General features: G+C 35.4%; 1 protein-coding gene across 2 annotated transcripts; it reads right to left on the bottom strand.

Moving 5' to 3' along the window:
• Positions 1 to 5510: 5510 nt before the first annotated feature.
• On the bottom strand, positions 5511 to 47840 carry LOC145271427 (uncharacterized). Of its 2 annotated transcripts, XM_080126957.1 has the most exons (3): positions 47658 to 47840; positions 11624 to 11693; positions 5511 to 8757 (listed from the first exon to the last, which is right to left on the bottom strand). In XM_080126957.1, exon 3 carries the CDS (start codon positions 8648 to 8650, stop codon positions 7613 to 7615), a length of 1038 nt encoding a protein of 345 aa, XP_079983083.1. In that variant the 5' UTR covers positions 8651 to 8757; positions 11624 to 11693; positions 47658 to 47840; the 3' UTR covers positions 5511 to 7612. The 2 variants fall into 2 exon arrangements, with proteins under 2 accessions (XP_079983083.1, XP_079983084.1); XM_080126958.1 differs by lacking the exon at positions 11624 to 11693.
• Positions 47841 to 64424: the final 16584 nt, after the last annotated feature.

Below are 64424 nucleotides of genomic sequence, written 5' to 3'. Positions count from 1 at the left end.
ACCAAATCAGAGATTTAAGGCATTGTCGCTATGATGGCTGGTCGGGCGTTGAGATAAACTTGTCAACGATCGAAGTTTCTTTGGGTTCGGTTGGGTGCAGGGTGGTGATGGCTGTTTTTGAACCCAGTCAACGACGGGTACTTTTTCTAGTATATATATATATATATATATGAATATACGAATATACACTGTGCCTTGTTTGGGTTGAAAATGTAATAATATATATATATATATATATATATATATATATATATATATTAAGTAATGTGATTGATAGTTTAAAATTTAAAAATCAAATTATAATTAAATTAAAAATCAGTTTCATAAGAAGGAACAACAACAAAATCAATTATCTGTACGATCGTTTCGGAAAACAATGCTTTTTATTGTGGTATACATCAAGTTATGTACAATAATTATATATAGATTTTTGATAAGCAAGGTCTCCTCATCAGCAAATTTTGAAGGGTTTTTATTGAATTTAAAAGACACCATAAATAAACCTAGCATTAAAAGTAAGGCAGATGAATCTTTTAATTTTTCGCTTTTTGAAATCAGGAACTATGGTTAAAATAGTCATTTAGATGTTTGCTATAGCTTTTTATCTTTTAATTTATATATATATATATATATATATATATATATTGATTTAAGTGTAATTATTTAGATTTAAGTTGATTTGATTTGTTTTATTTTATTTTAGTCGAACTTCTCAGAAATCAAGGGGCTCACTACTTGGGGACAACACTTGAACTCCATATAAGATACATAGATATTCGATCCAGACAATTGCACTTTTTAGTATCCTCCCTGTTCCGTTAAGTACAATTGTCTGGATCTCTTTTGCACTTGGTTCACCAGGAATATTAGTTAGGTAGGACTTCAGGTTCTTCTTCATAAGCTCTGTGGCACCTATAATAACTGGTATGGTTAATATCTCCCTAAGATTCCAGTTTCTTTTCATATCATACATGAGACCTTGATATTTGGTTTGTTTCTCTCTTTCAGCTCTATTCAGACCTCCATCATTAGGGACACTCACTTCAACCAAGGTTGCAGCTCTCTAACTTATTCCATATAACTATGTCAGGTTTGACAGCAGCATTTTCAAGGTAGGTGGCTGTAGGGATTACATGGTCGTAATGTATGGTATATAAGTCATTTACAACTGTTCTTTCAGAAACTTTTAACAACAGAATGTAAATTTGAAATACTGGGACTGCGGTATAATTATGACCCACTTTAATTTCAAATTTACATTCTGTTGTTAAAAGTTTTGAATAATCTTCCAATAGGTCCTCATGAGTTCTTTCCCTTTTTTTCATCCTCTTTTTATCCCCTTTTCTAGAGAGCTCGCAATTTTTTATGAACCTTTTTTTAAGAGCTCCTTTTTTCCTTTTCAATTTCTCTCTAATCTCTCCCATTTTTCTTTTTTGGTATCGAGAGGTTCCAGGTCACTGGAAGAAGTCTCTTTGACTGAAACAAATGGCTATTTGTAGCGACCATATGTAACTGTTTACCCCCAAATAATAAAAAAAAAATATTTTGCTCTTTTTATCGGGCACTATTTAACAACCTCGTTGTCTTCATTAGTCCTGACTTTTGAACACCTCAAACCTGGAGATTATATATATCAATGAAAACTCAAATAATACTGCAGAATCGAAGAAAAAGCAATTAAAAATATCATACATAGATACTTGACGCCTTTTTTATTATTTTTTATTATTTTTTATTATTTACTACAAGAAGTTTAGAACACAAAACCTTGTGGTTATAAACAACTCAGCACCAGCTATAAAAACGTTGGAACAAACCAAGGTAGTGTATAAATTCAAATGCTCTATGGGAGAATGTGACTCCGAAAATAATACATACATTGGCCATATGACGACGTTGTCCCAGCGAATAACCATGTATCTAAATAATATTAGTTCTATATATAAACATTTGATAAAAGAACATAACTGTCCTATCTCCAATCTTAGAAATGTCCTCATTGACAACATAAAAATTATACAACATGAAAATAGTATTAAAAAATTAAAATTCTTGAAGCGTCATATATTAGGACCCTCCAACCCACTATAAATGATATCACATTTGAGAAAAGCAGTAACATTCTAAAATGTCTTGCTTGCGTAGTTCGTATTGGACGGACTTTGTTAACGATGTCCATGAACCTGCTGATTTAAATACTCGAATTTTAATCAACTTTTCATCAACTCTATATATTTTAACTCTAAAAAAAAAATCTCTATTCTACTTCTGATAGCCTCTCCTACATGTTAAAATTTTGGTACATTTTTACAAATCAGTTTCAATACTGATTCTTTTTGTGCATATACTCTTCAGCAAAAACAGAAATTCTTAGTTTAGAAAGAAAAACAAAATGCATGAAAAGATGGCTGCCTGAACAAACAGATGATGCTGAGTCTTTTATAAATGTTCTTTTTTTTTCTTTTTTTCAACAAAATATTGTCATGAATGTAGTCTATACATAATATAATACAATGTATACTCATATATAAAAGGCTGTGTGTGTATGTGTGCGTGTTACTTCGCTCCTTATGGACTCTGAAACTGCTGGGCGATTTTTTAAAAATTTAACATAAATGATATTTATGTACCTGAGAGTGTTCTTAGATAGTTGATGTATTTTGATACAAAATCTAAGTATCAAAAATCGATAATAAAAATAATCCCATGAAAGAACGAACAGTCCGATTTCGGCTAAAGTTAACACTTTTATACATTCACACATTACATATGCATTTGAGAAATTTTATAACTGCAGAAGGGCCTGGTGTATGAAATCAACAGTAGGTTCTTTGATAAGACAGGGGCGCGTTCGAAATGAATGTTTCTGTTTAGAGCACAGTTGAACCATAATACTTGACTTTTGCATTTTAAACTTTAATTCAAATTTTTTCTCTTTTGTTCAGTCACACTACACTTAGTTATTTTGCAGCTCCTTCTCAATATGATTTTTTTTTTTAGACATATATATATAGAGAGAATGATATATATATATATCTATATCTATATATATAGATATATATATATATAGAGATATATAGATATATATATAGATAGATATATTTATGTATATAGATATATATAGATATAGATTTTTTTTTTTACACAGTGATCACCACTTATCAAGGCCCAGAAGCCACTCAGGGATAACGGTTATTGCAAGTACATTACGTTAGTGTGGAGATTTGATGAAGTGTTTACTTAAGGGGGCAGTTCATTAGGAATTTGTTAACGTTGGACTTGAAGACATCCAAGTTGTAGTTCGGTGGGAAGCAGGCAGACGGAACAGAGTTCCAAAGGCGTGCAGTTCTAAGAAAGAAGCTTTGTTCATGGAATCCACGTCTTGATTTAGGCACAGATAAAGAGCGGGCGAAATTTTTCACAGTGGATTCAGCTAGACGGGTGTTTTTCGTGAAAGATTGGCGAGGGGGGACCAGAGACTGGAGTTCAGACGAGCACCTGCTATGGAAATAACGATAAAACAAGGATAGGCTCGCAACGTCCCTTCTGTGGGAGAGAGGTTGCAGGGTAGAGAAACGGACATCCCCCACTTAGCCACGAAGTCTATTTTGTACTCTGTCAAGGCAGGATAGGCTGTTTTTAGCAGCTCCTGCCCAGATATGGCAACAGTATTCCATCCTTGGACGTACTTGGCTTTTATATAGATAGAGAATTGCATCAGTAGTGAGATATCTTCTGGAGAAGTAGAAGGATCCCACCATCTTTCCAGTGACCTTGGCAACAGACTTGATGTACGTGTTCCATTTCAGATCAGGAGTAAAGGTCAAACCCAGAAGCTTGTCAAAACACGGGGCCTCACCCAGACGAGAGCCATCCATCACAATTGATGCCAGATGGGGATCAGAGCGTTCATGATGTAAGGATGCTGGTGTTTTAATGTCATTTTCTGTGCTTACTGAACTATTGATGAAATATGGACAAAATCTTCCCGAGGCATCAAAAGAGACTGCCAAAAGTGCATTAAGAATGGTGTTGACTATGTAGAAAAATAAATTCTGGAGCACAAAGAGTCGCTCATTTTAATGATACCACTTCAATCGTCGCAGTTCTTCAACATTTTATTTTGTTTAAAAATAATAAGCTTTGCTTTTGGAACCTACCCTCATTGTTATCTGATTAGTTTTCGTCTCTCGACACCATCCCCCCCCTCTTTGGGACGACACTTCATGCAGATATTTCCAGCTTGAAGACTTGCCATCTGACAAACAACAAATATTCGTTTAGAAGTAAGATGGTTTCAGTAACTTCCATTCGGTGTCACCTCTGACTCTTAAGGTGTCACTCAAATATACTCATCAAATATTCTTATTGCTCCTGAATCAAAATACGTCCTAACCCATTTTTCTTAGGATATGATTTAGTATGACACTTGTGTTGAGATTATCTGAAAATAATATATACATTGGGCATATGACGACATTAAAATAATACTAGTGTTATATATAAACATTTGATAAAAGAACATAACTCTCCAAACAAGAGGGGACGTAGGTATAGGTAGATGAGAATCCTATAAACCGAGTCAAGTCAACGTGTATTCAATTGAAAATTTCTAAGTCTAAACAAGAGGGGACGTAGGTATAGGTAGATGACAATCCTATAGACCAAGGTAAGTCAACGTGTATTTAAATGAAAATTTCAAAGTCCAAACAAGAGGGGATGTAGGTATAGGTAGATGAGAATCCTATAAACCGAGTCAAGTCAACGTGTATTCAATTGAAAATTTCTAAGTCTAAACAAGAGGGGATGTAGGTATAGGTAGATGACAATCCTATAGACCAAGGCAAGTCAACGTGTATTTAAATGAAAATTTTAAAGTCCAAACAAGAGGGGATGTAGGTATAGGTAGATGACAATCCTATAAACCAAGGCATCTAGGATTGTATTCAATTGAAAATTTCTAAGTCCAAACAAGAGGGGATGTAGTAGATGACAATCCTATAGACCAAGGCAAGTCAACGTGTATTTAGATGAAAATTTTAAAGTCCAAACAAGAGGGGATGTAGGTATAGGTAGATGACAATCCTATAGACAAAGGCATCTAAGATTGTATTCAAATGAAAGGTCCTCGTTGACAACATAAAAATCATACAACATTAAAAATACTCAAATTTTTAATCGACCTTTATTTTTAATCGACTTTTCATCATATTTTAGCTTATCGCCTAACGCCGTTTACTGTGTATTTTAGTTTTCAATTTTAATTCTCATTTTCGCTCATCCACATTTTTACTTCAACACCTGATGATGATTCGTGGACGAATCAAAAGCGCTTGTGACAGCAACAATTATGGAACTTTTATTAATGTTTTTGATTTTGATACAAAAAAGATTATACGAAGAATCGAAAAATAAAAAAAAAGAATCATAAAGCAAAGTGTCTCTGTTGCATTTAATATTTGCTTGAATGAAAAAATGCTGCCTAAATATACCAATTTCAAATATATATATTTAAGTGTAATTATTTAGATTTAATATGAGTTTTCAAATGTCTCCTTAAATTTCATGGATCTGCGAATACCGAATTGTGTATTAACGATCACATACCAGTATGTGAGCATAAATGTATCGCAAGAATGGTGTTTCTCACTTTTTGTTTTATTTTACTTCAGTCAAAGTTCTCAGAAATCAGGGGACCCACGACCTGGGGCTGACACTTGAACTCTATATGAGATACATAGATATTCGAATGTTCCATTTAAGTTCTTTATCTCTCAAACACTGAATTAGTAAAGAAATTGAGAACATAATTTTCCTCTCCCCAATTAACCATTTTCATACGTTGTAGTATATCTTTCATTTTGGTCTCTTGGTCTTACTGGATTCCAGGACAAGAATTTGTCTAGTCTGGTGGAGTATCCAGCTTTGTGATATTACTTGAGGTAACATCACTTGAAGAAGGTACACCATTCCTCGTAAAAGCTAATGTGGGTTAGCCATAGTGAGGAGATCTTATTTGGCCAGCGAATACTACGTGATTTTGAATATTTGGTCAGGGTTTACTTCTATGGAAAAAGTATCCTCATGCCAGGTTGTTCTGACAAACCCCTGTACAGAGAAACCTTAGGCACTCAAGGATAGTGTCTAGTAGGTATTCAAGGTCTTTCCTTTTTTTTTAACTTCAGTAAATTTTAAGAGATCAAGGGGTTAATCCCTCCTGGAGCTAACACTTGATTCTGTTATGATTTAAATTTATATCCGAGGGCTCTTTTAAGAATAGACACTGTTCCCTTTATGGCTGCTATTTGTAGTTCGTTACAGCTTGGTCTTCCAGGGATTGCTTCTAAGTATTTCTGAAGGTTCTTTTTTATTAAGTCAGTTGCTCCTATCACAACCGGTATAATGTTTATTTCTTTCAGAGACCATGTCGTTTTTAGATCATTTTTTAGTTCCTGATATTTTGTTATCTTTTTCTGTTCAGCTCTATTAAGGCCAAAGTCGTTTGGGACTGTGATGTGAATAATGAGCGCAGTTCTTGTGGACTTGTTCCATATTACTATATCTGGTTTGATGGCCTTGTCTTTTATGTATCTGCCCGCCTGTATGCCTTTGTCATAAAACACTGTCACTTTTCCAGGACAAGAATTTATCTAGTCTGGTGGAGTATCCAGCTTTGTGCTAATACTTGAGGTAACATCACTTGGAGAAGGTGCACCATTCCTCGTAAAAGCTAATGTGGGTTAGCCGTAGTGAGATCTTATTTGGCCAGTGAATACTATGTGATTTTGAATATTTGGTCAGGATATACTTCTAGGGACAGATATCCTTATGCTGGTTGTTCTGACAAACGCCTGTACAGGCAGACCTTAGATACTCGAGGATAGTGTCTAGTAGGCATTCAGGTTCTCTCCCTTTTCGAAATTTTCTTCCTTTGAAGTTTGTAACGTTGGGTAAAGGGCAGCCAAACCAGCTGCCACCATTGCCCTGCTTTTTATAGAAACCAACCGAGAGTTCTTTTTTGTAATCTTATTGTTCCATTAAGTGCAATTGTCTGGATCTCTTTTGCGCTTGGTTCACCAGGAATATTAGTTAGGTAGGACTTCAGGTTCTTCTTCATAAGTCCTGTAGCACCTATAATTACTGGTATGATTGATATCTCCCTAAGATTCCAATTTCTTTTCATATCATACATGAGACCTTGATATTTGGTCTGTTTCTCCCTTCCAGCTCTGTTCAGACCTTCATTATTAGGGACACTCACTTCAACCAAGGTTGCAACTCTCTCTAACTTATTCCATATAACTATGTCAGGTTTGACAGCAGCATCTTCAAGGCTGTGGGGATTACATGGTCGTAATGTATGGTATATAAGTCATTTCCAACTGTTCTTTCAGGTTGATGTTCCCAGGATTTGCTGCTATATTGGATGTTTAATTCCTTACAGATGCAAATACTATGTAATTTTGAATATGTGGTTAGGGTTTACTTCTATGGAAAAAGTATCTTTATGCCAGGTCGTTTTGACAAACGCCTGGACAGATAGACCTTAGCCACTCAAGGATAGTGTTTGGTAGGCATTCTAGTTCTCTCTATGTGTTTGATTTAAGTGTAATTACTTAGATTTAACATGAGTTTTCAAATGTCTCCTTAAATTCGATGAATCTGTGAATGCCGAATCGCAAACTTTACAGCGATACGGCTTCTCACCAGTATGTGATCGCAAATGGACCTTTAGCATCGCTGCTCTCGTAAACGATGACTGACAGAGATCGCAAGAATGGCGTTTCTCACCAGAGTGCGTGAGCGTGTGCATCTTTAAAATTGATCGTGTCGAAAAAGACGATGCACACACATCGCAATGATATGGTTTATCCCCGCTGTGTATACGCAGATGCGCGTTCAGCTCAGACTTTTTAATAAACGACGAAGCGCATATTTCACAAGAATGAGGTTTGTCGCCAGTGTGTCTGCGGATATGGATTTTTAAATCGATTTTTTTAGCAAACGAAAAATTACAAATTTCACAGACAAAAGGTCTCTCTCCGGTATGTACACGTATATGTGTTTTTAGTTGGGATTTAGTTGTAAACGAGGAGCGACAAACCTCACAAGAATAGGGCTTTTCACCAGTATGTCCACGGATATGGGTTTTTAAATCGGATTTCGTTGCGAACGATGACTCGCAAATATCACAAGAGTATGGCTTTTCTCCTGTGTGTACACGAATATGTCTTTTTAAATGTGAATTGGTGATGAACGATGAACCACAAACGTAACATGGATATGGCTTTTCACCATTGTGCCTTCTCATATGGATCGTCAGTTGAGACCTTCCGGAGAACGCAGAACCACACACTTCACAAGAATATGGTTTCTCACCTGTGTGTATACGAATGTGTCGCTTTATGTGGGATTTTGTGGAAAAAGAAGAGCCGCATGTTTCACAAGAAAAAGGTTTCTCTTTGGTGTGTGTTCGGATGTGTTTGTTTAAATCGGACTTTGTTGTAAATGCTGAGGTGCAAAGTTCACAAGAATATGGTTTCTCTCCAGTGTGTATGCGAATATGTTTCTTCAAATCGGATTTTGTTCCAAATGATGAAGCACAGACTTCACAAGAATGAGGTTTATTTTTGGTCGGCTTATTATCCATGTTCTTGTGTGGGATTTACTAGGCAGAGAATTGATAATCTTTCTTATTTATTGCATTAATGCGGCCTCATTAGCTCAACGTTCATGTGTCTGTATTGTCACTGTAACCTGTGAATGAAGAAAAAATTGTATTTAATGACAAGATAAAACAAAATTATATCCAATAATAATTGGTTCATTATACAAGATTAAAGTAGTACTGTTGTATATAAGGGGACAGGCTGTAAAGAAATCGGAGAGGCAAGCCAAGAACGTGATGTGAGGGTCACGTTTCAACCATGGCAACATGGAATGTTGGACGAGCGTCACCTGAGCTAGTGACACATAATTGGAATGTGGTGATGTTTCAAGGCCAAACAAACAAAAGGAAATTGGCCTACAATCGAAAATAATATCAACAAATATTTTATGACCAGATCGTAATGCAGCTGACATTCGCAGCTGGGCTAGAAAAACGTGCCCGATACCAATATAAACAAAGATGTTTTGGTTTTACAAAAAGAGGGTAGCGGCCGACGTGGTGAGAACAAGTCTGTCATCTGTCAACACCCCCGCCATGCCACCCAACATCTCTCTCCTTGCTAGTGGAATCAGTGACAACCGACACCAAAGTGTAAAGAAAGATTGTTAAAAATAAACTCGGGTTCTTTTGTAAACAGTCGAGTCTTTTAGTTGTCATTCAAAATATACACTCGTCAGTAAACTTGTCCGGCGACCATTTTGTCCACGCAGTTATATAGACTGAGTGCACACAACACAACAGTACCATTTGAAGAAAATACACCATTTCTTGTAAAACTAATGTCGGTTACCCGTAGCGAGATGAAGTCGACTGCAGGATAGCAAAGCACTTGAAGAAACGGAACCATTTTTTTGGGGGGGGGGCTGCCACTGGAGATTGTTGAAAATAATAACTTTCTACCAGTACCAAATATACAGGTATGTCGAGATGGGACAGGGATTTAAGCTTAGTCGATAGTAATCTTACTGAATTCCATTATAAGAATTACCAGATGGTCCAGTGGAGGTACTTACATACTCCATCATGTCTCGTTGTGTAGTAGCCGTACCCTAAAAGAACTTTGCAACTTGTTACCATGTATGTGATCGCAAATGAAACTTAAGATGAACCTTTTACTTCAGTCGAAGTTCTCAGAAATCAAGGGGCCCACTTTCTGGGGTTAACCTTTGAACTTTATACGAGATACATGGATATTCGGATGTTCGGTTAAAGTTCTGTATCTCTCAAACACTGAGTTAGCAAAGAAATTGAGAACCTGATTTTCTAGGGAAAATTATCCTCCAGTGGCTTCTGGGCCTTCTCATGTAAAAAAAAAAAAGAAGTAGTTAGTCGTAGAGGTCACGAATACTTCCCATCAGTACCAAATATACACGGGATAGGACAGAGGTTGAAGCCGATTGGACAAGAGTTTATCATTTATTAATTTTATTTATTGCGGACTATTATCCTCATCTTTCTTAGTTGTTGTTTCATGACGTTTCGGCCAACTATTCATCTGGCCTTCATCAGGTGGTAACCGCGATGGGATAGGAACTCCAAATCACCTCACTCCTTAAACAATAACTAAGAAAGATGAGAATAATAATCCGCAATAAATAAATTTATAAATAATATTTTAATTCCGATTAAAATCATATATAATATATATATATATATATGATTTTAATATACAGGTACGTCAATACAGGTATGTCAGGATGGGACAGGGATTGAAGCTTAGTCGATAGTAGTCTTACTGAATTCCAGGATAAGATAATATAATAAAAAAAAGATCCAATCTTGATCGCCCTTTATTGAATATAGCGGTTTCAATCCTACTTAAAGCTGGCCAGGGAATTACTTGGCCAAAACGTGGTGAAACAACAACAACTATGGATGGCAGTAATTGCTGAGAAGGTTCGGAGTTCCTACCCCGTCATGGTTACCACCTAACAAAAGCCAGGGGAATAGTTGGCCGAAACGCCGTGAAACAACAACTAAGAAAGATGAGAATAATAGTCCGCAATAAATAAATTAATAATTTTCTTCTCCCTAATTAACCATTTTTATATGTTGTAGTATATCTTTCGTTTTGGTCTCTTGGTCTTACTGGATTCCAGGATAAGAATTTATCTAGTCTGGTGGAGTATCCAGCTTCGTGCTATTTACTTGAGGTAACATCACTTGGAGAAGGTGCACCATTCCCTCGTAAAAGCTAATGTAAGTTAGACATAGTGAGAAAATATCCTCATACCAGCTTGTTCTGACAAACACCTGAACAGAGAGACCTTAGACACTCAAGGATAGTATCTAGTAGGTATTCACGTTCTCTCTCTCTTTTTTTTTAGATTTTCTTCCTTTGAAGATTATAATGCTGGGTATGGGACAGCCAAACCACCTGCCAACATTGCCCTGCTTTTTATTGAAACCAACCGAGAGCTCTTTTTAGTATCCTCGTTGTTCCCTTGAGTGCAATTGTCTGGATCTCTTTTGCACTTGGTTCACCAGGAATATTAGTTAGGTAGGACTTCAGGTTCTTCTTCATAAGCCCTGTGGCACCTGTAATAACTGGTATGATTGATATCCCCCTTTAGATTCTAGTTTCTTTTTATAGCATGTATGTGATCGCAAACGGACCTTACGAGTAGTTTAACCCTTATCGAGTGGCTTCTGGGCCTTGATAAATGGTGACTCTTATGTAAAAAAAGGAAGTAGAAAGTGCGTCGCCACCTGTTATTCAGTTATTCCTAGAAAGGAGATCTTATGTGGGCGGATAATACTATGTGATTTTGAATTTTGGTCAGCGTTTACTTCTAGGGAAAAATATCCTCACACCAGGTTGTTCTGACAAACCCCTGAACAGAGAGAGCTTAGAAAATCGAGGATAGTGTCCAGTAGGCATTCAAGTTCTATATATAAAGTTTGTATGTTATGTGTTTGTATGTATCTATGGAGAATAAAAGGAAGACTTACTTGGGCAGTATTCTGTCAAGAGCAGTACACATGGATGATGAAGTCGATTGCCGGATAGTTTTATTGTTACCTGTGAATGAATAATTTTTTTTTTAAGGACAACACAAAACAGATAAAAATGATATCCAATAGTAATAATTGGTTCATTAACATGATTTTTGGAATATGACATGTTCGTTCTGTAACGAGTATGAGTTTTCTTTTTTTTCTTTCTTTTCTTTTTTTAAATAAGTGTAATTCTAAATATGCAACAAATTTTATGTTGATACTTGAAGGTATAAACATTCTAATTTACAAAGGAGTCACCACTTATCAAGGTCCGGAGGCCACTCGAGGATAAGGGTTAAAGAGTGCAGGGCTCTAGGGACAAACGTATCTTTAGTTGACCTTTGACAACTAAATATTTTCGTTTTACTAGCCAAATAGAAAAGTTACTAGTGAAACCTACATGATTTTTGGAATATGGCATCTTCGTTTTGTGATGATTATGTACATCATAAATAGTTTTCTGTGTTTTTATTTTTAAATAAGTGTAATTCTAAATATACAACAAATTTTATGTTGATACTTGAAGGTATAAACATTCTAATTTACAAAGGAGTCACCACTTATCAAGGTCCGGAGGCCACTCGAGGATAAGGGTTAAAGAGTGCAGGGCTCTACGGACAAACGTATCTTTAGTTGACCTTTGACAACTAAATATTTTCGTTTACTAGCCAAATAGAAAAGTTACTAGTGAAGCCTACATGATTTTTGGAATATGGCATCTTCGTTCTGTGATGATTATGTACATCATAAAGAGTTTTCTGTTTTTTATTTTTAAATAAGTGTAATTCTAAATATACAACAAATTTTATGTTGATACTTGAAGGTATAAACATTCTAATTTACAAAGGAGTCACCACTTATCAAGGTCCGGAGGCCACTCGAGGATAAGGGTTAAAGAGTGCAGGGCTCTAGGGACAAACGTATCTTTAGTTGACCTTTGACAACTAAATATTTTCGTTTTACTAGCCAAATAGAAAAGTTACTAGTGAAACCTACATGATTTTTGGAATATGACATCTTCGTTCTGTGATGATTATGTACATCATAAAGAGTTTTCTGTTTTTTTTTAAAATAAGTGTAATTCTAAATATACAACAAATTTTATGTTGATACTTGAAGGTATGAACATTCTAATTTCTACAGATATCTTTTTAACCAGCCTTCATTTAAAAAAAAAATAGAGTACATTGTATTGTTTAAATAATTGAACTTTGTTCGTTTTATTAAAAAAAAATTTTTAAAGTTGAAAAGATATTTTTCACTCAGTAGTGAGCTTTGGAAGATTGCCAGTGAAAGAAATACAATCGCCAAAAGATAAGCCTTTCATTATTTCTAGTCGCCATTTTGAAAAATCACTCGCAAATGCGACTGTTTCACTCACAATGTAGAGCTCTGATTATACAAAAGTTCTTATAGAAAATATTTTTATGATAAACAGTTGAAGATGGATATCTATAATTTCTCTACTCCCATCCCCTCCCATTACCCAATCACCGGCCACTCCAAAGAAAGAATAATGCCAAATAGTCGAGGAGAATCAAGGAGGATGTAAAAACCTGGAAGAGAGCACTAACCAGACCTCCGCTGGACAAATGCGAAGAGAACTAAGACTTTGGGGAGGCTTATTGCCACTCAAATTCCAGCGGAGACCAATGGCCGCTGCTAGCGGGAATCAATGGTAAGCGAATGTTATGATAATACGAATTCATTTGCAAATGTTATCAGGAGAGGTGGAGAGCACTGGAAAACTGAGGATACTTGTTGTCACTCAGCTTTCAGGGAACACTACTGTCTAGTTGAGAAAGAAGACTTATTAGTTTAGATTTCCTTTCCACTTGGTAAAATTCACTTCCACAAAAAAACACTTCTCAGATTTGCATTTCCTTTTTCCTTCTTAAAATATTCTTTTTTTCTTTTTAGTTGCAAAGTTAATTAAATTGGGGGGGGGGGCAATTGACATTGGACAATGGTCAGTGGCTCAAGGATTCTTGTTACATCACAAAATTTGGACCAATTGAAATGGGGAAGGATTTAGAGAATTTTCTCTTCAGGATAAATGTTTAGTTTATACAATAATAAAATTGTGTGTGTTTATGTATGTGTTTCTTGTCTCTATGTGACTTACACATTTTTATTTTTATTATTGTTTACAATTAATCGATTATTTATTATTTATAAAGGGAGATTTAATCTGGAAAGATACATTCAAAGAAGGAGGCTTTGATGGTACGACCACATTAAAAGAATGAGTTCTTAGATTGGGTGACTTGTTTGGAGACGCTTGGGAAATCTCTACCTTATACATGTTCAAATACAAACAATTACAAATGAAATAAAGAAGCAACATGAAAACAATCATGTTTGCAAATCATTTATTTCTCGCAAACTCAACATGCCTCACTTTGAGAGTGTGTCCATAAAAATATATGTACATATTTTATAATGTATACAATTCTGAAAAGAATATGTACAAGTGTGTGTGTGTGTGTGTGTGTGTGTGTGTGTGTGTGTGTGTGGAAGCCGAGTGAAATTTTCAGATTTTCTGAAGATTATGGTACTATTCTATGGTTAAAATTTGATGACAATTGGGGTTAAATGTTAATAAACGAAAGAACACAGGATTTGTAGGAATGAAACATGTATTCACAAATATTACAGGCAAAGAGAGTTGAGTAATACCATTCCTCAACAGTAGGGCGTTTGCACACGCCCAGCTTGGTCGCGTGCCAATCTCAGACTCCCGGGCACCAGTCTCGATATAGGAAGTGACGTCATAAGATAGTCCATTAATCTTATGGAGGGGCGTCTCCAACAATAACGTAAGGTAAAATCTCCTCGGCCTAACATTTGCGGGCAATATAAACTTGAACAAATACATAGAAGACATTGCAAAGGTTGCTGCAAAGAAGGTGGGTTCCCTCTATCGAGCTAGAAGACTACTCACGCCTGATAGTATCCTGTACCTCTACAAGGCCACCATTCGCTCATGCATGGAGTATTGTTGCCACATCTGGGTTGGTGCATCTACCACTAGTCTCTCCCTCTTAGAAAAAGTCCAAAAAAGAGTTGTCAATCTAATCGGTCCCACTTTATCAACCAAGCTCCAGCCCCTGTCTCATCACCACAACAATGTTGCATCACTGTACCTGTTTTACAAATATTTTAATGGAATGTGTTCTGATGAACTCGTATATTTGTCCCCTCGACGTACATATCCCACCATTCATCATACAAGAGTCCATCAGTTAAGGTAGCATCATAGATAGATAGATAGATAGATAAATAGATAGATAGACAGGTGACCATTTGTAAAGGCTAGGTGCTGTATGTACCATGCTGAATCATTGAAAATTCCAGGTTGGTATCTGGAGTCACATTTAATTGACTGAGGAAGATCTACCCTTGAATAAACTAATCTAGCCAGTAGGCGACAAGGCAGTACTCCACGATGTTAGCATTGACTGGCACCATATTTAATAATTGAAAAGAGTCAAGGAAGATGGAAAAACCAAAAAGAGAAAGCACTAACCAGACTGTGAAGAGGACTGGTTCCTTGGGGAGGCTTATTGCTACCCAAATCCCAGTGAATACCAATGGTTGTTGCAGTGAGAAGTCAATGGCAAGTGGCTGTTGCGATAATGCAAATTCATTTGCAAAGATTATCAAAATTGGTGGCGAGTACTGGAAATCTGTTGGTTGGTTGGTTGGTTACTTTTGTTTTATGGCATATCAACCCTTTTCAGGTTATTTAATGCCGAATCCAGTGATTTTGAAGAAAAAATTTCTTTTAATAGAATATATATATATATATTTTTTTCAAGTCGGTTTCTATTCAACCCATAGTTGGGACCCTAACAGGTATTACCACTCTGGGTCAGAGTGGACCTGGGAGCAATGGTAATTAAGGGGTGGCTCCACACTCCCTAAAGCCTACGAGCTGGGGGCCTCACCATCGGAATTAGTTTAAAGTCATATCCAGAACCTGGAAATATCTGGAGACTTGTTGTCACTTAAACTACAGGGAATAGTATTGCTGCAAGATGACTTCCTGGAGCTGGATGTCAAGCACATGTTTGCCGCAGCGAATGGTGACAACTGAAGTGTGTGTGATACGGAGTTGCGCCTCGTGGATCACCTAAAACATTTGTAGCTGGGGTTGGCCTAACCTAATGAGCAAAATGTATACTCGTATTTAAGTTCTACCAACAAGATAATCTTATAGATCGTGTGCAAAAAGCTATCAGATAATGATAAATAGAATGTGATGGTTGGCAGTGATTGCGCAGAAAGCTCATATCTTGTTAGGTAAAGTGAGATCTTGTGTGGTAAGATCATATATTAACTACTAAAAAGGTCTTAAAGACTATGTAGATTATGTAGAAATGCACGCCTTTTCTGTTAATTTGCATATGTCTTCAAGTCCAATGTTAACAAATTCCTAATGAACAGCCCCTTAAATAAACACTTCATCAAATCTCCACACTAACGTAATGTACTTGCAATAACCCTTATCCCTGAGTGGCTTCCAGGCCTTGATATGTGGTGATATAATTTTTACTAACGAGTTCCCACTTATCAAAGCCCAAAGAACACTTGAGGATAAATTTAAACAGTGAGTCACCATGATGATTGGTATGATTGAAAAACCATACCTAAAGCACTTTGTAACTGGGGCTGGCTCAATCCTAGTATCGTAAACTGGGGTGACACTGGCCACCCTGGGTGACTTTGATCCTTTAAAATAAATATAAATTAAAATAATAATGAGTAAGTAATATATAATCTCTGAATTGTAAATATAATTTCCAGGTCCTATACAATTTCATAATTTTACAGACGCGTTGTGATGCAGTAGCAAATATTTGCAGCAGAGTTATTTACACATTTTTTTATTTATTTATTTTATTTCAACGCTTTTCAGTTCCTGTCCGGTCATGGCCGAATGGTAAGATGTTAGTCTTTTTCACACCTTCTTTTTTACCTTCACGTCAAGGGTTCGGGTTTGAGCCTACCTTCCTCCCAAAACGTCATTGTAGTTTTATAATTATATATATATATATACTAGCAAAAGTACCCATCGTTGACTGGGTTCAAAAACAGCCTACAGAAAATGGACTCTGATTTATGAAAGTATGATAGGTTATGAAAAGGAAGGGTTGTAAAGAGATAGCTTCGAATTTGGGGGTATCAAAACCAAAGCAAAATATGATGAAAGTAAAAATAAAATAGATAAACCCCATAATTTATTATACCATACCTGTTCACACTGAAACACTTATTACAATATTCTATGAATCTATATTCAAAAACCTTGTTAAACTTTGTGACATATTTCCATTCTATGGAGGTCAGGTGCGAACGAACACCCCGTAATTTTATTATACCATATCTCTTCAAACTGAAACATAATTATCAAAGTATACTTACGCAGATAGATATGAAAAGTCTTTATTAAAGTTTGTGCCTATTTCCATTCTATGGAGGCCAGGCACGAATGCAGACCCCACAATTTTATTATACCATCCCTATTTAAGTTAAAACATACTTATCAAAGTTTCCTTATGTACATCTATATCAAAAACACTTGTAAACGTTTTGTTTTAATTTTTAAATTTTTTATTCCCATACTTTGTGGACCAGGCACAAATGCAAACCCCACAATTTTAATGAACCACTGTTCTGCCAGATCAAACATACCCATTCCTATGTCTTGATACATCTACCATTATATGTAATCAGTTTTTTAAAACAGTCAACCATACAGGAGCCTATTCATGACCAGACACACACACAGACATTCAGTTTTATATTATAGAAGATATATGATATATTGTTATAGTTTCATATATATATATATATATATATATATATATATATATATATATATGGGGAGGGCAGAGCGGTAGCTCTAGATATATCTAAGGCTTTTGACAGGGTATGGCACAAGGGCCTCCTCAGGAAAATTAAATCATACGGTATCACTGGTAGAATACTTAGCATAATTGAATCCTTCTTAGACAAGAGAAAAATCCAGGTTGTCCTCGACGGTCGAACATCTAAACGGTGTGATATAAATGCGGGAGTGCTTCAGGGGTCTATTCTTGGACCTCTATTGTTCCTGATATTTATTAATGACCTCCCCGACAAAACTGCCTCTGAGATGGGTATATATGTTGATGACACTACACTCTATAACAGGCATGACAGGAAAACAAATGAACACATATCTAAAGAAATGGCAAAAACACTAGAGGATGACCTCCAATCTGTAGTAGAATGGGGACATAAATGGATGGTCACATTCAATGCTGCCAAGACTAAACTGGTTTCCTTCACTAATTTCAAGAAACCTTCTCTGCCACCAATAGCAATGGCCAGTGACTCCCTGTCTGAGAGTACATCTTTCAAACTGCTTGGCCTAACGTTCACAGGAATCATGGGCTGGAACAATTATATTGAAAACATTGCCAAGGCCGCTGCGAAAAAGGTAGGCTCTCTCTACCATGCTAGAAAACTACTGACACCTGAAAGTATCCTATACCTCTATAAGGCCACCATTCGCCCATGTATGGAGTATTGTTGTCACATTTGGGCTGGTGCATCTGCTACTAGTCTCTCGCTCCTAGACAAGGTTCAAAAGAGAGTCGCCAATCTGATAGGCCCTGAACTGGCATCTAAGCTTCAGTCTCTATTCCATTGACGAAACATTGCATCCCTCTGCTTGTTCTACAAGTATTTTAATGGTGAATGCTCTGACGAACTGCAGACACTTGTGCCCCCACGACATAGACACCCTCGACAAACCCGACAGGCAGCTAAATCCCACCCCCACACAGTAGAGATCCCTAGATGTAAAAGATCTTTTTACTTCAGTAGTTTCTTCCCCAGAACCGCTAGACTCTGGAATTCCATTCCAGGTCCCTGCTTCTCTAACTGTACTGACATGCAGAAGTTCAAGTGCAACGTGAATCGACATCTTGCTGCCCAAATCCCTACATAGTGCCCCAGTAGTTGCTGCACCTGATAGTAGCTCCCTACACCAAAGTGGCAATGTGCCTTGTTTGGGGTGAAAATGTAAAATATATATATATATATATATATATATAAGGTATATTGTTATAGTTTTATATATCATTGTGTCGTCATTTTTTTTAAACACAGCAATACAACACTAACAATAAAAAAAAACACGTGTAAACAATATGTGCGTGCGTGCATGCGTGGTCCCCCTCTGGTACTACATGTGAGATGACACCACAAAAAATAGTGAAAAAATGATGAATGGATGGGGCATTAGTTATGGGGCAAAATATGTAATTTTTTGCAATTTGGGGGCATTTGAGGCCCCTTTTGAGCTCCTGGGAATGCTGAATCCCAGTGAAAATGAACAAACGGTGCAGTTTCACGCCTTAAGACATGTATATTTGAATTCAGCACCATGGAAAACCACTACATCGACATACATATCAAGTTTTTGAGTAATATGAAAAAAAGCTCTAAAAAGGCATGTTTTTTTTTAGCCCTAAAAGTCCCAGAGAGATACGAACCAGAATTTTGCTAGGGTCACCCATACTGAATTTATGTTTAGAACAATGGCCTCCACATTTTGGCCAAGTTTCAGGAAAATCTAATGGATGGATCAAACGCTATGGGGCACAAAAAAGTGTAATTTTTTACCTCTTTTGAGCCCCTGGGGATGCAACGGGAATTTTCGCAAAAAAAATTTTTTTTACTGTGCACATCTATTTAATAAAATACAATTTGTGGCAAAATTTCAGGAAAAACTAATGGACGGTTATCTGGCAATTGTCTGGACTAAGAGACGCACGGAAGCACGGATGCCACTGAAAACGTAGGTTCCTCTCCAATAAATCGGGGGGCGGGGACCAATATACAAATGTTTATAATATTATTAATCATTAAACTGTAAATCTTAAAACCTAAACAAAGATTAATTATTAATTGCAGTTTGAAGAAGATAAACAAAGGTTTCAAAAAATCATTAAGTCGCTTCTGCTTTTCCATAGTTCGTATAGTTAACACAAGTCTGACGTCATGAGATCATGCGCTCCGTTCTTCATAGTCGTTTGGCAGACCCACATTTTGGTCAAGTTTTTGAGTAATATGAAAAAAGAGCTCCAAAAAATAATGTTCTTTTAGCCCTAAAAGTCCCAGAAGGATGTGAACCAAAATTCTGCTAGGGTCACCCATACTGAATAATTAAGGACAATGGCCTCCACATTTTGGCCAAGTTTCAGGAAAATCTAATGGATGGATTAAATGCTATGCGGCAAAAAGGGTCATTTTTGGTCATTTTCGGATATTTTTGACCTCTTTTGAGCCCCTGGGGAGGCTGAATCCCAGTGTAAATGGATAACGGTGCAGTTTCAGGCCTTAACCCATGTATATTTGAGTTGGCCATATCGTTTTTGTTGAGAAATATGAAAAAGGGCTGCAAGAAGAGGCGCTGAAAGTTCCCAGGATGCAAACCAGAATTTTGCCAGGGTCACCCATACTGGATTTATATTAAGAACAATGGCCTCCACACTTTGGCCAAGTTTCAGAAAAATCTAATGGATAGATCAAAAGTTATGGGACAAAACGTGTCATTTTTGGCTATTTTGGGGCATTTTTGACCTCTTTTGAGCCCCTGGGGTGCAACAGGAATTTTACCAAAAAAAATTTTTTTACTGTGCACATCTATTTAATAAAATACAATTTGTGGCAACATTTCAGGAAAAACTAATGGACGGTTATCTGGCAATCGTCTGGACTAACAGACGCATAGATGCCACTGAAAACATTGGTCCCTCTCCGATAAATTGAGGGACCAATATACAAATGTTTATAATATTATTAATCATTAAACTGTAAATCTTAAAACCTAACAAAATTATAACAAAGATTAATTATTAATTGCAGTTTGAAGAAGATAAACAAAGGTTTCAAAAAATCATTAAGTCGCTTTTCCATAGTTCGTATAGTTAACACAAGTCTGACGTCATGAGATCATGCGCTCCGTTCTTCATAGTCGTTTGGCAGACCCACATTTTGGTCAAGTTTTTGAGTAATATGAAAAAAGAGCCACAAAAAATAATGTTCTTTTAGCCTTAAAAGTCCCGGAAGGATGTGAACCAAATTTATGCTAGGGTCACCCATACTGAATTTATATTAAGGACAATGGCCTCCACATTTTGGCCAAGTTTCAGGAAAATCTAATGGATGGATCAAATGCTATGCGGCAAAAAGTGTCATTTTTGGTTATTTTCGGATATTTTTGACCTCTTTTGAGCCCCTGGGGAGGCTGAATCCCAGTGTAAATGGATAACGGTGCAGTTTCAGGCCTTAACCCATGTATATTTGAGTTGGCCATATCGTTTTTGTTGAGAAATATGAAAAAGGGCTGCAAGAAGAGGCGCTGAAAGTTCCCAGGATGCAAACCAGAATTTTGCCAGGGTCACCCATACTGGATTTATATTAAGAACAATGGCCTCCACACTTTGGCCAAGTTTCAGAAAAATCTAATGGATAGATCAAAAGTTATGGGACAAAACGTGTCATTTTTGGCTATTTTGGGGCATTTTTGACCTCTTTTGAGCCCCTGGGGTGCAACAGGAATTTTACCAAAAAAAATTTTTTTACTGTGCACATCTATTTAATAAAATACAATTTGTGGCAACATTTCAGGAAAAACTAATGGACGGTTATCTGGTAATCGTCTGGACTAACAGACGCATGGATGCCACTGAAAACATTGGTCCCTCTCCGATAAATCGAGGGACCAATATACAAATGTTTATAATATTATTAATCATTAAACTGTAAATCTTAAAACCTAACAAAATTATAAAAAAGATTAATTATTAATTGCAGTTTGAAGAAAATAAACATTAATTATTAATTGCAGTTTGAAGAAAATAAACAAAGGCTTTAAAAATCAATTATCGCTTCTGCTTTTCCATAGCTTTAGTTAATACAAGTCTGACATCACGGGATCATGCACCCGGTTCTTCATACTCGTTTGGCAGACCCTAGTGTACCAAAACGATCATTAACAACGTTTTTTTTTATTTTTGGTGCTTGCTAGGAGAGTCGATAGATCTTTTTTTTTTACTATGGCGTTTTCAAACAAAAACATTGCATAAGATTACATGCTGGCTGGGTCGGACCTATTGGGTCATATGACGTAAGCAAAAGGGGAAGTACTTCAGAAAACAAAAATAAACATATATACATAATTGATGATTTTTTTAAAATAAAATTTTGGGTTTTTATTACTGTATACATAGATTCGAAAAAGTTGTCCAAAAACAAATATATAACAAATAAATGTTATCAAAGGCAAGATAAGTTACTTTTCTTAGAAAAGTTTTCCACCTAACTGGATAATTTTCTAGTGTTTTTATTTAATGTAACATGTTTATTCGAATTTAGGAAAACTCGTCTCGTGAAAACTTGTACTCGGAAAACTCGACCCTTTTTGCTAGGTAGGAAAACTGGTCCCTTTATTAATAAATATCGATTGAAAACACATTTTATGACCGTTCTTGAAGAAGATATTGTCTTTAAAAGAGAATACCCATCCAATAATATATTTTTTTTAATATTTTTATTTGTTTACTTTTGTTTTAAAAAAATTAAATTGATTTTTCTAAGTGTTCGTTTCCTACCTAGCTTTGAAAAGTTTTGGGTGGTTCAACTTATTTTAAAGAGTTTATTTAGTAAAAAAAAAAAAAGTAATGTAGAGTGTTACTTTTGTAGAAAAAATGTCCGATGTGAGATAATCACATCTTAGGAGTCTCGATAATCACTCAAAAATAGAAAATTAAAGAAAATACTGAGGTAGATATAGTTTTAAAACAGGGGACCAAAACCAAATGTCAGCTTTTTATGTTCAAATCTACTTGAGCAACCAGAACACAATCCACTTTCTTCAGTTTATTAATACACTTTAGATAACGCAAGCATGATATTTGATCATTTTGGTAATTGCGAATATTTTTCAAAAAACATAATAATTGTCGACAAGTCAAATGTGAATGAATACGTGATTAAGGATAACATACAACAAAATTATATCCAACTAGCTGTACCCTGGCACGCGTTGCTGGGGCTCGAGTTGGTGTAATGGAAGAATCACCATCCCCGCTGTTTTAGCACCCCGAAATCTACCCAGCAGATATTTTGATATATACGAATGTGAGATGGACGTTTCCAATCCAAAAAAACGAAGGAAGAAGGAAAAAAAACGGGTTTCTAGTGCCGCCTCTAAGGGAAAACTTGAGAGAAAAAATAAATAAATAAATAACTTAAAAAAGAAATAAATGATGAAAATCGGGAGAAAGGCATCGAACAAAGCAAAATCTAATGGAAATGATGTATGATATGTTTTTATTAAAAAAAAACAGAGAAAAAAATAAAAGAGATTGGAAAGACAGATAACGCAAGAATGATCATTTTGGTAATTGCAAATATTTTTCAAAAAACATAATAGGCTCATTGTTTCGACAAGTCAAATGTGAATGAATACGTGACTAAGGATAACATACAACAAAGTTATATCAAACTAGCTGTACCCTGGCACGCGTTGCTGTGGTTCGAGTTGGTGTAATGGAAGAATCCTCATCTCCGCTGTTTTAGGAAAAAGAATGAAAAAAAAAAGATGGGTTCCTAGTGCCACCTCTAAGGGAAAACTTGAAAGAAAAAAGAAATATTTTAAATAAGGCACTCTGATTTAGCTCCAACCAGCAAGCTATTAGCTATAATCATAATCGAAATAAAAAATTACATGACAAGAGAATATTTTTTCATTGTTTTGACTCTCGAGTATATATCAATTAATATGTGACTCTCGAGTATATATCAATTAATATGTGGTTCTCAATTGATTTAACTGTGTCGGATATGTACTCAGGCGTCAAAACAATGATAAGAATATTCCTCTGTCAAAGCCCAACTATCACTGAGCCAACTTCCAGTGTTTTTAAAAGTTCCTTTTATTCACCTCTAGCTGTACCCAGGCACGCGTTGCTGTGGCTTGAGTTGGTGTAATGGAAGAATTCTTATCTCCGCTGTTTTAGCACCCCAAAATCTACCCAGCAAACATGTTGTTATACACGAACGTGAGACGGACGTTTCCAATCCAAAAAGAGAAGGAAGAAGAAGGAAAAAAATGGGGTTCTAGTGCCGCCTCTAAGGGAAAACTTGAAAAAAAAATAAATAAATAAATTTAAAAAAATAAGCGATGACAATCGGGAGAAAGACATCGAACAAAGCGAAATGTAATGGAAATGATGTATGACATGTTTTTATTAAAAGAAAAACAGAAAAAAAAAATAAAAGCGATTGGAAAGACAGATAATGCAAACATGATCATTTAATCATTTTCAAAAAGCATAATAGGCTCTTTGTGTCGACAAGTAAGTGTGAATGAATACGTGACTAAGGATAACATACAACAAATTATATCCAACTAGCTGTACCCTGGCACGCGTTGCTGTGGTTCGAGTTAGTGTAATGGAAGAATCAACATCCCCGCTGTTTTAGCACCCCAAAATCTACCCAGCAAACATGTTGTTATACACGAACGTGAGACGGACGTTTCCAATCCAAAAAGAGAAGGAAGAAGAAGGAAAAAAAATGGGGTTCTAGTGCCGCCTCTAAGGGAAAACTTGAGAGAAAAAATAAATAAATAAATAAATAAATTAAAAAAAGAAATAAACGATGAAAATCGGGAGAAAGGCATCGAACAAAGCGAAATCTAATGGAAATGATGTATGACATGTTTTTATTAAAAAAAAAACAGAAAAAAAATAAAAGAGATGGAAAGACAGATAACGCAAGCATGATCATTTTGGTAATTGCAAATATTTTTCAAAAAACATAATAGGCTCATTGTGTCGACAAGTCAAATGTGAATGAATACGTGACTAAGGATAACATACAACAAAGTTATATCCAACTGGCTGTACCCTGGCACGCGTTGCTGTGGTTCGAGTTGGTGTAATGGAAGAATCACCATCACCCCCGTTTTAGCACCCCAAAATCTACCCAGCAAACATATTGTTATATATGAACGTGAGACGGACGTTTCCAATCCAAAAAGAGAAGGAAGAAGAAGGAAAAAAAATGGGTTTCTAGTGCCGCCTCTAAGGGAAAACTTGAGAGAAAAAAAAAAGAAATAAATAAATTAAAAAAAGAAATAAACGATGAAAATCGGGAGAAAGACATCGAACAAAGCGAAATCTAATGGAAATGATGTATGACATGTTTTTATTAAAAAAAAACAGAAAAAAAATAAAAGAGATGGAAAGACAGATAACGCAAGCATGATCATTTTGGTAATTGCAAATATTTTTCAAAAAACATAATAGGCTCATTGTGTCGACAAGTCAAATGTGAATGAATATGTGACTAAGGATAACATACAACAAAGTTATATCAAACTAGCTGTACCCTGGCACGCGTTGCTGTGGTTCGAGTTGGTGTAATGGAAGAATCCTCATCTCCGCTGTTTTAGGAAAAAGAATGAAAAAAAAAGATGGGTTCCTAGTGCCACCTCTAAGGGAAAACTTGAAAGAAAAAAGAAATATTTTAAATAAGGCACTCTGATTTAGCTCCAACCAGCAAGCTATTAGCTATAATCATAATCGAAATCAAAACTTACATGACAAGAGAATATTTTTTCATTGTTTTGACTCTCGAGTATATATCAATTAATATGTGACTCTCGAGTATATATCAATTAATATGTGACTCTCGAGTATATATCAATTAATATGTGACTCTCGAGTATATATCAATTAATATGTGGTTCTCAATTAATTTAACTGTGTCGGATATGTACTCAGGCGTCAAAACAATGATAAGAATATTCCTCTGTCAAAGCCCAACTATCACTGAGCCAACTTCCAGTGTTTTTAAAAGTTCCTTTTATTCACCTCTAGCTGTACCCAGGCACGCGTTGCTGTGGCTCGAGTTGGTGTAATGGAAGAATTCTCATCCCCGCTGTTTTAGCACCCCGACATCTACCCAGCAAACATGTTGTTATACACGAACGTGAGACGGACGTTTCCAATCCAAAAAGAGAAGGAAGAAGAAGGAAAAAAAATGGGGTTCTAGTGCCGCCTCTAAGGGAAAACTTGAAAAAAAAAAAATAAATAAATTTAAAAAAATAAGCGATGAAAATCGGGAGAAAGGCATGGAACAAAGCGAAATGTAATGGAAATGATGTATGACATGTTTTTATTAAAAGAAAAACAGAAAAAAAAAATAAAAGCGATTGGAAAGACAGATAATGCAAACATGATCATTTAATCATTTTCAAAAAGCATAATAGGCTCTTTGTGTCGACAAGTAAATGTGAATGAATACGTGACTAAGGATAACATACAACAAATTATATCCAACTAGCTGTACCCTGGCACGCGTTGCTGTGGTTAGAGTTAGTGTAATGGAAGAATCAACATCCCCGCTGTTTTAGCACCCCAAAATCTACCCAGCAAACATTTTGTTATATACGAACATGAGACGGACGTTTCCAATCCAAAAAGAGAAGGAAGAAGAAGGAAAAAAAATGGGGTTCTAGTGCCGCCTCTAAGGGAAAACTTGAGAGAAAAAATAAATAAATAAATAAATAAATTAAAAAAAGAAATAAACGATGAAAATCGGGAGAAAGGCATCGAACAAAGCGAAATCTAATGGAAATGATGTATGACATGTTTTTATTAAAAAAAAAACAGAAAAAAAATAAAAGAGATGGAAAGACAGATAACGCAAGCATGATCATTTTGGTAATTGCGAATATTTTTCAAAAAACATAATAGGCTCATTGTGTCGACAAGTCAAATGCGAATGAATACGTGACTAAGGATAACATACAACAAAGTTATATCCAACTAGCTGTACCCTGGCACGCGTTGCTGTGGTTCGAGTTGGTGTAATGGAAGAATCACCATCACCCCCGTTTTAGCACCCCGAAATCTACCCAGCAAACATGTTGTTATATATGAACGTGAGACGGACGTTTCCAATCCAAAAAGAGAAGGAAGAAGAAGGAAAAAAAATGGGTTTCTAGTGCCGCCTCTAAGGGAAAACTTGAGAGAAAAAAAAAAGAAATAAATAAATTAAAAAAAGAAATAAACGATGAAAATCGGGAGAAAGACATCGAACAAAGCAAAATCTAATGGAAATGATGTATGACATGTTTTTATTAAAAAAAAAACAGAAAAAAAATAAAAGAGATGGACAGACAGATAACGCAAGCATGATCATTTTGGTAATTGCGAATATTTTTCAAAAAACATAATAGGCTCATTGTGTCGACAAGTCAAATGTGAATGAATACGTGACTAAGGATAACATACAACAAAGTTATATCCAACTAGCTGTACCCTGGCACGCGTTGCTGTGGTTCGAGTTGGTGTAATGGAAGAATCACCATCACCCCCGTTTTAGCACCCCGAAATCTACCCAGCAAACATGTTGTTATATATGAACGTGAGACGGACGTTTCCAATCCAAAAAGAGAAGGAAGAAGAAGGAAAAAAAATGGGTTTCTAGTGCCGCCTCTAAGGGAAAACTTGAAAAAGAAATAAATAAATAAATTAAAAAAAATAAACGATGAAAATCGGGAGAAAGGCATGGAACAAAGCAAAATGTAATGGAAATGACATGTTTTTATTAAAAGAAAAAATAAAAGCGATTGGAAAGACAGATAATGCAAACATGATCATTTAATCATTTTCAAAAAGCATAATAGGCTCTTTGTGTGAAATGAATACGTGACTAAGGATAACATACAACAAATTATATCCAACTAGCTGTACCCTGGCACGCGTTGCTGTGGTTCGAGTTAGTGTAATGGAAGAATCAACATCCCCACTGTCTTAGCACCCCAAAATCTACCCAGCAGATAAGATATGTTGTTATATATGAATGTGAGGCGGACGTTTCCAATCCAAAAAAAAGAAGGAAAAAAAGGAAGAAGAATGAAAAAAAGGCACCAAACAAAGTGAAAAAAAAAAGAAAAGAGAAAAAAAAGTAAAAAAGATTTGAAAATGAAAGAGATTGGAAAGACAAACGAACAAAGTGCAAATAAACAGAAGAAGGAATGAATCCATGTAATTTAATCCGACTGTATTACAAAGAAAAAAACGATGTTAAACTTGCTGAAGGAAGAGGAAAAACGGAAAGAGAGAAGAAAGAAATAAACAAAATGTAAATTTCGTAGAAACAGAAACAGAGGAAATTTTATAAAATAAAAATAAATAAATAAAAATGAAAAGAAACGATGGTGAAACTTGCCGAATAAAAGAAGAAACAGGGAAAGAGAGAAGAAATAAATTTGAGAAAGGGAAAGATTGGGAAAACGAAAAACAGAGGGAAGATACATTGACCCCCCCCCACACACACACACACAAATAAAGCAAAGAAAACGATGTTATAATTGCCGAAGAATGCGAAACAAAACGGAATTGAAGCATCATAAGTTTTAATGCACTGTAAGAAAATGTAAAGTTTTAGGGTTAAATGTTAGCATGGTGCATTTCACCTTATATGCAGTCCAGTTTTTATGAAAACCTAAACCAGCGTTTGTCCTTATTTGTCTCCTGTGAACGGTTACAGACGGTGTAAATGAGTGGCGGTGGAAGTATGAATTTTTTTAGAGAGAGAGAGGACTTTACTACTTCCATTGATCGTAACCGGTTTTGGCAGTGAACTCTCACCAGATAAAATATAGGAAGTTCCGATCTGCGAGTTAGTGGACAGTTAATATGCCTTTAACACACTATTAAGGTCAAAGTCAAACAGGAAAAATGAGTTCATTTTATTTATATAGACGAAGATAGAAGGAGAGATTGATAGAAATCCATCCAGTAAGAGGTGGGGGAAGATCTTTTTGCCTCTCCTCCATCTCTTTCTCCCAGGAGTGATATTGCGAGTCTATCTCTGCTCTATCCTTACTTTGATGGCAGGTGCTCTACTCGACTTTGATCTATGCCCCCCCCCCCGCCCGCTATCTTCCGTGAAACGTTGACAACGAATACTCGTCAAGCTACAACAACAACCATCAACAATTTCCGTCAATTTTCTATCCGTGCCTAAAGCTAAATGAAACTTCTTTGGGCAGAATTTCTTTCCTAGAATTGTCCATCTGCGGAACACAATACCATGGAGTTGCTTCCCACCATTCCCTAACACTTATTAACCATTACCCTAGAGTGGCCCCATGGGCCTTGTCTCAAACTGAAAATGCTGTGCATTTTTTTTTTATTTTACTTTTGTAAGTTTGAAGAGATCAAGGGGCTCCTTCCTGGGGCTAACACTTTATTCTATTATAGTTTAAATTTATATCTGAGGGCTCTTTTTAAGAATAGACACTGTTCCCTTTATGGCTGCTATCTGTATTTCGTTACAGATTGGTTTTCCAGGGATTGCTTGTGTGTGTGTGTGTGTGTGTGTGTGTGTGTGTGTGTGTGTGTGTGTTCGCTATGTGCAAAACTAGCCTAGTTTTTTAACTAATGTGTCTCTACAGGTTCTTTGATGTGACAGGGGTGCATTCGAAATCTTTGAAAACCAAGAATACACAATACCATGGAGTTGCTTCCCACCATTCCCTAACATTTTTAGATTCCCTAGATTCTTAATCCTATTAAGGTCAAAGTCATACGGGAAAAAAATGAGTTCATTTTATTTATATACAAGATAACAATAAGTTGTTTAATTGTGATATGTATTCTTTGTTTTATTGGATGCAAATGTTAATATATTTTTTTCAGTTTTTAGTTTATATTTTTTATTTGATTTAATAGATATTCTCATCCATGAATTTACTCATTATATCTAGCAAGTTGATTTTAAGTATAGCGTAAATAGATTCAACAATTCTGTTCTCATGAAAATAACGATAAAGCAGAGACAAACTCGCAACATCTCTTCTGTGAGACAGAGGTTGCAGCGAAGAGAAAAGGACATCTCCCACTAGGCCACGAAGTCTATTTTGAACCCTATCAAGGCAGGACAAGTCTTTTCTAGCAGCTCCTGCTCATATATGGCAACAGTACTCCATCTTTGGACGTATCTGGCTCTTATATAGATTGAGAATTGCATCAGCAGTGAGATATCTACTGGATCAATAGAAGGATCCCACTATTTTTCCAGCGGCCTTGGCAACAGATTTGATGTACGTATTCCATTTAAGATCAGGAGTAAAGGTCAAGCCCAGAAGCCTGTCAAAACTTGAGGCCTCCCCAAGACGAGAGCCATTCATCTTAATTGATGCCAGATGTAGTAACATCAGTGCATATCAAGAGGAGATGGATAGTTTTAGAGAAACCCTCCACCGAAACAAATATCCAAAGAGCATGACCCCCACATTTCCTGTATCTCGCATTCCTTAAAACGTCACCAGACCAGCTGTGCAACCAAAGTAGCCTTTTCAACAGTTAATTTTTAAAAATTTTGAATGCTGAACTTTATCTACAGGTAATACTATTTTTAATAGTCTGCACTGAAGACGGAAGTTGTGTAATTGTGATATGCATCGTTATATTAAATGCAAATGTTAATATTATTTATATTTATTTCAATTTTTAATTGCCCCCACATTTCCTGTATCTCGCATTCCTTAAAACGTCACTAGACCAACTGTGCAACCAAAGTAGCCTTTTCAACAGTTAATTTTAAAAAATTTTGAATGCTGAACTTTATCTACAGGTAATACTATTTTTAATAGTCTGCACTGAAGACGGAAGTTGTGTAATTGTGATATGCATCGTTATATTAAATGCAAATGTTAATATTATTTATATTTATTTCAATTTTTAATTGCCCCCACATTTCCTGTATCTCGCATTCCTTAAAACGTCATTAGACCAACTGTGCAACCAAAGTAGCCTTTTCAAAAGTTAATTTTAAAAAATTTTGAATGCTGAACTTTATCTATAGGTAATACTATTTTTAATAGTTTGCACTGAAGACGGAAGTTGTGTAATTGTGATATGCATCGTTATATTAAATGCAAATGTTAATATTATTTATATTTATTTCAATTTTTAATTGCCCCCACATTTCCTGTATCTCGCATTCCTTAAAACGTCACCAGACCAACTGTGCAACCAAAGTAGCCTTTTCAACAGTTAATTTTAAAAATTTATAAACGCTGAACTTTATCTACAGGTAATACTATTTTTAATAGTTTGCACTGAAGACGGAAGTTGTGTAATTGTGATATGCATCGTTATATTAAATGCAAATGTTAATATTATTTATATTTATTTCAATTTTTAATTGCCCCCACATTTCCTGTATCTCGCATTCCTTAAAACGTCATTAGACCAACTGTGCAACCAAAGTAGCCTTTTCAAAAGTTAATTTTAAAAAATTTTGAATGCTGAACTTTATCTATAGGTAATACTATTTTTAATAGTTTGCACTGAAGACGGAAGTTGTGTAATTGTGATATGCATCGTTATATTAAATGCAAATGTTAATATTATTTATATTTATTTCAATTTTTAATTGCCCCCACATTTCCTGTATCTCGCATTCCTTAAAACGTCACCAGACCAACTGTGCAACCAAAGTAGCCTTTTCAACAGTTAATTTTAAAAATTTATAAACGCTGAACTTTATCTACAGGTAATACTATTTTTAATAGTTTGCACTGAAGACGGAAGTTGTGTAATTGTGATATGCATCGTTATATTAAATGCAAATGTTAATATTATTTATATTTATTTCAATTTTTAATTGCCCCCACATTTCCTGTATCTCGCATTCCTTAAAACGTCACCAGACCAACTGTGCAACCAAAGTAGCCTTTTCAACAGTTAATTTTAAAAATTTATAAACGCTGAACTTTATCTACAGGTAATACTATTTTTAATAGTTTGCACTGAAGACGGAAGTTGTGTAATTGTGATATGCATCGTTATATTAAATGCAAATGTTAATATTATTTATATTTATTTCAATTTTTAATTGCCCCCACATTTCCTGTATCTCGCATTCCTTAAAACGTCACCAGACCAACTGTGCAACCAAAGTAGCCTTTTCAACAGTTAATTTTAAAAATTTATAAACGCTGAACTTTATCTACAGGTAATACTATTTTTAATAGTTTGCACTGAAGACGGAAGTTGTGTAATTGTGATATGCATCGTTATATTAAATGCAAATGTTAATATTATTTATATTTATTTCAATTTTTAATTGCCCCCACATTTCCTGTATCTCGCATTCCTTAAAACGTCACTAGGCCAACAGTGGAACCAAAGTAGCCTTTTCAACAGTTAATTTTTAAAAATTTTGAATGCTGAACTTTATCTACAGGTAATACTATTTTTAATAGTTTGCACTGAAGACAGAAGTTGTGTAATTGTGATATGTATCGTTATATTAAATGCAAATGTTAATATTATTTATATTTATTTCAATTTTTAATTGCCCCCACATTTCCTGTATCTCGCATTCCTTAAAACGTCACTAGACCAACTGTGCAACCAAAGTAGCCTTTTCAACAGTTAATTTTTAAAAATTTTGAATGCTGAACTTTATCTATAGGTAATACTATTTTTAATAGTTTGCACTGAAGACGGAAGTTGTGTAATTGTGATATGCATCGTTATATTAAATGCAAATGTTAATATTATTTATATTTATTTCAATTTTTAATTGCCCCCACATTTCCTGTATCTCGCATTCCTTAAAACGTCACTAGACCAACTGTGCAACCAAAGTAGCCTTTTCAACAGTTAATTTTTAAAAATTTTGAATGCTGAACTTTATCTATAGGTAATACTATTTTTAATAGTTTGCACTGAAGACGGAAGTTGTGTAATTGTGATATGCATCGTTATATTAAATGCAAATGTTAATATTATTTATATTTATTTCAATTTTTAATTGCCCCCACATTTCCTGTATCTCGCATTCCTTAAAACGTCACCAGACCAACTGTGCAACCAAAGTAGCCTTTTCAACAGTTAATTTTAAAAATTTATAAACGCTGAACTTTATCTACAGGTAATACTATTTTTAATAGTTTGCACTGAAGACGGAAGTTGTGTAATTGTGATATGCATTGTTATATTAAATGCAAATGTTAATATTATTTATATTTATTTCAATTTTTAATTGCCCCCACATTTCCTGTATCTCGCATTCCTTAAAACGTCACCAGACCAACTGTGCAACCAAAGTAGCCTTTTCAACAGTTAATTTTAAAAATTTATAAACGCTGAACTTTATCTACAGGTAATACTATTTTTAATAGTTTGCACTGAAGACGGAAGTTGTGTAATTGTGATATGCATCGTTATATTAAATGCAAATGTTAATATTATTTATATTTATTTCAATTTTTAATTGCCCCCACATTTCCTGTATCTCGCATTCCTTAAAACGTCACTAGGCCAACAGTGGAACCAAAGTAGCCTTTTCAACAGTTAATTTTTAAAAATTTTGAATGCTGAACTTTATCTACAGGTAATACTATTTTTAATAGTTTGCACTGAAGACGGAAGTTGTGTAATTGTGATATGTATCGTTATATTAAATGCAAATGTTAATATTATTTATATTTATTTCAATTTTTAATTGCCCCCACATTTCCTGTATCTCGCATTCCTTAAAACGTAACTAGACCAACTGTGCAACCAAAGTAGCCTTTTCAACAGTTAATTTTTAAAAATTTTGAATGCTGAACTTTATCTATAGGTAATACTATTTTTAATAGTTTGCACTGAAGACGGAAGTTGTGTAATTGTGATATGCATCGTTATATTAAATGCAAATGTTAATATTATTTATATTTATTTCAATTTTTAATTGCCCCCACATTTCCTGTATCTCGCATTCCTTAAAACGTCACTAGACCAACTGTGCAACCAAAGTAGCCTTTTCAACAGTTAATTTTTAAAAATTTTGAATGCTGAACTTTATCTATAGGTAATACTATTTTTAATAGTTTGCACTGAAGACGGAAGTTGTGTAATTGTGATATGCATCGTTATATTAAATGCAAATGTTAATATTATTTATATTTATTTCAATTTTTAATTGCCCCCACATTTCCTGTATCTCGCATTCCTTAAAACGTCACTAGACCAACTGTGCAACCAAAGTAGCCTTTTCAACAGTTAATTTTTAAAAATTTTGAATGCTGAACTTTATCTACAGGTAATACTATTTTTAATAGTTTGCACTGAAGACGGAAGTTGTGTAATTGTGATATGCATCGTTATATTAAATGCAAATGTTAATATTATTTATATTTATTTCAATTTTTAATTGCCCCCACATTTCCTGTATCTCGCATTCCTTAAAACGTCACTAGACCAACTGTGGAACCAAAGTAGCCTTTTCAACAGTTAATTTTAAAAATTTTGAATGCTGAACTTTATCTATAGGTAATACTATTTTTAATAGTTTGCACTGAAGACGGAAGTTGTGTAATTGTGATATGCATCGTTATATTAAATGCAAATGTTAATATTATTTATATTTATTTCAATTTTTAATTGCCCCCACATTTCCTGTATCTCGCATTCCTTAAAACGTCACTAGACCAACTGTGCAACCAAAGTAGCCTTTTCAAAAGTTAATTTTAAAAATTTTGAATGCTGAACTTTATCTATAGGTAATACTATTTTTAATAGTTTGCACTGAAGACGGAAGTTGTGTAATTGTGATATGCATCGTTATATTAAATGCAAATGTTAATATTATTTATATTTATTTCAATTTTTAATTGCCCCAACATTTCCTGTATCTCGCATTCCTTAAAACGTCACCAGACCAACTGTGCAACCAAAGTAGCCTTTTCAACAGTTAATTTTTAAAAATTTTGAATGCTGAACTTTATCTACAGGTAATACTATTTTTAATAGTTTGCACTGAAGACGGAAGTTGTGTAATTGTGATATGCATCGTTATATTAAATGCAAATGTTAATATTATTTATATTTATTTCAATTTTTAATTGCCCCCACATTTCCTGTATCTCGCATTCCTTAAAACGTCACTAGACCAACTGTGCAACCAAAGTAGCCTTTTCAACAGTTAATTTTTAAAAACTTTGAATGCTGAACTTTATCTACAGGTAATACTATTTTTAATAGTTTGCACTGAAGACGGAAGTTGTGTAATTGTGATATGCATCGTTATATTAAATGCAAATGTTAATATTATTTATATTTATTTCAATTTTTAATTGCCCCCACATTTCCTGTATCTCGCATTCCTTAAAACGTCACTAGACCAACTGTGCAACCAAAGTAGCCTTTTCAACAGTTAATTTTTAAAAATTTTGAATGCTGAACTTTATCTACAGGTAATACTATTTTTAATAGTTTGCACTGAAGACGGAAGTTGTGTAATTTTGATATGCATCGTTATATTAAATGCAAATGTTAATATTATTTATATTTATTTCAATTTTTAATTGCCCCCACATTTCCTGTATCTCGCATTCCTTTAAACGTCACCAGACCAACTGTGCAACCAAAGTAGCCTTTTCAACAGTTAATTTTTAAAAATTTTGAATGCTGAACTTTATCTACAGGTAATACTATTTTTAATAGTTTGCACTGAAGACGGAAGTTGTGTAATTGTGATATGCATCGTTATATTAAATGCAAATGTTAATATTATTTATATTTATTTCAATTTTTAATTGCCCCCACATTTCCTGTATCTCGCATTCCTTAAAACGTCACTAGACCAACTGTGCAACCAAAGTAGCCTTTTCAACAGTTAATTTTTAAAAATTTTGAATGCTGAACTTTATCTACAGGTAATACTATTTTTAATAGTTTGCACTGAAGACGGAAGTTGTGTAATTGTGATATGCATCGTTATATTAAATGCAAATGTTAATATTATTTATATTTATTTCAATTTTTAATTGCCCCCACATTTCCTGTATCTCGCATTCCTTTAAACGTCACCAGACCAACTGTGCAACCAAAGTAGCCTTTTCAACAGTTAATTTTAAAAATTTATAAACGCTGAACTTTATCTACAGGTAATACTATTTTTAATAGTTTGCATTGAAGACGGAAGTTGTGTAATTGTGATATGCATCGTTATATTAAATGCAAATGTTAATATTATTTATATTTATTTCAATTTTTAATTGCCCCCACATTTCCTGTATCTCGCATTCCTTAAAACGTCACTAGACCAACTGTGCAACCAAAGTAGCCTTTTCAACAGTTAATTTTAAAAATTTATAAACGCTGAACTTTATCTACAGGTAATACTATTTTTAATAGTTTGCACTGAAGACGGAAGTTGTGTAATTGTGATATGCATCGTTATATTAAATGCAAATGTTAATATTATTTATATTTATTTCAATTTTTTAATTGCCCCCGCATTTCCTGTATCTCGCATTCCTTAAAACGTCACCAAACCAACAGTGGAACCAAAGTAGCCTTTTCAACAGTTAATTTTAAAAATTTATAAACGCTGAACTTTATCTACAGGTAATACTATTTTTAATAGTCTGCACTGAAGACGGAAGTTGTGTAATTGTGATATGCATCGTTATATTAAATGTAAATGTTAATATTATTTATATTTATTTCAATTTTTAATTGCCCCCACATTTCCTGTATCTCGCATTCCTTAAAACGTCACTAGACCAACTGTGCAACCAAAGTAGCCTTTTCAACAGTTAATTTTAAAAATTTATAAACACTGAACTTTATCTACAGGTAATACTATTTTTAATAGTCTGCACTGAAGACGGAAGTTGTGTAATTGTGATATGCATCGTTATATTAAATGCAAATGTTAATATTATTTATATTTATTTCAATTTTTAATTGCCCCCGCATTTCCTGTATCTCGCATTCCTTAAAACGTCACCAATTTTCTAATTTTACTTGGATCCCCTCATTATATATATATATATATATATATATATATAATATTGAACTGATAGAAAGGAGTAAAATTTATAATTATCATATATATATATATATATATATATATATATATATTAGGCATATATAAAACATTATGAATATATATATCGTTTACATACAGTGATGATCATATTTATTGGCACGGTAAAATAAAAGTTAAATTTTGTCTAATAAATTCTAAAAAAGGGATTAAATTAAAGAAAATAACAAAGTATATTATGTATTTTTAACTGGCCTTTCCGATGCAGCAATCGGATTTTAGAAAAAAATAAATAACAAAGGAACAACAAACATAATTGCAAAAAACCCTTGTTCAAAATTATTGGCACTTTATTGCAACCAAAGTAGCCTTTTCAACAGTTAATTTTAAAAATTTATAAACGCTGAACTTTATCTACAGCTATTTTTATCTATTTTTAATAGTTTGAAATTAAGATTCAGGAGAATTCCGATCGAGAGTTTAAAATAAATAAGCAGATGTCTTGTTGAAAAGGAATTCGTTGTTTAGTAAAATGAATTTGATGATTCAATTCTGTTTATGAAAATTAAATTAAAATAAGGAATTTGAAATGAAATAGAAAAATGGTTAGTCGAAAAAATAGGTTGGAGAATCTTGTAGACATGTGAGGAACAGAGCATGTTTAGACATGTGAGGCCACGGGATCGATAATAAGAGCATATCTGAGAAAATAGACCACATCCTGTCTGCACATCCCTCGGCTAACATCCACATCTGTAGTGACTTCAACGTCCATAACGTGGAATGGCTGACCCATTCAAATAAGACAGACGATGAGGGGAGGTTTTGTCATGATTTTGCCATTGCTTATAACCTCACTCAGATTGTTCGCGAACCAACCCGTGTGCCCGATACACCCGGTCAATATGCAAGCCTCCTAGATCTTTTTCTCTCAACTTCCCCTGAGCTATGTTCATGTTCCGTTCATTCTCCTCTAGCATCCTCTGACCACTCCTTCGCATCAGTTAAGATAAAAACGAAATGTAAGAAGTCCCCAGACGTACCCCTCCACCGTACTGTATACCGATACTCTATGGCTGACTGGGATAGCTTCCGTACATTCATATCTGATTTACCTCTGCACTCCATGTTTGAAAAGGATGTGTCCTCTATAGTATCAGACCGAATGGCTAATTGTAGGCATAGACCAATTCATACCATCTAAAAATTCCAACAAAAATCTAACAGCCAGCCATGGTTCTCCCCAAAATGTGCTGCTGCTATCGCGCACAGAAATCACTTTTTCCATAGCTACCAACGTAATAGATGCACTGAGACTAAAGCTGCTTTCAGGTCTGCCAGCAACCACTGTAAAAGAATAATAAAAAATGCAAGAGAGCTATATGCCCAGTCTGTTAAATCCAAGGTAGCTGATCAGCGGCTTGGATCCCACTAGTTTTGGCAAATAACAAATAGGATCCTGAACAGAAGTGTGTGTTCTATCCCAACCATTATCAATGGACCAGAGGTCATCTCGTCAGACACGGCCAAACTATTTGCAAAGAACTTTGCAGCTAATTCTACCCTATGCGATGAAGGCCATCAACTCCCCATATTTCCTCCTCTAACACAGAACAAGCTAGGTAACATACAAATATCCGTGCATGAGGTCGCCAAGCTAATAAAATACCTAGATTCCAGTAAAGCAACTGGCCCTGATGGCATCCCAATTATAGTGTTAAAAAAGCTTCAACCAGAACTTGCTCCCATACTTACGAAACTATTTAAGTGCTGCCTTAAGGAGAAGTGCTTTCCGACTCCCTGGAAGACCTCATCAGTTTGCCCTATATTTAAGAATTCAGGTGATAAGTCATCTCCCTCTCAGTACAGACCTATAAGTCTCCTGTGTGTTATGAGTAAGTTGCTGGAATCCATATTAAATAGAGAAATAGTCAACCACCTCAGCAGGAATAACGTTCTTAGTGACACACAATATGGTTTCTGCTCTGCAAGATCTACCGCAGATGTGCTGACGGTTATATCCCACAGGATTAGTGAATCTCTTGACAAAGGCTTCCTTTCTAGGGCAATTGCTATCTATCTATTATTCTATCTATCGACAAGGTATGGCATAAGGGTCTACTTCACAAGATTTCCAGCTACGGTATAACTGGAAATGTTTTCTCAATCATTAAATCATTTCTCTTCGAGTAGTGGTAGATGGACAAAAATCGGAGGCCTGCAATATAAATGCTGGAGTCCCTCAGGGATCAATCCTGGGCCCAACTCTCTTCCTGATCTACATCAATGACTTCCCTAAACACATACTTAAATCATTCGTTGACATCTATGCTGATGACACGACCATCTACAGCAACACATCAAAGGCTGTAAACGACAAAGTTCTCTCTGATTCTCTCTCCTCTGATCTCGAGAGCGTGGTTCAGTGGGGGAAGACGTGGCTGGTTACCTTTAATGCATCCAAAACCAAACTCCTATCCTTACATCATCAACGCTCTGATCCCCATCTGGCATCAATTGTGATGGATGGCTCTCGTCTGGGTGAGGCCCCGTGTTTTGACAAGCTTCTGGGTTTGACCTTTACTCCTGATCTGAAATGGAACACGTACATCAAGTCTATTGTCAAGGTCGTTGGAAAGATGGTGGGATCCTTCTACCGCTCCAGAAGATATCTCACTACTGATGCAATTCTCTATCTATATAAAAGCCAAGTACGTCCAAGGATGGAATACTGTCGCCATATCTGGGCAGGAGCTGCTAAAAACAGCCTATCCTGCCTTGACAGAGTACAAAATAGACTTTGTGGCTTAGTGGGGGATGCCCTTTTCTCTACCCTGCAACCTCTCTCCCACAGAAGGGACGTTGTGAGCCTATCCTTGTTTTATCATTATTTCCATGGCAGGTGCTCGTCTGAACTCCAATCTCTCGTCCCCCCCTCGCCAATCTTTCACAAAAAACACCCGTCTAGCTGAATCTACTGTGAAAAATTTCCTCCACTCTATATCTGTGCCTAAATCAAAACGCGGATTCCATGAACAAAGCTTCTTTCTTAGAACTGCACGCCTGTGGAACTCTGTTCCGTCTGCCTGCTTCCCACCGGACTACAACTTGGATGTCTTCAAGTCCAATGTTAACAAATTCCTAATGAACCGCCCCCTTAAGTAAACACTTCATCAAATCTCCACACTAATGTAGTGTACTTGCAATAACCCTTATCCCTGAGTGGCCTCCATGCCTTGATAAGTGGTGATCACTGTGTTAAAAAAAAAAAAAAAGGCTATGGGATAGATATGCATGTTGTTTGGTCATGCAATAGATGAGCTGTCTTGTAGTTTGAGCTTTAGTGAGACAAACAGTCAGAGGGTCAAGAAATTAAGGGCGTCATCATCATTTTGTAATTATTGTCTTGTGTTGTGTCATTCTATGAACAAGTTATTGTGTATTCGTGAATAGAATGATAGATGGACAGAATGATAGATTGAAAGATAGAATGATAGATAGAATGATAGATGGGTTGAATGACAGATTGATAGAATGATAGAATGAGAGATATATAGATTGATAGATTGATAGAATGAGAGATAGAATGATAGATAGAATGATAGATGTCTCTATCTCATTAATATGAACTCTTTAAGACGAACATGGAACAACAAATATATAATCTGTATCAATATGAACTCGTAAAATTCAATTAATTTCATTACTGTTTAAAAAAAAAATATATTTCTATTACGTTTTATACAACTTTAATAGTTTATTTTGGAAGTATAATCCATAAAGAAAATAAACAACCCACTTTTAAAAGAGAAATTACGAGTTTTTTTTTATATTTTATTCGCAGTTTCGTGTTAGGGGTGTCAAAAATTCCTACAAAAATTCTGATACAGCTACCCCTCCGCTGCTAAAACAAAAATGAGATTCTACTTTTTTAGGTGATTACGTGAACTCTGTGAAATATTTAACAGAAAGAAAAAAAAACAAAACAATTATTTTAGAATTTAGGACAGGGGATAAATCTCATAGATATGTTTAACCCTATTTTTGGGTTTTGAGGCAGTTAACCATTTTTCTATAACCCCCCCCCACGCCAAAAAAAAAGAAGAAAAAATATGAGATTCTTCTTTTTTAGGTGATTACGTGAAGTGAATTCTGTGAAATATTTGACAGAAAGAAAAAAAAAACAAAAAAAATAAACAACCCACTTTTAAAAGAGAAATTACGAGTTTTTTATATTTTATTCGCAGTTTTGTGTTAGGCGTGCCAAAAATTCCTACAAAAATTCTGATACACCTACGTCTGTGGAATTGTCTTCAGTTTTCCTGCTTTCCAGCTGTCTATAATATGGTTGTCTTCAAGTCCAATGTGAACAAGTTTCTGTAACAGCTGTCTTGTGTCGTGTCATTCTACGAACAAGTTATTGTGAATTTGTCTTTATAAGAACTTGTGATCCACTCGTCTTTGTGCATGAACGCATATAAGTAATGTGTCTTCATCATCTTAAGAATGTTTCCCCCCCTTAGCTATGATACGTAATGTTTTGTTTACAAAATGTAAACGAGAATAGGCCATTTTAGGCACAAAATAACAAAGTAAATAATATATAGGGACAATATGTCTTGTTAGAGAACAGTTTGAAATATCCACTAACAGGCAGCAAAGCATCTCTAATTGTAATTGTTGTTGTTCCAGATTATACAACGGACTACATATGGTCTCTCTCTCTATGCGGTCTAGCTCTTTCTCTCTATATATATGGTTTATTTCTATCTATCTTTTCTCTCTTTTCTCTTTCTCGTCTATGAGCTTTCTTTTCTCTTTCCTCTTCCACCCTTCATTCACAGTATCTCTGTCCCTTCCTTCTCCTCCTGCTTGCAGACCTCCCCCCCCCTTTTTTTCTGTTTTGTTTACAAAATGTAAACGAGCACGAGAATAGGCCATTTTAGGCACAAAATAACAAAGTAAATAATATATAGGGACAATATATCTTGTTAGAGAACAGGTTGCCTGTTCTTGTAAGTAAAAATGAGATAGGATAGTCTGAGAATTCGAACCTGGGAAGCTAGGTTTGGAATTAAGAGTCAGGAGAATTCCGATCGAGAGTTTAAAATAAATTGTAGAAAAATGTGTAAGGAAAGTCCTTTAAAAAAAATTACTGCGCCCTCTGTAGATGTATAAGGAAAAATTCAAGATGGCGCCCGACTCTCTCTTTAACACGGTACGTTCAGGAAAAGATGTTATAAATGTTGCAGCAATTCAATAACCAGTATACATCGGTTCTGCACAGAATCCAACTAGCAAGGTGCCTAGACGGACGCGAACGGTTACTCAGACCGGACCCAACAACGGTAAGATATCCTCACATGGCACGAGAAGCAACAGCAACACGATTCCCGGACCAACTCAATCGTCGCTCTCCCCACATCTTTTTCATCACCTGCTTTTATGGTCGTTGTAGGCCGGTTAAATTTGCATATTGCGAGAATTCGTGTGACTTTGCGAGATATCATCCTTTACAAAAGACGGCGGCCGCCATCTTGATCTTTCTTTATCTATTTTCGGTCGGTGACGCCGAGCCGGTCTCGAGGTAAGTCTTTCCTTTTCGTCCGTCTCTCTTATGCCCCCCACACAACACGCAAACACGCGGGCGCTTATCTCCTGGATGCACATTACATAAATAAGCAGATGTTTTGTTGAAAAGGAATTCGTTGTTTAGTAATGTTTAGTAAAAGGAATTTGATGATTCAATTCTGTTTATGAAAATGAAATTAAAATAAGGAATTTGAAACGAAATTGAAAAATGTTTGTAAAACAGGTCAGTCGAAAAAATAGGTTAGAGAACTCTTGTTATAGAAATGTGAGGAACAGTGCATGTTTAGACATGTGAGGCATGTCAGGCCACGGGATCGATATGAGTCCAGATTCACGTTGGATACGAGTCCAGATTCACGTTGTTGGCCATGCAATGAGGTCACGGCTAAAAGATGAGTGCTCAATATAGTTGGAAGTTTTAGTGAGTCAAACAGACAGAGTTGAGAGAGGGCCGGACAGAGTCGGACAGACAGAGCTGACATTGGTCAGAAGAATCCACCTTTGGAGGCGAAAGGTTAGAAGTTGAAATGTGTATAAAATCATCTAAGGAATGTGTCTCCCTCTCTATCAAGAAATAATGACTGTCCCCCTTTATGATAAAAGAACTGATAATCCTCATCTCTAAAATATATGTTATAGAAACATTCACAGAATGTATAAATGTATCCTCTTCTATCTGTCACCGTCTGTATTAAAATGTACCGTCTCTATCTCACTAATATGGACACTCTAAGACAAACATGCAACAATAAATATATAATTTGTATTAATATGAACCCACAACGTAACAACCTCAAAAAAATCAATAAAATAATTTATTATACATAATGATCGATAATAAGAGCATATCTGAGAAAATAGACCACATCCTGTCTGCACATCCCTCGGCTAACATCCACATCTGTAGTGACTTCAACGTCCATAACATGGAATGGCTGACCCATTCAAATAAGACAGACAATGAGGGGAGGTTTTGTCATGATTTTGCCATTGCTTCTAACCTCACTCAGATTGTTCGCGAACCAACCCATGTGCCCGATACACCCGGTCAATATGCAAGCCTCCTAGACCTTTTTCTCTCAACGTCCCCTGAGCTATGTTCATGTTCCGTTCATTCTCCTCTAGGATCCTCTGACCACTCCTTCGTATCAGTTAAGATAAAAACGAAATGTAATAAGTCCCCAGACGTACTCCTCCACCGTACTGTATTTGTATTAATATGAACCCACAACGTAACAACCTCAAAAAAATCAATAAAATAATTTATTATACATTTTTGTAAAATGTATCACAATATATATATATATATATATATATATATATATATATATATATATATATATCTATGATATAAAAGCGAAAATGTTTGTGTATGTGTGCATTTTTTTCACATGTATCCGAAAGGCTTTTTTCGAGGGGGGGAATCTTTTTTTTTTTTTTTTTACATAGGCATCACCACATTATCAAGGCCAAGAGGCCACTCAAGGATAAGGGTTAAAGAGTGTACAGTAGAAATTGGACAATATAGTAATCATAAGTAATGAAAATTTGGTAAATTTGATAACTTATATGGAACGGCTCATCAAGAACTTATTTACGTTAGACTTAAAGACAACCATATTGTAGTCAGCCGGAAAGCAGGAAAACGGAAGACAATTCCACAGGCGTGCAGTTCGAAGAAAGAAGCTCTGTTCATGGAATCTACATTTAGGTTTAGGCACAGATAAAGAGTGGGGGGAATTTTTGATAGTGTTTACAGCTAGACGAGTGTTTCTTGTGAAAGTTTGGCGAGGGGGGACCATAGATTGAAGCTCAGTCGAACACTTTCCATGAAAATAACGATACATCAGAGACAAACTAGCAACATCTCTTCTGTGAGATAGAGGTTGCAAGGAAGAGAAAAGGACATCTCCTACGAGGCTACGAAGTCTATTTTGAACTCTATCAAGGCAGGACAAGTCCTTTCTAGCAGCTCCTGCCCAGATGTGGCAACAGTATTCCATCCTTGGACGTACCTGGCTCTTATATAGATAGAGAATAACATCAGCAGTGAGATATCTACAGGATCGATAGAAAGATCCCACCATTTTTCCAGCGGCCTTGGCAACAGATTTGATGTACGTGTTCCATTTAAGATCAGGAGTAATGGTCAAGCCAAGAAGTAATGGGCTTACAACTTTTATATGCTCCCTGGATTATAATATCTCTGATTTTCAAAACTGTATCTTTTATTTATGTTACAAAATTCGCAATGTGATTTAATTTCTCTATGGCGTGATGTTTGACCAAGAAAACCACACGTTTGTTTAACCTGCTGCTTTTTTTTTTTAACCGTTTGATTTCAACCATTCCCACTTCCCTGCCCTTGTAGCATCATGATAAATTATCAGGTTATTCGCCTCAAGGCTTCGGGTTCGAGCCTACCTCCCTACCAAAACTTTTTTTTTCTTTTACACCGACAAACACTCGGGCAACGCCGGCCACCTCCGCTAGTATATATATATATAAAGGACAAAATGTGTGTGTGTCGCAAACACTTCCGAAAGACATCTGGCATCAATTGAAATGCATGGCTCTCGTCTTGGGGAGGCCTCATGTTTTGACAAGCTTCTGGGCTTGACCTTTACTCCTGATCTTAAATGGAACACATACATTAAATCCGTTGCCAAGGTCGCTGGAAAAATGGTGGGATCCTTCTATTGATCCAGTAGATATCTTACTGCTGATGCAATTCTCTATCTATACAAGAGCCAGGTATGTTCAAGTATGGAGTACTGTTGATACATCTGGGTAGGAGCTGCTAGAAAGGACTTATCCTGCCTTGATAGAGTTCAAAATAGACTTTGTAGCCTGGTGGGGGATGTCCTTTTCTCTTCCCTGCAACCTCTTTCTCACAGAAGGGATGTTGCGAGTTCGTCTCTGCATTATCATTATTTTCATGGCAAGTGCTCGGCTGAGCTTCAGTCTATGGTCCCCTCCTCGCCAAACTTTCACAAGAAACACCCGTCTAGCAGAAAACACTATCACTAATTTCCACTACTCTTTATCTGTGCCTAAACCTAAACATAGATTCCATGAACAAAGCTTCTTTCTTAGAAGTGCACGCCTGTGGAACTGTCTTCCGTTTACCTGCTTTCCAGCTGACTACAATCTGATTGTCTTCAAGTCCAACGTAAACAAGTTCTTGATGAGCCGTTCCACTTAAATTAACAAATTTACTGAATTTCCATTACTAACGATTACTATATTGACTATTGTACAACTCTTAACCCTTATCCTCGAGTGGCCTCTGGGCTTTGATAAGTGGTGGTGCCTATGTAAAAAAAAAAAAAAAAAAGACGCATCAGAACGTTTGAAACCTGTCTTTCGGACGACAAATATCAAACAATTGGCCGGAAACATTAATTCCTTCGCCGTCAACTGGACAGTTTTCTACAAGGGATCGCTTTCTTCCAATGTTTTCGCAAGTCATCGTCTCCTTTCGACTGACTAGCCTTAATTTCAACGTTCGCAAATTCCAGTTTTTCCATGGAGGCATCAGCTAAGACGTTAGTTTTTTTTGTTTTTTTTTTACCTTTTTTTCTCCTTCGTCTACTACCATTTTTTTTGTTTTAACACCTCTCTCCGCCCAACCCTAACCCTAAACCACCTGGACACACCTGGGCAACGCCAGGTATCCCCGCTTGTATAATAATATATACAAAATATCATATTTCAGTGTATTTTCTGACTGGGCAATGCCGGGCAGCCTGCTAGTTAAATTATAAATGAGAGAAAAAAGAGGTAGGTATGAATACTGCTCCCCCACCCCCTTAAAAAAAAAAGAGAAATAAAATGCCCCCACCCCACCCCATCTCACTCCACCTTACAAAAAAACTGTCCTTGCGGGTACGGAACTCTCCAAAAGCGACTCCTTTCACCCCCCCCCCAAAAAAAAAGCACCCTCTTTTTTTTCAGAAAAAATTGCAAAAAAAAAAGAAAAGAAAAAAAAGAAAAAAGATGAAAAGAAAAAAATTATAAGGGGGTGCGCATCGTATATGTCCGCCAAAAATTGATATGAAAATGGGTTATCTGACCCGATTTTACCATCCTTATGGAACTGTAGTGAAATTTGATTTTCTTGAATAATATATATATATATATATATATATATATATATATATATATATTTGTAGTCATCGACATACAGTCCTGTTTCGTTGTATCACAACTCATCAGTGCCGCTAGACTAACACTTCTCCCAAGCTGAGGATTGAACTTAGAACCATCGCGTTGACAGTCAGCAGTTGTACCGATCGAATCACCAACCTACCCTCGGTACGTCAAACAATTTAAAATTCTTACAAACAAAATATATATATATATATATATATATATATATATATATATATATATATATATATATATACTTTATCAAATAACGTGATTTTTGGAATATTTCATCTTCGTCAAATGACTAGTACATACGTCATACAGAATTTTTTTTTTTTTGTATTTTCTTTACTTTTAATTGACGCCATTAGTGCCAATCTAAAGTAGCGAAAAAAATAAATAAATAAAAATAATAAATATTTGGGTACTTATGCAGAATACAGACCGTGCTGAAATAATAACATTATATAGAAAGCCATTCTTAACGTGAGGAGAGTGTTTTGTTAACTCTTCCGTACTTTCACCTAAAAATTTTATAAACAAAAGATGGTACTCATGCACTACCGTACTGAAATAACAACGTTATCATTTAGAAAGACATTCTTAACATGGGGAGGGAAGGGTGTTTTGTTAACTATTCTGTACTTTCACCTAACAATTTAATAAATAAGATATGGTATTTATGCAGAATATGGACCGTGCTGAAATAATAACGTCATTATTTAGAAAGTCATTCTTAACATGGGGAGATGGGGAGGGAAGGGTGTTTTGTTAACTATTCTGTACTTTCATCTAACAATTTAATAAACAGGACATGGTATTTATGCAGAATACGGACCGTGTTGGAAGAATAACATTATCATATAGAAAGCCATTCTTAACATAGGGAGGGTTTTTGTGTAACTATTCTGTACTTTCACCTAACAATTTCATAAACAAAAGACAGAGAATGTACCGTGCTGCAATAATGACATTATTTAGAAAGTCATTCTTAACAAAGGGAGGAGTTAGAGTGTGTTATAACTATTCTGTACTTTCACCTAACAATTTAATAAACAAAAATTATTGTAAAATCTGAAATTGAAAATACTATTTAAAAAAAAATAGCACCATAACATAACTGCATCAGTGCATCAATCATATGCACCTTTTTTTAATTTTTTTATTTTATTTTAAGAGAGTTCCGTCCGCGCAAGTGAAAAGTGGTTATCTAAATTTGCTTGGTGTCAGGTTTTTTTTTTGTTTTGTTTTGTTTTTGTTTGTTTTTTTTTTTCTTTTTTAATTAAACTCGAGCTTAAAATTCTGTCGTAACATGAAAACAACTTACCTTTATGTATTTTTTTTTTCGCTTTATTTGTTTTCTTTGCTCAAAAGAGAAATTAATAAAATAAGAAATTCTGAATTAAAATAAAGATTTGAAAGTTAAATTTCTTCAAGGAATAAATTCGTTTGTTGATAAATAGGAGATTTACAAAGGGAGATAATCCAATATAATATCAGCAGTTTATCAAGGGAGGTAATAATGTAATCAAGGGAGGTAATATGGTGCTTCTTTATTAGAATAAGGAAAATATAGAATTTTAAGTGGTACCTCCCTTGACCTTTGGGCCAAGATCAAAGTGTAGTATCTGTTCCGGCAGATGCTGCACTTAAGATAATTTGTACCAGTCAATGGAGGGGAAACCCTCTATACTGGGACAATTATTATTTTTGGTAACCAGAGTGCCCCCTTTTTGCCTACTTTTAGGGGAGCTGGTTTTTACCTCACATTAAAAACGGCCTTGTGCCTAATTTGCTCAGTGGGGGAGCAAATAAATACCATCTGTTCCGGCAGATACTGCAAGCAAAGACCCTATGTGGGGGAAACCCCACAGATAAGACCTTGGTCAATATAGGGGGGGGCCACCCTTCATACCAATTGTCACTATCCAGCTCCCCTACTCTCCGGGGAGTTGGTCCCCATTCCCCCTTCCCTTCACTCCTCACTTTAAAAATCGGACTTGTGCCTAATTTGTTCGGTGGGGGAGCAAATAAATACCTTGCCAAGATCAAAGTGTAAAAAAAAAAGAAAAAAAATGTTTTAAAAACTGGGAGTTAAGTAGGATGGCCCCCAATATGAAAGGGTGAATGCGGTATTATGGTGAAAGAAGATACTAGCTGGGAGAAACTTTTGATTTTGTTTAGTTCTGGAGTGACAAGGATGACCAACGACCCCCACAATCCCCCCCCCCTTTTGAGTTGGCCATGTGCCTAAGTTTTTTGTTCATCGTTGATTTTTACTGTATTTTTAACATGAATAAAAAATTTAATATCTCAAAGTGTAGTATCTGTTCTTCAGACGCTGCAGCAGCTGCACTTCCATTTCTTGTTCTCTGTCAGTGGAGGAGAAATCCTTCACGACTGAGACAATTTTTTTTTATTTTTGTACCTTTTCTCCACATTAAAAAACGACCCTAGTGTCTAACTCTGGGAGGCGTTGTAAATAGGTACGTAATTGCCATGTCGCAAATAAATAATACAACTTGTGGTAATGTCGCTAAATAGGGTGGACCTGTTTGCTCTTTTGACCCCCAATGTTTCGTCTGCTAAAATTTTAATCACGTGATTACGGTGTAGCATCAATAAAATAAACCATTCATTTAAGTGCCGCTTGTTATGGATTTAGCTGAAATACGATATTAAAAATCAGGTACTTGTACACTTTAGTCAAGACATTAAAAAATGAAAATATCGAAAAAAGGTTTTTTGTTTTGTTTTGGACGTAACATCTCTGAAAAAAAAGGTAATTTTTCACCTTCACAATTTTCTTTTAAATGGCGACTGTTAGAGCGGCCATGCTGAATACGAAAATCGCATTGAAATTTTGCAGAAATAATTAGTTATCGAGATATTTAAAGTTGTATTATACATTGTATTCTTTGGCGGCCATCTTTGTTACACGCGTAGATTTGTTTATGGCGCGCGCACGCGCGTAAAAAGATGGCCGCCAAAGAATACAATGCATAATACAACTTTTTATATCTCGATAACTACTTATTTCTGCAAAATTCCAATACGATTTCCGTATTCAGCATAGTCGAAAACTTATAAAAGTCGTCATTTAAAAGAAATTTGTGGAGGTGGACCAAATCTAAAAAAAAGAAAAAAATACCCATATCATAAAACTTTAATTAAACTTGGAAATACGATTTAAAAAAATAGCGCGGATCAGTAAGTGCACCGAAAAAAATTGTACGTATCCGTTTTGAACTGGAGATCTCCGGAAAAAAAATGTCACTTAATTTAATCGAATAGATATTTTACAGCGGAAAAAAAAAAACACGTTTTTATGAGAGATTGTTGAAGGCAGCCATCTTGGATTCAATTTAAATTTTTGTTTGAATTTCTTGAACTTGCCACGGGGAGATAACTCCAGTTAAAGCGCCGACATCCCCTCCCCATCTTTAATTTTAGCTTTTCTTCCTAAAAATCGAACCTTTTGCTTTTTTCACTGTAAAAACAAAACTACTTGATGAAATTAAGTGAAATTTTTTTTTTTTTTTTCAGAGAAAACTTCATTCCATAACGGATACGTACAATTTAAACTTTTTCCGGTATATTCATGTTTTAATGTTTTGATTAAACTGTACAAGTACCGAATTAATTAATCATTTGTCATTTGGTTTCAAAATCTTCCGATTCCAAGTTGAAGAGTTAACAAGGGAGAAAACCCGTTTCGTTTTTTGAAATGCCTTGTTTATTTCTTTCTTTTTTTTTTTTTTTTTTTTTTTACACAGGCATCACCACAATATCAAGGCCAAGAGGCCACTCAAGGATAAGGGTTAAAGAGTGTACAGTAGAAATTGGACAATATAGTAATCATTAGTAATGAAAATTCGGTAAATTTTTTTAACATATATGGAACGGCTCATCAAGAATTTATTTACATTAGACTTGAACACAACCATATTGTAGTCAGCCGGAAAGCAGGAAAACGGAAGACAATTCCACAGGCGTGCAGTTCAGTTCTTAGAAAGAAGCTTTGTTCATGGAATCTACGTTTAGGTTTAGGCACAGATAAAGAGTGGGGGGGATTATTGATAGTGTGTACAGCTAGGCGGGTGTTTCTTGTGAAAGTTTGGCGAGAGGGGACCGTAGACTGAAGCTCAGTCGAACACTTTCCATGAAAATAACGATACATCAGAGACAAACTCGCAACATCTCTTCTGTGAGATAGAGGTTGCAGGGAAGAGAAAAGGACATCTCCTACGAGGCTACGCTTTGTTATTATTATCCCCAGGTCTGTTTCTAGACCCTTCCAACATACCCGTCTTCTTAGTAATTTCGATGACTTCCCCAAGAGGGTGACCCGCCGAAATGGTGACCTACCCAATAAAAATAGGAATGAGGATGACACGTTCAGGGAGACTAGTAAGAAATCCGGCTAGATTCAAAGACTATACGAACTAATTGAGTCCAGGTGAAAAGGGCAGAATAATCCCTGTTCGGCCGGAGGGTAGTCAGCGCAGTGAAAGCCTAGGTCACAAGGACAAAGCATTGTTTTGTTTTTGTATTTTAGTTATTTTGTGTTTTTTGTTAGTGGCTCTTTTTCTTTGTTGTTGTCTTAAAAGGGGGAAGATGTTGCATGAGGAACTAATCTCAGGTTACACCGCTAGAGTAATGTCCCTTGGCGGTGACGGATCTGTATTGGAAATAATGGCGTGAGAATACGATATCTGTAAACCATGTTTACGCTGTACGCATTGTGTTGTTTTCATTAAAGGGAATCTGGGTTTGTATTACTGTACACATAGATTCGAAAAAGTTGTCAAAAAACAAATATAGAACAAATAAATGTTATCAAAGGCAAGATAAGTTACTTTTCTACCTAACTGGATATATTTTTTGTGTTTTTATTCAATGTAACATGTTTATTCAGCTCGAAAAACATGCAATGTTTACTGATGTATTGGAAAATTCAAAATGGCAGCCGACTGTCTCTCGGAGAGGGTACGTTTGGGAAAAGGTATTATAAATAATAAACTAGACAAAATACTGTTAGAAAACAACCGAATATATGTCAACTTATGTCACGGTAACATATATTGAGCCGCCATTTTGAATTTTCCAATACATCAGTAAACATTGCATGTTTTTCGAGCTGAATAAACATGTTACACTGAATAAAAACACGTGAATTATATCCAGTTAGGTAGAAAAGTAACTTATCTTGCCTTTGATAACATTTATTTGTTCTATATTTGTTTTTTGACAACTTTTTCGAATCTATATGTACAGTAATACAAACCCGGGAATCTATGCAAAGATAATGAAACAAACTCATTTTCCTAAACTTAACAGATTCAACTAAGAGTCCGTTGCATTTGGTCTTTTTCAAATATATCGATAAATAATGTATGATTTTCAAGTGACTCGCAATTTAATAGTTTATAGGTCATCTTGATGATCATCATCACACTAGTAAAAATGGGTTTGTATTACTGTACACAAAGATTCGAAAAAATTGTCAGAAAACAAATATATAACAAATAAATGTTATCAAAGGCAAGATAAGTTACTTTTCTACCAAACTGGATATATTTTTCGTGTTTTTATTCAATGTAACATGTTTATTCATCTCGAAAAACATACAGTGTTTACCGATGTAATGGAACATTCAAGATGGCGTCTTATTCTCTCTTTAACACGATAAGTGTGGGAAAAGATGTTATAAATAAAAAACCGGATAAAATACTGTTAAAAACTCGCTCAATATATGTTACCGTGACATAGGTTGACATATATTCGGCAGGTTTTTAATAGTATTTTGTATAGTTTTTTATTTATAACAACTTTTTCCATACATACGGTGTTAAAGAGGGTGTGGAGACGCCATCTTGAATTTTCGAATACATCGGTAAACACTGTATGTTTTTCGAGATGAATAAATATGTTACATTGAATAAAAACACAAAAAATATATCCAGTTTGGTAGAAAAGTAACTTATCTTGCCTTTGATATCATTTATTTGTTATATATTTGTTTTTTGACAACTTTTTCAAATCTATGTGTACACAAACCCCAAATTTCTATTGCGATGTTTCGCAAAAAGACCCTCGCCCTATATATTTCACCTAGATGACAAGTTTTCCAGCACTTCCACAATTTGTCCCACCCAGGTAGGAAAACGGGTTCATTATTGAATAAATAGTGAAACTGAAACGCGTAACTGGAAAAAAAAAGAAAGGAAAGAAAGAAAGAGAAAAAGAAAAAAAAAACTTTCCAAACTTCAATGCTTGCCAGCGACACCAGGCGGCAAAGTACAGAGGAACAACAAGAGCATGTGCTAAATAAACCACAATTGTGTATCTCTATGCCATGTCGCAAAAAATAACGCATCCAAAAATTACGGAAAACGATAAGGTAGAAAAATGACACTTGTACAGTTTAATCAAGAAATAAAATAAAAATGAAAATATCGAAAAAATAGTACTAGTTCACTTATTGATCCGTGCTGAAATAATAACGTTATTATTTAAAAAAGCCATTCTTAAGATGGGGAGGAGAGGGTGTTTTGTACCTATTCTATAATAATAAAATAAAAATGAAAATATCGAATAAATGGTACTAGCGCAGAGAATTTGGGTTTGTATTACTGTACACACAGATTCGAAAAAGTTGTCAAAAAACAAATATATAACAAATAAATATTATCAAAGGCAAGATAAGTTACTTTTCTACCTAACTGGATATATTTTTCGTGTTTTTATTCAATGTAACATGTTTATTCAGCTCGAAAAACATGCAGTATTTACCGATGTATTGGACAATTCAAAATGGCGGCCGACTCTCTCTTAAACACGGTAAGTTCGAGAAAAGGTGTTATAAATAATAAACTAGACAAAGTAATTAAAAAAAACACTGAATATATGTCAACCTATGTCACGGTAATATATATTGAGCGAATTTCTAACAGTATTTTGCCTAGTTTATTATTTATAACACCTTTTCCCGAACTTACCGTGTTTAAGAGAGAGTCGGCCGCCATTTTGAATTTTCCAATATATCGGTAAACACTGCATGTTTTTCGAGCTGAATAAACATGTTACATTGAATAAAAACAGGAAAATTATATCCAGTTTGGTAGAAAAGTAACTTATCTTGCCTTTGATACCCTTTATTTGTCATATATTTGTTTTTTGACAACTTTTTCGAATCTGTGTACAGTAATACAAACCCCAGAATTTTTGTAGGAATTTTTGACACCCCTAACACGAAACTGCGAATAAAATATAAAAAAACTCGTAATTTCTCTGTTAAAAGTGGGTTATTTATTTTCTTTATGGATTATACTTCCAAAATAAACTATTACAGTTGTTTTAAAAGTAATAGAAATATTTTTTTTTTTTAACAGTAATGAATTTTCCGAACTCAATATTTTTCAATTTTTAAACTTTAAAAATCTATCAAAATTTTTCTATTGATTCTATTTTTACGATATTTTCAGGGTCAATGTGAAATTTTATGCTCTTTCCAATAAACCGAATATAATATTTTAGACAAACGTTTTTTCTTAATTCACGCCCCCCACCATTTTCAAGTTTCTATTAAAAAGTAAATAATTAATTTACTCACCGAAAAGTAAATAATTAATTTACTCACGAATTGAAGAGAAAAGGTCAATAAATAATATATTCAAATTTAAAACAAAAAAAAATACGTAGTGTTTTATAGAATTTTACCTGTAAAGTTTGAAGTTTAAAACCTTTTTTTTTTAAACCACGAATTGAAGAGAAAAGGTCAATAAATAATATATTTAAATTTAAAACAAATAAAAAAAGAACTGTTTTTTAGAAATTTACCTGTAAAGTCCGAAGTTTAAACCCTTTTTAAAAAAAAAACACGTTGTTTTTTTTTTTTTTTTTTAATGAAACCTTGGTCCTTGTTCCTTTAATTGAAAAAAAAATTAGGGCTTGAATTACATTTTTCGAGGAGTTATAAGCTTGAAATGATGGGGTGGAATTATTCACTATTTTCACGAAATTTCTGACACACCTAGTGCACTTATTGATCCGTGCTGAAATAATAACGTTATTACTTAAAAAGCCATTCTTAACATGGGGAGGGGGGTGTTTTGTACCTATTCTATACTTCAACCTTACAAGTGAATAAAAAAACATATCATAAAACTTTAATTAAACTTGGAAATACGATTTTAAAAATAGAGCGGATCAGTAAGTGCATTGACCGCTTTTATAGTTGTTTCCGGTGGTCTTTTGCGCATGTGTGGATTTCCTTTAAAGGGGAAGTGACGTTGCCCATGTGTGCGTATGTGTGCGCCTATGTGTGCATACATGTGTGTACGTTAGCGTGCGTGTGTATGCACATGAATGTATTTCAATTCGGCTTCCGACCTGAGAGGTCGACGGACCAACTGGCCCCTGCTACTATATGTGGGGCAAGAGTCCAAAGACAGTACGTACACCTTACACGCTTTCTATCTCCATAAAATGGATTGACTTTCTTTCTCTCTCTCTCTCTCTCTCTCTCTCTCGCTGTTAGCTAGTGAGAGGGAAAGTCTATTGTTGTAGAGAGAGAGATCCAGTTTATGGAGATAGAAAGTGGTTCAGTGGGGGAAGATGTGCCATTAAAATGCATCCAAAACCAAACTCCTATCCTTATATCATCAACGATCTGATCCCCATCTGGCATCAGTTGTGATGGATGGCTCTCGTCTGGGTGAGGCCGCGTGTTTTGAAAAGCTTCTGGGTTTGACCTTTACTCCTGATCTGAAATGGAACACGTACATCAAGTCTGTTGGCAAGGTCGCTGGAAAGATGGTGGGATCCTTCTACCGCTCCAGAAGATATCTCACTACTGATGCAATTCTCTATCTATATAAAAGCCAAGTACGTCCAAGGACGGAATACTGTTGCCATATCTGGGCAGTAGCTGCTAAAAACAGCCTATCCTGCCTTTACAGAGTACAAAATAGACTTCGTGGCTTAGTGGGGGATGCCCTTTTCTCTACGCTGCAACCTCTCTCCCACAGAAGAGACGTTGCGAGCCTATCCTTGTTTTATCGTTATTTCCATGGCAGGTGCTCATCTGAACTCCAATCTCTCGTCCCCCCCTCGCCAATCTTTCACGAAAAACACCCGTCTAGCTGAATCCACTGTCAAAAGTTTCCCCCACTCTTTATCTGTGCCTAAATCAAAATGCGGATTCCGTGAACAAAGCTTCTTTCTTAGAACTACATGCCTGTGGAACTCTGTTGTGTCTGCCTGCTTCCCACCGGACTACAACTTGGATGTGTTCAAGTCCAACGTTAACAAATCCCTAATGAACCGCTCCCTTAAGTAAGCACTTCATCAAATCTCCACACTAACGTAATGTACTTGCAATAACCCTTATCCCTGAGTGGCTTCCAGGCCTTGATAAGTGGTGATCACTGTGTAAAAAAAAAAAAAAAAAAAAAAAAGCGTGTAAGGTGTACGTAGTGTCTGTCGATTCTTGCCCCCACACATAGTAGCAGGTCGGAAGCCGAATTGAAAAGAGGGAAGCAGCTTATGTCTCTTGCTTTTATAGTTGTTTCCGGTGGTCTTTTGCGCATGTGGAAAAGTGACGTTGCCGATGTGTGCGTACATGTGCGTACGTTAGCATGTGCGTGTATGTACATGAATGTGAGTGTATGTACGCGAACATGAATATATCTACGTGTGTGCACGTGCGTGCGTATGTTTGTGTGCGTGTATGTATATGACAAGAAAAATGGCTTGAGATGTGAATGCGTGTTTTTGTGTGAGACTCGAAAGGGCTTCTTTCTCTAGAAAGATATCTTCTTTAGAATTGGAAACATACTAAACGCCTACAATCTCAATATATTCGCATCTACTGGAAATCTGCCCATATATCTTTTGTTTTTTTTTTATATATGGGAGTAACCACCTATCAAGGCCCGGAAGCCACTCGAGGATAAGGGTTATTGTTGCGTACAGCAACCAGTGGGACAATATCGTAGTAATCGTTAGCATTAGTGCTTTGATAAATTGGATTACTTAAGAGGGCGGCTTATCAGGAACTTGTTTATGTTGGACTTGAAGACATCCAAGTTGTAGTCAGGTGTGAAACAGGCAAACCGAAGAGAGTTCCACAGGCGTGCACTTCTAAGGAAGAAGCTTTGTTCATGGAATCTACGTTTTGATTTGGGCACAGATAAAGAGTGGGGGAAATTATTGACAGTCGTTTTTGGCAAAAGTTTGGCAAAAGTTTGATTTTGTAGTAGTTTCGTTACAATTCGTTAATAAATAGAAAGTGGTAGTGTAGTAACTGTTAATGGTGTTGATTGGGTAGAATTTGATTATTCGTGCAATTTGTTCAACAGTTCATTTTTTGTCCCCCTTCCACTACAGACTCGAGATCACCCTCTAGCGTTTCTGCCATTTCCTTAGATATGTGTTCATTTGTTTTCCTCTCGTGCCCGTTATAGAGCGTGGTATCATCAGCAAACATACCCATCTCAGAAACAATTTTATCAGAGAGGTCATTTATGAATATCAGAAACAGTAAAGGTCCAAAATCTATTTACTGTATTATATATTACTAAAATAATAAATTTGCGATGGATTTGATCATCAGATTTGTGGCCATCAACATTGAATATCCCTAAAAAAAAAAAAAAATTAGTGGTCAGTGTTCTGTTGTAGCGAAAGGTAATATCTACCTTTTAGTTTATTTTAATAAATATTACTCTAAATACTGTTTTTAATTTGTGGTCTTGTGTTTACGTTCTTTCTTTTCGCTCAAGATTTCTTGGAATTTACCCTCCCCCCTCCAATAAACCATAGCGTATAATTTACTTTCAATTATACCTGTACTGTATTGTCAGCCATTTTTTAATATCTAAAGAAATGGTTGATACACTAGAGCAGCGGTTCTCAACCTTTTTTGACCCATGGACCCCTTTTCCCTTCTTTTTTTCTTGGTGGACCCCCTTATAATTTTTGGACATAAAACAATATTCTATTTCTCAATATAATTTTTTGAGCTTTTAATAAACAAATAAATATTATATAATTAAACTTTATTTTTAAATGAAAACTAATTTAATGCAAATAAAGTATTTTACAACAATTATAATAATGAAAACTTGATTAATGCTAACTGTCAAAATTTTTCACAGATAAAATTGATTGAAAATCGCCCCCCAAAATTTGATTTTCGCCCACTAGAGGGCGATTCGCCCCCGGTTGAGAACCGCTGCACTAGAGGATGACCTCCAATCTGCAGCTGAATGGGGACAAAAATGGATGATCACATTCAATGCTGCTAAGACTCAACTTTTCTTTTGGAAACCTTCTCTACCACCAACAGCAATGGCCAAAGACTCTTTATCTGAAAGCACATCTTTTAAACTCCTCTTCACAGGAACAATAACATTAAGAGTCTTGCCAGGACCGCTGCAAAGAAGATAGGTTCCCTCTACCTTGCTAGAAAGCTACTAACGCCCGAAAGTATCCTGTACCTCTATAAAGCCACCATTCGTCCATATATGGAGTATTGTTGTCATATTTGGGCTGGTGCATCTGCCACTGGTCTATCGCTCCTGTACAAGGCCTAAAAGAGAGTCGCCAATCTGATAGGTCCTGAACTGTCATCTAAGCTTAAGCCTCTGTCTCATCGACGAAATGTTGCATCCCTCTGCCTGTTCTACAAGTACTTTAATGGTGAATGCTCCGACAAACTGCAAGCGCTTGTACCCCGTCGACATAAATACCCCCGACAAACCCGACAAACCTGACAAGCAGCTAAATCTCACCCCTTCACAGTAGAGATCCCTAGATGTAAGAGAGCCTTCTACTCCAGTAGTTTCTTCCCTAGAACTGCCAGACTTTGGAATTCTCTTCCGTGTCTCTGCTTCCACAACTATACTGACATGCAGAAGTTCAAGTGTAATGTGAACCGACATCTTGCTGCCCAACTCCCTACATAGTACCCCTGGACCATCTGGAAATTTCTCATCCTGGAGGGAGACTTGATACCTGTTTGACGAAGATTTATCACTCCAAGACGATGAATGAGTTTTATAGTTTTTATTTCACTTTCCCCAGAGGTCCTGCAGAAGGTGGAAGTGAAATCGGCCTGTGTGGGTTCTTCTTCTACACACGTCAGCGTTCATCCCCCCCCCCGTTGAGAGGAGGAGACAACGGGAAGCCGTCTGTCTTCTTCAAAGCCCAAATCAAATCTCACAGATCTAGCCAACCTGACTACGTCACTCATACGTAATCTGGTCAGCTGACCTTCGGTTCTGGTAAACGTGTCTACCTCCACGTTTACTCACCTCTCTCTCTCTCTCTCTCTCTCTCTCTCTCTCTCTCTCTGTAACACATACATTTTCGCTTTTATATATATAGACTAGCGGGGGGTACCCGGCGATGCTCGAGTGTTTAGAGGTAAATCAAAACTCGGGGGGCGGGGTTTAAAATAATAAAAAAAAATGTTTTGGTAGGTGAGTATGAGGATCGAACCTGTACCCTTGAGTTGGAAATTAATGTGTGAAAAAAAAAAAAGTGCGACATCAACCATTGCGCCACCGCAACATACAACATAGACAGGTTTGAATTGATTTATTTAACTATAAAAGCAGGCGTGCGAAATAAAAGTTAACTCTGCTGCTTCCATTTAACCTAATTAAGAAGGTCAAATAGAAGTCACGCAACGTTTGGGTTTGTTTACCCAAATTTGACTTCCCCCAACAGATGTTGGGGAGGCGGAAAGCAGCTCTCAATTGTCCAGATTGAATCTGATATACAAGATTGATCAAAGCTGATTGCTTCTGGACGTTTTTCCCGGTGCAATGCCGAGAATAAGTTGTTTGAGTTTAGTTTCACTTTATTTAGACTAAAAAGCCCGATCAACACGCGAGAAGCCAAAATAGCAATAATTTTGTAAAAGTCGACGTAAATAAATCTATACGCTACATGCTTTTCTAATTCCTAGATATTATTATATAGGACCTATATAAACAGTTTTAAGTGATAGTAACGACCCCGGGACCGTGTGCGAGAAAAGCCTTTTGAAGACATACACGAAAGTGTCACACACATTTTGCCTTTTATATATATAGATATATTAAAATATCCAAAATACGACACCACAGATTCACTACTTTGTTAAACCATGCGTTTATAACATCCTGTAAGACTGACCTGAGTCACCTCTTAAAGCCAAGAATTAGGATGAAAATAATACCATTCCCCAAGAAATAATAGTAACACTGGCTTGTCTTCATTAGTTGTTGTTGAAATATTAAAAGTAATACAAATGTTAACCTTTAAAAGGAAAAAACTTTATTTGCTTTTTTATATTTTGGAGTGAGTAGACCTCTTGTTAATAATGTTCACCGGCAACATATGTCTTGTTGGTTCGGTGGCTAAGAGTGTACTGCCTACTCGCCTGCCATGCTGGCTAGGAACTGGTTAAGGAGGAAAAAGAGAGAGAGGAAGATGGTGAGGGACTCTGGCTAGAAGTTCCTGGTTTGTGTTTGGTTTATGAGAAAGAGAAAGAGAGGGGCTAAGAAACTATTATTTCTTGGGGAATAGTATTATTTTCGCCCTACTTCTTGGCTTTTAGGGGTGACTCAGGTCAGTCCAGCAATCCAGTACGTTTTAAACTTTTCCAAATTATATTTCTAAGCATAAGTTAAGAAATAGCGCGTGAATAGGCTGTTATATCTCCAAAATTGTCATATATAGGATATATCCTAGAACCTGTAAGATGAGTTGCTACTTCAGGCCTATTTTAGTGAGATGGACAGGGGCTCCTCTGTAGATAATGCCTGGGTTATTTTAAAGCTCCAGTCCGCCCCTGATTGCAAGGCTATTGCAGAAGTTCATAATTAATGTTCATTTAAAGAAATGTTCTTGATAATTGGTCGCCAATTCAGATCTAAAAGCCTCTGGCGGACTTAAATAATAATTATTGAGTCTAATTATTACGGCTTCAATAAAAGTCTGAGGAGACAAATAATGATCCTTACGCAGAGCATTGGAGTTCCACGCCTTCATCATGGCTGTTTTTTTGTAACTCGGTTCAAGTGCAATTGAAAAGAGATGCCTGGGGGGGGGGATGTGAAAGCAAATCACTTAGCAGTAAATACAATGGGAAGCATGATGTAATTGTTAAATTTCTATCACACTAACGAAAGGTGATAATAACTTCTTTCATCTTCAACATGAACTGGAAGCAGGTTCATCTGTCTTCAGAGATATGAGTTTACGGCCATTTGAAGGAGTTCAATATGATTCCTTCTGATGAAAAAGAATCAGTTCTCACATTGTGAGGATATTGCAGAAGTTCATAATTAATCTTCATGCAAGGAAATATCCTTACATGCTGGCAATTCAGATCTAAAAGTCTCTGGCAGACTTAAATGATAATTATTGAGCCTAATTATTTACACTTTAATAAAAGTCTGAAGGAGACGAACAGGAAGAGGCGTGCAATGATCCTCTTCCAAAACATTTTTGTGCAACTCAGTTCTGTCCATCTTATATGGTTGCTGAAATGGAATCGGAAAGGGGTACATACAAAAAAAAAAATACCTGTGAAAGCAAATCACTTAGCAGTAAATACAATCAACCAATCTGATTAGTCCAAAACAAATACAATGGGAGGGATGATGTAATTGTTAAATTTCTAACACAATGCCAAGGAAAGGAGGAAAAAGTAATGTATATTCATTACTTTTATATTAAAATATGCAGAAATTTAATAACTGCCATTTAGACAGATAGCAAAGATTGTCCCAAAAGGACTTAAGTTTAATACAGTTATTTTTTTATTATTAAATTCAACTACGTGTCTGCCGCTTAATGAATTCATACAAAAAATCGAGATTGTCTAGATCAGTTATTAGCCACATTATTATTAACAAGTTATTGTTAACAAGTTATTAACAAGTTATTGTTATTATTAACAAGTTAACAAGTTATTGTTATTATTAACAAGTTATTAACAAGTTAACAAGTTATTGTTATTATTAACAAGTTGTTAACAAGTTATTGACAAGTTATTAACAAGTTAACAACAAGTTATTAACAAGTTATTGTTATTATTAACAAGTTATTAACAAGTTAACAAGTTATTAACAAGTTAAGTTATTAACAAGTTATTTTTATTATTAACAAGTTATTAACAAGTTAACAAGTTATTAACAAGTTAACAAGTTATTAACAAGTTATTTTTATTATTAACAAGTTATTAACAAGTTATTTTTGTTATCAAAAAGTTATTAACAAGTTAACAAGTTATTATTATTAAAAAGTTATTAACAAGTTAACAAGTTATTAACAAGTTAATAAGTTATTAACAAGTTATTGCTATTATTAACAAGTTATTAACAAGTTATAGTTATTATTAACAAGTTATCATTGTCTAGATCAGTTATTAGCCACAAGTTATTAACCACAAGTTATTAGCCACAAGTTATTAACCACAAGTTATTAACCACAATTTATTAACCACAAGTTATTAACCACAAGTTATTAGCCACAAGTTATTAACCACAAGTTATTAACCACAAGTTATTAGCCACAAGTTATTAACCACAAGTTATTAGCCACAAGTTATTAACCACAAGTTATTAGCCACAAGTTATTAACCACAAGTTATTAGCCACAAGTTATTAACCACAAGTTATTAGCCACAAGTTATTAACCACAAGTTATTAACCACAAGTTATTAGCCACAAGTTATTAACCACAAGTTATTAGCCACACGTTATTAGCCACAAGTTATTAACCACAAGTTATTAGCCACAATTTATTAACCACAAGTTATTAGCCACAATTTATTAACCACAAGTTATTAACCACAAGTTATTAACCACAACTTATTAGCCACAAGTTATTAGCCACAAGTTATTAGCCACAATTTATTAACCACAAGTTATTAACCACAAGTTATTAGCCACAATTTATTAACCACAAGTTATTAACCACAAGTTATTAACCACAAGTTATTAGCCAGAAGTTATTAACCACAAGTTATTAGCCACAAGTTATTAGCCACAAGTTATTAACCACAAGTGTCTACATCTTAAATCAATTAATTACAATTACCGATTTTAAGATTCAATGACATACTTTATCAGTGAAGAAAATTCTTAAAAAAAAACAATTTCAATAACGTCAAGAATGAGAGTTCAATAGAAACGTTGTTTTAATTTTAATAAAATATGTATCAAGTGTGCTTGAAACCCAAATTACAACATAATATTATGAAAATAAACAAATATTTTACTTGTTTGAAATTTATAACATGAATATATTTCGGAGGTATACTCCATCTTCAGTATTTTGTTTTGTTTGTTTTTTTTTTCTTTTCTCCCATTCTTGCCATGTTGTAAATTTGGAGAAAGAAGTCTGTTTGTATAGAGCCACGCGTTGTATCTGGCGGTTGTATTTTGAATTGTTTGAACTGTGCGCAGGTAACGCGAGAATAACGTCAAGAATATGAAAAAAGGGAAAAAACAAAAACAAACAAAACTGATGATTTCAGTGGGCATGCGCAGACAAACCGTGAAGTTAATTCTACGAAATGCAAAAGTTTATTCAACGTCATTTCTAGCTTATTCCACCATTTTTTTTACCATGTTTCCCCAAGATTTTCTGTCTATGTCTATTTAGCAGTTTTGCATGGTGCTAAACTTAAATTTAAATATGTCATGGCCTTGGGGACTTTTGGGGCTAAATGGGGTGGGGGACAAATGATGGACAGTAATTCTTTTTTTGTATGGTGCAGAACTCAAATTTAAATGTTAAGTGTAATGTCTAGTAGTTTGAAAATTGGCCGCCATCTTTGTTGTTTCAATGAAATGGTTCAGTGGGCATGCGCTGACAAACCGTGAAGAGTTAATTGTACGAAATTAAAAACATTTTTTTTTTTTTTTTTTTTTACATAGGCATCACCACATTATCAAGGCCAAGAGGCCACTCAAGGATAAGGGTTAAAGAGTGTACAGTAGACATTGGACAATATAGTAATCATTAGTAATGAAAATTTGGTAAATTTGATAACTTATATGGAACGGCTCATCAAGAACTTGTTTACGTTAGACTTGAACACAACCATATTGTAGTCAGCCGGAAAGCAGGAAAACGGAAGACAATTCTACAGGCGTGTAGTTCTAAGAAAGAAGCTTTGTTCATGGAATCTACGTTTAGGTTTAGGCACAGATAAAGAGTGGGGGGAATTATTGATAGTGTTTACAGCTAGACGAGTGTTTCTTGTGAAAGTTTGGCGAGGGGGGACCATAGATTGAAGCTCAGTCGAACACTTTCCATGAAAATAATGATACATCAGAGACAAACTCGCAACATCTCTTCTGTGAGATAGAGGTTGCAAGGAAGAGAAAAGGACATCTCCTACGAGGCTACGAAGTCTATTTTGAACTCTATCAAGGCAGGCCAAGTCCTTTCTAGCAGCTCCTGCCCAGATGTGGCAGCAGTATTCCATCCTTGGACGTACCTGGCTCTTATATAGATGGAGAATAGCATCAGCAGTGAGATATCTACCGGATCGATAGAAAGATCCCACCATTTTTCCAGCGGCCTTGGCAACAGATTTGATGTTCGTGTTCCATTTAAGATCAGGAGTAATGGTCAAGCCAAGAAACTTGTCAAAACTTGAGGCCTCCTGAAGACGAGAGCCATTCATTTCAATTGATGCCAGATGTGGATCAGAATGTTGATGACGTAAAGAGAGAAGCTTGGTTTTAGATGCATTAAAAGTAACCAGCCACTCCTTACCCCATTGTACTACGTGCTCAAGATCAGAGGAGAGAGAATTGGAGAGAACTTGGTCGTTTACTGTCTTAGATGTGCTACCATAAATGGTAGTGTCGTCAGCATAGATGTCTACAAATGATGTAAGGATGTGATTTGGAAGATCATTAATGTAGATCAAGAAAAGAGTTGGGCCCAGGATGGATCCCTGAAGGACACCGGCATTAATACTGTGAGCTTCTGATTTTTGCCCCTCAACTACTACTCTTATGAACCTATTTAAATATTTAACGTCATTTCTAGCTAATTCCACCTCATTAATTACTTT

The sequence above is a fragment of the Euprymna scolopes genome, chromosome 46 (genome assembly GCF_053919585.1).
Source record: "Euprymna scolopes isolate OS-2025 chromosome 46, ASM5391958v1, whole genome shotgun sequence".
Lineage (NCBI taxonomy): Eukaryota > Metazoa > Mollusca > Cephalopoda > Sepiida > Sepiolidae > Euprymna > Euprymna scolopes.
Note: the sequence above shows the minus strand (reverse complement) of the source record. Positions and strands in the feature narration are given on the sequence as shown.

What these genes read in the sequence shown, in the direction of transcription:
- LOC145271427 (XM_080126957.1), bottom strand. Translation starts at nt 8,650, where the DNA reads ATGGATAATAAGCCGACCAAAAATAAACCTCATTCTTGTGAAGTCTGT.